Below are 72,089 nucleotides of genomic sequence, written 5' to 3' on the forward strand. Positions count from 1 at the left end.
CCAATGAGCTCTGGTGGACTGAGATGCAGAGTTTGCTTTAACAGGCTGGGAAAACATGTGGAGCTCCAGATGTGGCTGGACTACAAATCCCATCAGCCCCAGTTAGCAGAATGTCAGGTGATTGGAAGGGGCTGATTACCCTGAAAGAAGATGCTCTTGTGAAATCTGTGCATGTTTGGAACATCTATATCAGGGGTCCCCAAACTAAGGCCCGAGGGCCAGATACAGCCCTCCAAGGTAATTTATCCTGCTCTTGCTCAGGGTCAACCTAAGTCTGAAATGACTTGAAAGCACACAACAACAACAACAATCCTACCTCATCAGCCAAAAGCAGACCCACACTGATTTATTTATTATTATTATTATTTCGGTTAGGTTCTTGTGGGTTATTCCGGGCTATAGAGCCATGTTCTAGAGGCATTTCTCCTGACGTTTCGCCTGCATCTATGGCAAGCATCCTCAGAGGTAGTGAGGTCTGTTGGAGTTAGGACAATGGGTTTATATATCTGTGGAATGGCTGGGGTGGGGCAAGGAGCTCTTCCCTGCTGCAGTTAAGTGTGAATGTTTCAGGTGATCACCTTCATTAGCATTTGAAGGCCTGCCTGAGCCTGGGAAAATCTCTTGCTGGGAGGTGTTAATCTGTGCCTGGTTGTTTCCTCTCTGTTGCTTTGCTGTTGTAATTTTAGAGTTTTTTAATACTGGTAGCCAGATTTTGTTCATTTTCATGGTCTCTTCCTTTCTGTTGAAATTGTCCACATGCTTGTGGATTTCAGTGGCTTCTTTGTTGCATGTGGACAATGAAAATGAACAAAATCTGGCTACTAGTATTAAAAAACTCTAAAATTACAACAGCAAAACAACAGAGAGGAAACAACCAGGCACAGATTAACACCTCCCAGCAAGAGATTTTCCCAGGCTCAGGCAGGCCTTCAAATGCTAATGAAGGTGATCACCTGAAACATTCACACTTAACTGCAGCAGGGAAGAGCTCCTTGCCCCACCCCAGCCATTCCACAGATATATAAACCCCTTTTCCTAGTTCCAACAGACCTCACTACCTCTGAGGATGCTTGCCATAGATGCAGGCGAAACGTCAGGAGAAATGCCTCTAGAACATGGCTCTATAGCCCGAAAAAACCCACAAGAACCTAGTGATTCCAGCCATGAAAGCCTTCGACAATACATTATTTCAGTTGCTTCTACCCCGCCCTTCTCACCCCGGGGGGGGGGGGGGGGGGACTCAGGGCGGCTTACAAAAGCGAGGCACAATTCGATGCCCGCATCACATAACAGCAAAAGACAATAACATCATTTAACAACAGCAATTCTAACAATAACAACAATTACCATAAAGACAATAATTATTATGGGTAAAAACAACCATAAAAGCAATAAAAATCCATACAAACCTCCTTGACGGTCAGCGTTTCACAATCTCATAGTTAAATTCTAATTCCACAATTGTCAGTCCTTTCAGCCTTATCCATCTAGTTTCCATATCTCTAATTGTCAGGTTGCCCAAAGGCCTGGTCCCACAACCACGTCTTTACCTTCCTCCTGAAGGTGAGGAGGGATGTTGATGCCCTGATTTCCCCCACAAGTGAGGGGCCACCACCGAGAAGGCCCTGCTCCTCGTCCCCACCAGCCTTGCTTGTGATAGCGGTGGAGTCGAGAGCAGGGCCTCCCCGGATGATCTCAAATTCTGGGGTGGGACATAGAGAGAGATACGTTCGGACAGGTACACTGGACCAGAACCGTAAATGGTTTTGTAGGTCAAAACCAGCACCTTGAATTGTGCTCGGAATTGAACCGGCAGCCAGTGGAGCTGACACAGCAGGGGGGGGGGTGTTCCCTGTATGTCGCCCCGGTGAGCAATCTGGCTGCCGCTCGCTGGACCAATTGAAGTTTCCGAACAGTCTTCAAGGGCAACCCCATGTAGAGTGCGTTGCAGTAGTCTAAACAGGCTGTAACAAGAGCGTGGACCACTGTGGCCAGATCAGACTTCCCATTGAAATATTAATAAGTTTATATTTGTTAAAATTGTTCTTCATTTTAATTATTGTATTGTTTTTAAGTGTTTTTTGCAATACAAGTAAGATATGTACAATGTGCATAGGAATTCATGCTTTTTTCAAATTATAATCTGGCCCTCCGACAGTTTGAGAGGTTGTGACCTGGCCCTCTGTTTAAAAAGTTTGAGGACCCCTGATTATTATTATTATTATTATTATTATTATTATTAACTTTATTTGTACCCCGCTAGCATCTCCCGTAGGACTCGATGCGGCTCACACAGGCCGAAGCCCCAAAACACAATACAACAGAACATAATACAACAGCAATACCAGAAGCAAATCTAAACAGTTAAGCATAATAAACAATAACAGTAACAATACATCAGGACACTTTAAAACTGGGCCGGCCAGAGCAGTGGGTACAGGAATTAAAAGTGCTGAAGTGGCAGGAGGAATGTAGGATTATAAAATAAGTGCGGTGTGCAGCGATCTTAATTCTACTAAAGTGCTTCTAGGACTTGGTGATGGGGATTCCTAATCTGAAAAGGCACATCGGAACAGCCAAGTTTTTAAATTCTTTCTGAAAACTGCCAAAGTAGGGGCCTGTCTGAGATCTTTTGGGAGGGCGTTCCAAAGTCGGGGGGCCGCCACAGAAAAGGCCCTGTCTCGCGTCCCCACCAAACGCGCTTGCGACGCGGGTGGGATCACGAGCAGGGCCTCTCCAGATGACCGGAGTGAGCGTGTGGGTTCGTAGACGGAGATGCGGTCACGCAGGTAGGGTGGTCCCAAACCGTTCAGGGCTTTGTAGGTGAGCACCTGCACCTTAAATTGGGCTCGGAAAATAAATGGCAGCCAGTGGAGCTCCTTAAACAGAGGGGTAGACCTCTCTCTATAATGAGCCCTGGTTAGCACCCTAGCTGCTGCCCGCTGGACCAATTGGAGTTTCCGAGCCGTTTTCAAGGGCAGCCTTACGTAGAGCGCATTTCAGTAATCCAATCTAGAGGTGACCAAGGCATGGACCACCCCGGCCAGATCGGCCTTCGCGAGGTACGGTCGCAGCTGGCGCACAAGTCTCAGTTGTGCAAAGGCCCTCCCGGACACCGCCGACACCTGAGCCTCAAGTGTGAGCGATGAATCCAAGAGGACTCCCAAGCTGCGGACCTGTGGCTTCAGGGGGAGTGTAACCCCGTCCAACACTGATCTAGGGAAGGTAACGGCCACATGATCTTGGAGGTGTCTACGGACAACGCCGGCTCCTCAGCTTAGAAATGGAGATGAGCACCAACCCTCAGAGTCGGACACGACTGGACTTAATGTCAGGGGACAACCTTTACTGTTGCTTATGCAGAAAGAGACCAGTTATTTTCCCTCTTCTGGTGGAAAGCGCTTTGAGGTCATCTTTACAAGTCATAAACACTGTAATTGCTGATCCATTTTAATAATCACAGACCAAAGATAGATAGGTCCCATGCTGTTTGGGTTGAGGGACGATGACACCTGTTTATCCTATGCAAGTAGAAAGGATTAGAACATTATAATGGCTATAAACGCCCTCAATACCAAATTAGAGCAGAAAACTGAAATGATGAAAAGCACAAGAAGTACACAACATTGGCAGAAAAATCCTGCAAATCTCTTGGGAAAACAGCTGGACAAATGTCAGCGTGCTGGAAGAAGCAAAGACCACCACCATTGAAGCGATGCTCCTACGCCATCAACTCCGCTGGACTGAATGCCACATTGTCCGAATGCCTGATCACCGTCTCCCAAAGCAGCTCCTATACTCCCAACTCAAGAATGGGAAACTTAATGTTGGTGGATAGGAAAAGAGATTTAAAGATGGGCTTAAAGCCAACCTTAATAACTGTGGTATAGACACTGAGAACTGGGAAGCCCTGGCCCTTGAGCACTTTAACTGGAGGTCTGCTGTGCCCAGCAGTGCTGCAGAATTCGAAGAGGCACGAATGGAGGGTGAAAGGGAGAAACGTGCCAAGAGGAAGGCGCATCAAGCCAACCCTGACCAGGACCGCCTTCCACCTGGAAACTATGTCCTCACTGCAGGAGAACATGTGGATCAAGGAGAACATGTGGATCAAGAATAGGCCTCCACAGCCATGTACGAACCCACCACCAAGACACATCACTTGGAGAACCATCATCCTCGAGCTACAAAGGATCACCTAAGTAAGGTAAGTAAGTATCATCATAAGGGCGTGGAGGTCTGCTGTGACCAGCAGTGCTGCAGAATTCGAAGAGGCAAGAATGGAGGGTGAAAGGGAGAAACGTGCCAAGAGGAAGGCGCATCAAGCCAACCCTGACCAGGACTGCCTTCCACCTAGAAACTGATATCCTCATTGCAGGAGAACATGTGGATCAAGGAGAACATGTGGATCAAGAATAGGGCTCCATAGCCACGTACGAACCCACCACCAAGACACATCACTTGAAGAATCATAATCTTCGAGCTACAAAGGATCACCTAAGTAAGGTAAGTAAGTATCGTCATAAGGGCATGGAGGTCTGCTGTGACCAGCAGTGCTGTAGAATTCGAAGAGGCACAAATGGAGGGTGAAAGGGAGAAACGTGCCAAGAGGAAGGCGCATCAAGCCAACCCTGACCAGGACTGCCTTCCACCTGGAAACTGATATCCTCATTGCAGGAGAACATGTGGATCAAGGAGAACATGTGGATCAAGAATAGGGCTCCATAGCCACGTACGAACCCACCACCAAGACACATCACTTGAAGAATCATAATCTTCGAGCTACAAAGGATCACCTAAGTAAGGTAAGTAAGTATCGTCATAAGGGCATGGAGGTCTGCTGTGACCAGCAGTGCTGCAGAATTCGAAGAGGCACAAATGGAGGGTGAAAGGAACAAATGTGTCACGAGGAAGGTGTGTGAAGCCAACCCTGACCAGGACTGCCTTCCACCTGGAAACAAATGTCCTCACTGTGGGAGGACATGGACCCACCGCCAAGACACAATACTTGGAGGGCCATCATCCTTGAGTCACCTAAATTAGTAAATCAAGTAAGTAAACACTGTAATTGCTGATCTGTTTTAATAATCACAGACCAAGGATAGACTGGTCCCTTGGTGTTTGGGGGGACGACGACACCTGTTCTATCCTATGCAAATAGAAAGAATTAGAACATTATAATGGCTATAAACGTCCTCAATACCAAATTAGAGCAGAAAGCTGAAATGATGAACGACGCAAGAAGCACACAGCATTGGCAGTGTATGAAATTAAAATCCATCCCCAGAACATGCTTTGACCCGAATGGTCTTCATCAGCAGTTACGTGCCAAGCGATATAGCCATGATTACATTGAACACCCAGAGGGCTTGCAGTACGCATTCGACAAGATGAAATAGAGGAAGTCCAAATAATCATAACTATCCAGCCAAAAACAAGCTGGAGTAAATTAATAAATACCCAAATAGGATGAAATATCATAGGTAAAGATAAAGGTTCTCCCCTGACATTAAGTCCAGTCGTATCCAACTCTGGGTGTTAGTGCTCATCTCAATTTCTAAATCGAAGAGCCGGTGTTATCTGTAGACACCTCCAAGGTCATGTGGCCAGCATGACTGCATGGAACGCTGTACTTATTGATCTACTTATTGATCTACCTTCATGACTGTATCTCTCTCCATGAACCAACCCTTTGATCTTTGGGGGAGGCCCTCCTTTCGCTCCTGCCAATCTCACAGGCTCGTCTGGTGAGCACAAGGGAGAGAGCCTTCTCCTCTGTGGCTCCCCGACTCTGGAACTTATTACCTAGAGAGATCAGGAAAGCCCCTGCACTAGAAACGTTTTAAAAGAACCTTAAAACCTGGCTCTTCCGCTGCGCCTTTGGCGAGTAGGTGCACAACACGACACTATTGCTCCCCTCAACGCTTCTGTCACTGGAGTACATGCCCCTCCCCCCCAAATGGGAAGTTTAGTTTCACAACCCTGTGTATCTTTATGAGCTCCCTGCAAATAACTTGCTCCTATTTTTATCTCATTCGAGTTTTTAACATTTTGTCTTGTTGATATGGCCCACCCACTGTTACTGTGACTGTGTTTTTTGTTTATCGTAATGTTATTTTGTTACTGTATTTTTTTCCATGTAATTTTGATGAAGTTGCTTGTTGTTTATGTTTTGATTTTATCTTGATGTAACATGTTGTTCGGGCTTGGCCCCATGTAAGCCGCTCCGAGTCCCCATCAGGGAGATGGTGGTGGAGTATAAATAAAGTTTATTATTATTTATTATTATTACTCACATTTGCATGTTTTCGAACTGCTAGGTTGGCAGAAGCTGGGGCTGTCAGCAGAAGCTCATGCCGCACCCCAGACTTGAACCTGCAACATTTTGGTCAACAAGCAAAGCAGCTCAGCAGTTTAACCCACTGCACCACCGGGGGTTCCCTCGATGCAATCCTGCCAGGCCTTCAATTTTCTAATCCAGCACTGAAGCTCGGGTTTTAAAAGTCCGGTGTAAAGCTTGGTCAAATTACAAAAGGAATATATGTAGCCTAAAGCGAATACAGGATGGATATCCGTTATCCAAAATGCATGTGCACCACTGGAAGAAAAATAATTATTTTGTTTTATTTGCACTAGGCATGTGCATTTGTATCAGAAATTGTTGGTTGTTCTTTGGATGTTTTGGATTTACAATGTATATTCTGACACGCGCACACAGCACGTGCCAAACTTTAAGAAACAACCTTTTCATTGTTTTGATTCTTAAGTTTCGATTCCATTGTAAATTTAGACAACTTTGGTAAAGCCGAGAGAACATAAAGTACCTAAAAAACAAATATTTTGTATTATCGAAGGCATCCATGGCCAGAATCACTGGGTTGTTGTAGGTTTTTCCGGGCTATATGGCCATGTTCTAGAGGCATTATCTCCTGACGTTTCACCTGCATCTATGGCAAGCATCCTCAGAGGTAGTGAGGTCTCTTGGAACTAGGAAAAAGGGTTTATACATCTGTGGAATGGCCAGGATGAGACAAAGGACTCTTGTCTGCTGGAGCTAGGTGTGAATGTTTCAACTGACCACCTTGATTAGCATATAATGGCCTGACAGTGCCTAGAGCAATCTTTTGTTGAGAGGCGATTAGATGTCCTTGTTTGTTTCCTCTCTGCTGTTTTGCTGTTGTAAATTTAGACTTTTTTAATACTGGTAGCCAGATTTTGTTCATTTTCATGGTTTCCTCCTTTCTGTTGAAACTGTCCACATGCTTGTGGACTGACCGCATAGGACTGACCGCATAGGGAAGCTGATGAGGAAACACAACATACAAACTATCTACAGACCCACCAAGAAAATCCAACCAATGCTACATTCAGCAAAGGACAAGAGGGATCCTCTCACTTCTGCAGGAGTCTACCATATACCATGCAGCTGTGGACAAGCCTACAAGCCTGTGGATAAGCCTACAGAGGGACCACCAAACACAACAGCATTGCCCAAACACAAATCAAGGAACATGAAAGGCACTGCAGACTACTTCAACCAGAGAAGTCAACCATAGCAGAGCACCTGAGGAACCAACCTGGACACAGCATATGATTTGAGAACACAGAAATGGTGGACCACTCCAACAACCGCCATGTCAGACCACACAGAGAAGCCATTCTCCAGGCACTGTCAGGCCATCAAATGCTAATCAAGGTAGCCAATTAAAACATTCACACCTAGCTCCAGCAGACAAGAGTCCTTTGTCCCACCCTGGTCATTCCACAGATATATAAACCCTTTTTCCTAGTTCCAACAGATCTCACTACCTCTGAGGATGCTTGCCATAGATGCAGGCGAAACATCAGGAGAGAATGCCTCTAGACCATGGCCATATAGCCCGAAAAAACCTACAACAACCCAACAAATCTTTTACCTTGGAGTTTTGTCCCATTGTCGCCATAAGGAAAATATTTTGGGCATGTCTGAACTTTATGGAGATTGCGAACACAGCAACATTTGTTTAGAAGGGGCTTATAGAGTCATAGAGTTGGAAGAGACCTCATGGGCCATCCAGTCCAACCCCCTGCCAAGAAGCAGGAAAATTGCATTCAAAGCACCCCCGACAGATGACCATCCAGCCTCTGTTTGAAAGCTTCCAAAGAAGGAGCCACTACCACACTCCGGGGCAGAGAGTTCCACTTTCTTTGCCTTCCTTTGAAGCTGAGAGTGTGTGACTTAACCAAAGTACTTAATGGGTTCCCATGACATAACCCAGGTTTCCAGAGTCCTAGTCCAAAACTCTCACCATTACACCACACTGGCATACAGCAGGGGCATAATAGGATCTTTTTCCTGACCTGCTTAGTTGGCACAAATAAGGTCCCAATGTTTCATCATACTAGTTTTTTTTACCTTTACTACCTGAACTCTAGTCTTTATCCAGTCTGTTTCATTGTCTAGAGAACTTCGATAAACCAAGGTGAATTGTAGTCTCCAAAACACTGGATTAAACATTCAAAAAACTTATAATTAGTAAGGTTTTGCTCAAATCAGGCCCAAAGGCAGGGCAAAGACTTTACTGTGGATTCTATGATGCTTGCAAGGATCTTTTCTATTGGGTTGCTCTGAGTTTTCCAGGCTGTCTGGAAAACTCAGACAGAAGCATTCTCTCCTGATGTTTTCCCACATCTATGGCAGGCATTCTCAGAAACTGTGAGATCTGTTGGAAACCAGGCAAGTGAGGTCTATATATCTATGGAATAATGCCTAGGGTGGGAGAAAGAACTATTGTCTGTTTGAGGCAAGTGTGAATGATGAAACTGGATAGGTTGATTAGCATTTAATCACCTTGCAGCTTCAAAGCCTGGCTGCTTCCTGCCTGGGGGATCCTTTGTTGGAAGGTGCTAGTTATTTCTCAAGATATATCTATTTTTGAAGATAAGTACAAAACACAAGACCATGGGTCAGAAATGTAAACAACCCAGTCTTTTATATTAGTCCAGGCAACAAGGCAATAATTATTGGAATTGTATTATGGAAGTCTTTCATGGCTGGACTCACTGGGTTGTTGTAGGTTTTTTTCGGGCTATATGGCCATATTCTAGAAGCATTCTCTCCTGACGTTTCACCCACATCTATGGCAGGCATTCTCAGAGGTTGTGAGATCTGTTGGAAACCAGGCAAGTGAGGTTTATATATCTGTGGAATAATGTGGGGGAAAGAACTCTTCTCTGTTTGAGACAAGTATGAATGTTGCAGTTGGACAGCTTGATTAGCATTGAATAGCCTTGCAGCTTCAAAGCCTGGCTGCTTCCTTCCTGGGGGATCCTTTGTTGGGAGGTGTTAGCTGGCCCTGATTGTTTTCTGTCTGGATTTCCCCTGTTTACTGGAATTATTCTTGGAAAGGCCAATTGAAGCATGCTTATAAACAACACAACAACAACGTGTTGTCAAAGGCTTTCATGTTCAGAATCACTAGGCTGCTGTGAGTTTTCTGGGCTCTATGGCCATGTTCCAGAAGCATTCTCTACTGACGTTTTGCCCACATCTATGGCAAGCATTCTCAGAGGTTGTGAGGTCTGTTGGAATCTAGGCAAGTGGGGTTTATATATCTGTGGAATGTCCAGGGTCGGAGAAAGAATTCTTGTCTGTTTGAGGCAAGTGTGAATGTTGCAACTGGACATCTTGATTAGCATTGAATAGCCTTGCAGCTTAAAAGCCTGGCTGCTTCCTGCCTTGGAGGATCCTTTGTTGGGAGGTGTTAGTTATTTCTCAATACTTATCTATTTTTGAAGCTAAGTACCAAAACACAAGGTCATGGGTCAAAAATGTAAACAACCCAATCTTTTATCTTAGTCCAGGCAACAAGGCAATAATTGGAATTGTTTCACATCTGGGGAAAAAGTGCATAAAAACCAGTGTCAAAAATGTGCAGGATCTTTGATACTGGTACAAACAAATCTCCCCACTGAAGGAGAGTTTCTTAAATGGTTCCTTTTCACTGAAAAGATGACGCAAGTCAATATTTACACTTGTAAATACTGGCAAAACATTCTGAGTTCACACAACAGCAACGAACCAATGATTCCATGGTAAAAGGTCTGTGGTCAAACTGCATACATAAAGTGATATTCTCTTTGACGACTTCGTAGAGATCGACCACAACAGAGGACTATTAAGTAGGATTTTTGTTTTGGCTGATTTGTTTTTCAAAAATAGCCCCCACGGATGTGAATGAGTATATATTGATTTTCTTGTCATTCTCATGAATCACATTTCATCTCTGTTGTACAACTTGTCTCATTATAGAATGGCACATTTGGGGCTTCTTGCAGCTGAGCGATGGCTTAGAGAGGAGCTGTTCTGTAAATCGGGGCTGTCTGCTTACATTGCTTTCAGGCTTCGACTTGAGTGCCAAATAGATGCAAGAATGGGACTTGTGCTTCCATATTACTTTTGAGATTTGCAAGTCTGGGATAACAGGGTTTGAATGTGTTGTCAAAGGCTTTCATGGCTGGAATCAGTGTAGAAGGGGCCTGAGACACTCCTTGCAAAGGCAGGGCAGTTGGAGGACGTGCAGAGTAAATCCATTGAATCAATCCATTGAAAATCCCACTGAGTCAAGAACCTAGTCTAGTTGGGACTAACAATTAAATTTGGGTATTCATCATTGACATCTTCTATGGCAGTGCTTCTCAACCTGGGGGTCGGGATCCCTGGGGGTGCAAAGGGGTGTCAGATGGGTCACAAAGACCATTAGAAAACATAGTATTTTCTGTTGGACGTGGGGATTCTGTGTGAGAAGTTTGGCCCAATTCTGTCATTGGTGCGGTTCAGAATGCTCTTTGATTGTAGGTGAACTATAAAGCCCAGCAACTACAACTCCCAAATTTTAAGGTCTGTTTTCCCCATATGGCCATACAACCCAGAAAACTCACAACAATCCAGCATCCCCATCATTTGGATCTATCGGGATGTGTGATCCATTGAAGAAAAGTCATTACAAAACTGGGAGAAGGGGTGCATTTCTAGAGTGTTTCTAAAGTAGAGTTAGTGGAAAAATTGTTACTATAATGAGAGTATAACTTCCTTACTATTTCATTATAGTAGATAACATCCGCTAGGCAATATTAAAAATGATATAGCAAACAGCTTGAAGCTCTGTAAACTATGACTACAGATCATCTGGAGTCTGAAGATAAAAACACATATGCTCACTGAAAAAGGAGCTAGTAGCAATAATTAAGATAGCAAAAATTAAACACAGCAACAATGCATAAGAACAAAGAGAAGTCAGACGAAAGAAAGAATGAGTTGAGGAAAGGGGATTGGTTTTGTCATTTCGGAGTTATAGTTGCAGGGATTTATAGTTCACCTACAATCAAAGAGCATTCTGAACTCCACCAATAATGGAACTGAACCAAACTTGGCACACAGAACTCCCACGAGCAACAGAAAATACTGGAAGGGTTTGGTGGGCATTGACCTTGAGTTTTGGAGTTGTAGTTCACCATATCCAGAGAGCACTGTGGGTTCAAACAATGATGGAGCTGGACCAAACTTGGCACAGATACTTGATATGCCCAAATGTGAACACTGGTGGAGTATAGGGAAAATAGACCTTGACATTTGGGAGTTGTAGTTGCTGGGCTTTATAGTTCACCTACAATCAAAGAGCATTCTGAACCCCACCAATGATGGAATACAACCAAACTTGGGACACAGAATTCCCACTTCCAACAGAAAATACTGGAAGGGTTTGGTGGGCATTGACCTTGACTTTTGGGGTTGTAGTTCACCTATATCCAGAGAGTACTGTGGACTCAAACAATGAGGAAATCCTTTTACTACAATGTCCAGAGTGGGAGAAAGAACTCTTGTCTGTTTGAGGTAGGTGCGAATGTTGCAATTGGCCACCTTGAGTAGCATTTAATGGTGTTGCAGCTGCAAGGTCTGGCTTCTTACTGCCTGGGGGAATCCTTTGTTGGGAGGTGTTAATTAGAATGTCCAAAGTGGGGGAAAGAACTCTTTTCTGTTTGAAGTAGGTGTGAATGTTGCAACCTTGATTAGCATTTAATGGTGTTGCAGCTTCAAGGTCTGGCTTCTTACTGCCTGGGGGAATCCTTTGTTGGGAGGTGTTAGCTGGAATGTCCAGTGTGGGAGAAGGAACCCTTGTCTTTTTGAGGTAGGTGCGAATGTTGCAATTGGCTGCCTTGATTAGCATTTAATGGTGCTGCAGCTTCAAGGTCTGGCTTCTTACTGCCTGGGAGGAATCCTTTGTTGGGAGGTGTTAACTGGAATGTCTAGAATGGGAGAAAGAACTCTTGTCTGTTTGAGGTAGGTGTGAATGTTGCAATTGGCCACCTTGATTAGCATTTAATGGCATTGCAGCTTCAAGGTCTGGCTTCTTACTGCCTGGGGGAATCCTTTGTTGGGAGTTGTCCAGAGTGGGAGAAAGAATTCTTGTCTGTTTGAGGTAGGTGCGAATGTTGCAATTGGCCACCTTGAGTAGCATTTAATGGTGTTGCAGCTTCAAAGTCTGTCTTCTTACTGCCTGGGGGAATCCTTTGTTGGGAGGTGTTAACTGGAATGTCCAGAGTGGGAGAAAGAACTCTTGCCTGTTTGAGATAGATGTGAATGTTGCTTCTTACTGCCTGGGGGAATCCTTTGTTGGGAGTTGTCCAGAGTGGGAGAAAGAACTCTTGACTGTTTGAGGTAGGTACGAGTGTTGCGATTGGCCAACCTTGATTAGCATTTAATGGTGTTGCAGCTTCAAGGTTTGGCTTCTTACTGCCTGGGGGACTCCTTTGTTGAAAGGTGTTAACTGGAATGTCCAGAGTGGGAGAAAGAACCCTTGTCTGTTTGAGGTAGGTGCAAATGTTGAAATTGGCCGCCTTGATTAGCATTTAATGGCCTTGCAGCTTCAAGGTCTGGCTTCTTACTGCCTGGGGGAATCCTTTGTTGGGAGGTGTTAAGTGGAATGTCCAGAGTGGGAGAAAGAACTCTTGTCTGCTTGAGGCCTTGCAGCTTCAAAGGCTGGCTTCCTACTGCCTGGGGGAATCCTTTGTTGAGAGGTGTTAAGTGGAATGTCCAGAGTGGGAGAAAGAACTCTTGTCTGAGGTGGGTGCAAATGTTGCAATTAGCCGCCTTGATTAGCATTTAATGGTGTTACAGCTTCAAGGCCTGGCTTCTTACTGCCTGGGGGAATCCTTTGTTGGGAGGTGTTAAGTGGAATGTCCAGAGTGGGAGAAAGAACTCTTGTCTGCCTGAGGCCTTGCAGCTTCAAAGTCTGGCTTCTTACTGCCTGGGGGAATCCTTTGTTGGGAGGTGTCCATTGTGGGAGAAAGAACTCTTGTCTGTTTGAGGTAGGTGCGAATGTTGCAATTGGCCACCTTGATTAGCATCCTTTGTTGGGAGGTGATTAGCTAGCCCTGATTGTTTCTTGTGTGGAATTCCACTGTTTTTGAGTGTTGCTTGGGAGAGAGCATTGTGTGGCAGGTTTGCCTTGGATTCCTTGCTCAGAGGGATTGATTGGGAAGCTCCGGGGATGGTTTTTCCTGCTCCCCTTCCCTCTGGAGATGCCCTTCCCTTGGCTCTTCCCTCTTGCCGGGTTTCCCTCTCTTGGGCTCCCTCCCTCTCCCTCCTCCCCTCCCTCCTCCCTCCCTGCCTGGGTCCCCCATCCCTCAAACTATGTGACGTGGGGTTGCCATGGCCACTAGCCTACGCTACAAGGGCTGAGCCGGGCGCGGCGAGAGAGGCGCATTTCAGCACCACCGCCGCCGTGGACAGCAGCTCCGGCGCGCCTCCTGGGGCTCCCCTCTCCTCTCCTCCTCTCCTCCTCTCTCTCTTTCCTTCCTTCCTTCTTTCCTCCCTCCCTCCTTCCTTCCTTGGGCTCCGAGGGGGCCCTTCTCTCTCTCTCTCTCTCTCTCTCTCTCTCTGCCCCACCCGGCGGGGAGGAGGAGGAGAAGAAGGAGGAGAAGAAGAAGGAGAAGAAGGAGAAGAAGAAGAAGAAGGGCAGCCCTGCCGCCAACAGGACATCCCGGTGAGTGTTTCCTCCCTCCAAAGCGACTTCAGTCGGGTCAGAAGAAGGGACCTCCCACCCTCACAATCAGAGGGCTCTTGGCATCATCATCATTGCTGTCATTATTATCAGTAACATCATCACCATCACTATCATCAACATCATCATTACTATTATCATTAACAACATAATAATAATAATAATAATAATAATAATAATAATAATAATAATAATCCACTACAACAGCCGGCAGAGTGATCTTGTCTGCTGTGGACTCATCTTGTTGTGTTTCAAGTAATAATAATAATAATAATAATAATAATAATCCACCACAACAGCCGGCAGAGTGATCTTGTCTGCTGTGGACTCATCTTGTTGTGTTTCAAATAATAATAATAATAATAATAATAATAATAATATAAGCCAGTCAAGATGGTCCCAGTGGTGATCGGCATACTGGGTGCACTGCCTCAATGAATAATCATCACTCCCATGAACATCATCATTACTATTATCATTAACATAATAATAATAATAATAATAATAATAATAATAATCCACTACAACAGCCAGCAAAGTTATCTTGTCTGCTGTGGACTCATCTTGTTGTGTTTCAAATAATAATAATAGTAATAATAATAATAATAATTTAAGCCAGTCAAGATGGTCCCAGTGGTGATCGGCACACTGGGTGCAGTGTCTCAATGAATAATCATCACTATCATGAACGTCATCAATACTGTTATCATTAACATTATTAACACCATTATTAGCATTATCATTAACATAATAATAATAATAATAATAATAATAATAATAATCCTAGACACTTGGGAAGTGTCCGTCTCAATGAATAATAATCACTACTATTATCATTAACATTATTAGCATCATTATTAGTATTATCATTAACATAATAATAATAATAATAATAATAATAATAATCTGTTACAACAGCCAGCAGAGTGATCTTGTCTGTTGTGGACTCATCTTGTTGAGTTTCAAATAATAATAATAATAATAATAATAATAATAATAATATAAGCCAGTCAAAATGATCCCAGTGGTGATCGGCATATTGGGTGCAGTGCTTCATCATCACTATCATGAACATCATCATTACTATTATCATTAACATTGTTACCATCATTATTAGTATTTTCATTAACATAATAATAATAATATAACAAGTCAGTCAAGGTGGTCCCAGTGGTGATCGGCACACTGGGTGCTGTGCTTCAATGAATAATCATCATTCTCATGAACATTATCTTTACTATTATCATTAACATTATTAGTATTATCATTAACATAATAATAATAATAATAATAATAATAATAATAATCCTAGACACTTGGGAAGTGTCCGACGTGTGATCCAATACAACAGCCAGCAGAGGGTCTGCTGTGTACCCATCTTGTGGTGTTTCAAATAATATAACAAGCCATTAGCATTATTATTATCATTAACATTATATCATAATTATTAGCACTGACATTATTATTATTATCACCACTAACATTATTATTAGCACTATCATGATCATATAATTATTCACATTATCATCATTAACAGGATCACCATCATCATTAACATTAGCATCATAATCATAATGATCATTCATATTATTATCATTAACATTATCATTATAATCATTATCATTATTATTACTACTACTTATTCTATTATGGTTTCCATCATACTCAAGGTACATCTACATTGCCGATTATTATTATTATTATTATTATTATTATTATTATTATTATTATTATTATTATTTGAAACACAACAAGATGAGTCCACAGCAAACAAGATCACTCTGCTGGATGTTGTATTGGATCACACGTCTGACACTTCCCAAGTGTCTAGGACTGTGTGATGTATCGGCAAATTATTATTATTATTATTATTAGAAACACAACAAGATGAGTCCACAGCAAACAAGATCATTCTGCTGGATGTTGTATTGGATCACACGTCGGACACTTCCCAAGTGTCTAGGACTGTGTGATGTATCGGCAAATTATTATTATTATTATTATTATTATTATTATTATTATTGTTATTTGAAACACAACAAGATGAGTCCACAGCAGACACTCTGCTGGCTGTTGTATTGGATCACACATTGGACACTTCCCAAGTGTCTAGGACTGTGTGATGTATCGGCAAATTATTATTATTATTATTATTATTATTATTTGATCATTGTTCCCAGTTGGAATCACTATTATATCATGGTTCCCAGCTGGCATCACATTAGAGGTTCATCACTGTAGAATTAAGGCATTTGTTGTTGTTGTTGTTGTTGCTGTTGTTGCTGTTGTTGTTCATGCTCCCCAGCCAGCATTAGGAACATCTCCATTGTAGATTGAATGGTGTTTGATACCACTTGAACTGCCATGACTCAATGGTATAGAACCCCGGGAATTCTACTTGGGTTAGTACCAGTATTCCTGGGCAGCGAAGGCTAAAGAGTTTTTAAGAACTGCAAATCCCATGATTTCATGGCATTGAGTTGGTAAAGTCATGTCAAAAACTGCATTAAATCAGGAGACTTTCTACTCAAAAAGTAGCTCATGGACAGAGGACTCTTGGCATGTTGTTGTTGTTGTTGTTATCATCTCGAGTCCTCTCCATCATCGATAGGGTTGATGTACGACATAGGTTAATTTGTAGCTGAATTCCATTGAAGATTTCAGGAAAGAATGTGAGATACGTCACTAATTTGTTGTTGACGACACAATCTCCCATTTCCAGAATCCAGATAGTAGAAGTATATGCTCTTTGAACATCAAAGTTTTGTTTTGTTTTAAAAATACAGTAACAAAATAATCTGGCACTGTGGTATACAGCATTTTTCTAGCTTTGTTGATCTGATGGGGAACTCGAAGATCTAAATGGAGACTTTGGGTTCATCCCCTAATCTCCATATTTTGGACAATAATAACTCAATTTATTCCTATGTGTTGCCTTTACCAATAAGGAATTGCAATCTAAAACATTGGGAAGGGTTTGTTAAATCCCTGGAAAGTTGCTGGCTTCCGGTAAACACAGTCAGTCTCTTAAAGAGATGCGTGGTTGCCTCGGATGCTACGCAGATTGTGTTGGAGGGGAAAATTCCTGTGTGCTTCATAGAATCTCCAACATTGATTCTGTTTAATTGAATACTGTATACTAGCCGTCCTCTGCCATGTGTTGCTGTGGCCCACATGGGGGTTCTGTGTGGGAGGTTTGGCCCAATTCTATCATTGGTGGGGTTCAGAATCTTCTGTGATTGTAGGTGAACTATAAATCCCAGCAACTACAACTCCCAAATGTCAAGATTCTATTTTCCCCAAACTCCACATTTGGGCATATTGAGTATTCATGCCAAGTTTGGTCCAGATCTATCATTGTTTGAGTCCACAGTGCTCTCTGGATGTAGGTGTACTACAACTCCAAAACACAAGGTCAATTCCCACCAAACCCTTCCAGTATTTTCTGTTGGTCATGGGGTTCTATGTGGGAAGTTTGGCCCAATTCCATTGTTGGTGGGGTTCAGAATGCTCTTTGATTGTAGGTGAACTATAAAGCCCAGCAACTACAACTCCCAAATGTCAAGGTCTATTTCTCCCAAACTCCACATTTGGGCATATGGAATATTCATGCCAAGTTTGGTTCAGATCTATCATTTTTTGAGTCCACAGTGCTCTCTGGATGTAGGTGTACTACAACTCCAAAACTCAAGGTCAATGCTCACCAAACCCCTCCAGTATTTTCTGTTGGTCATGGGGTTCTGTGTGGGAAGATTGGCCCAATTCCATTGTTGGTGGGGTTCAGAATGCTCTTTGATTGTAGGTGAACTACAACTCCAAAACCGAAGGACACTGCCCACCAAAACCTTCCAGTATTTTCTGTTGGTCATGGGAGAACTGTGTGCCAAGTTTGGTTCGATTCCATCATTGGTGGGGTTCAGAATGCTCTTTGACTGTAGGCGAACAATACATCTCAACAACTACAACTCCCAAATGATGAAATCATTTTTTTGTGTGTGAAGGACATACATTGGATTGTTAGGTGTCTTGTGTCCAAATTTGGTGTCAATTCATCCAGTGGTTTTTGAGTTCTGTTAATCCCACAAACGAACATTACATTTTTATTTATACAGATTGTTCAAGGTTTAAACAAAGATAAGAGAATATGTGTTTGTACACTCTTTTTGAAGCATCGTATGTTCTAAGACACCATGCAGAGAGAGGCTTCATTAAAGCTGGATGTTTATAAGTATAGAAAATGTTATAGAGTTCCGAATCTCTGGGATTCTTAGGCTAGATCTACACTGCCATATAATCCAGTTCAAAGCAGATAGTCTGAGATTAGAAACTGGATTATATGGCTGTATAGATCCAGACCTCACAACCCTTGAGGATGTCTGCCATAGATGTGGGCGAAACATACTTCCCAACAAAGGATCCCCCAAGGCAGGAAGCAGCCAGACTTTGAAGCTGCAAGGCTATTAAATGCTAATCAAGCTGTCCAATTGCAACATTCACACTTGCCTCAAACAGACAAGAATTCTTTCTCCCACCCTGGACATTCCACAGATATATAATACCCACTTGTCTAGATTCCAACAGACCTCACAACCTCTGAAAATGCCTGCCATAGATGTGGGCGAAACATCAGGAGAGAATGCTTATGGAACATGGCCATACAGCCCCAAAAAAACTCACAGCAACCTAGCCTGAGAAGACTTTGAGTGTCAGACTAGTTGACCTTGGGCCAGTCACACTCTCTCAGCCTCAGAGGGAGCCCCCAGTGGCAAAGTGGATTAAACCCCTTAGCCGGCAGGACTGAAAACTGACAGGTCACAGGTTCGAATCCTGGGAGAGAGTGGATGAGCTCCCTCTATCAGCTCTAGCTCCTCATGCGGGGACATAAGAGAAGCCTCCCACAAGGATGATAAAAAATCAAAACATCCGGGCATCCCCTGGGCAACGTCCTTGCAGATGGCCAATTCTCTCACACCAGAAGCGACTTGCAGTTTCTCAAGTCACTCCTGACATGACATAAAAAGCCTCAGAAGAAGACAAAGGCAAACTCCCCCTGAACAAAATTTGCAAAGATAACCTTGCTGTGTGCCTTCAAATCTGAAATGACTTGAAAGCAGGCACATAAGCTCTTTGTTGTGATCTAAGATCACACTTCTGCTACCTGATGCTAGAGATTTTCCTCTTTCTTTACAGATATGTATGTTTTGGATTAGGGTTCCCTGGTGGTGGAGTGGTTTAAACTGCTGAGCTGCTGAACTTGCTGACCAAAAGGTTGGTGGTTCAAATCAGGGGAGGGGGCGAGCTCCCACTGTTAGGCCCAGTTTCTGCCAACCTAGGAGTTCGAAAACATGCAAATGTGAGTAGATCAATAGGTACCACTTTTGTGGGAAGGTAATGCCACTCCATGCAATCATGCTGGCCACATGACCTAGTAGATGTCTACGGACAATGCCAGCTCTTCAGCCTAGAAATGGAGTTGAGCACCACTGCCCCAGAGTCAGACCTCACTGGACTTAATGTCAGGGGAAACCTTTGCCTTTACCTTACTATGTTTTGGATTAGAGCAGTGGGAAAGGGGAGGAAAGGTTAATCACAATGGTGCAGTCACTGCAAATCCCCATTCAAATGGATGAAACATATGCAAGTTTACTCTTCTTCGCAAGAGGTTATGGTCCCTATAGAAAGTATGAGAATGTGGCATAGACTTAGAGCAGTGTTTCTCAACCTGGGGGTCAGGACCCCTGGAGGGGTCGCAAGGGGATATCAGAGGGGTCACCAAAGACCATCAGAAAAAAACCAGTATTTTTTGTTGGTCATGGGGTTTCTGTGTGGGAAGTTTGGCCCAATTCTATCATTGGTAGGGTTCAGAATGCTCTTTTATTGTAGGTGAACTATAAATCCCAGCAACTACAACTCCCAAATGCCAAGGTCTATTTCCCCAAAACTCCACCAGCATTCACGTTTGGGCATATTGAATATTTGTGCCAAGTTTGGTCCTGATCCATCATTGTTTGAGTCCACAGTGGTCTCTGGATGTAGGCGAATTACAACTCCCAAACTCAAGCTCAATGCCCACCAAACCCTCCCAGTTTTTTTTCTGTTGGTCATTGAAGTTCTGAGTGGTAACTTTGGTTCAGTTCCATCATCGGTGGAGTTCAGAATGGTCCTTGATTGTAGGTGAGCTATAAATCCCAGCAACTACAACTCCCAAATGACAAAATCAACCCCGACCCCCAACCCCACCAGTATTCAAATTTGTGTGGATTGGATATTTGTGCCAAATTTGGTCCAGTGAATACATCAGATCTTTGCATTACAATGGATAAAAGTAGCAAAATGACAGTTATGAAGTAGCAACGAAAATGATATTATGGTTGGGGGTCACCACAACATGACAAACTGTATTAAGGGGTTGCGGCATTAGGAAGGTTGAGAAATTGGACTAAATGATCAAGCACTTAGAAATATTAATACAGCAATCTCACAATTCCTCTTCTTGTCGAGGAATAATGAAAGCTCCTGGCAATCTTGTACACATTTACTGAAGTACAAGTGAACACACGGAGAACCCATCTACACACACACTGGGCTTGTACAAGTCTTCTTATTTGACTCAATGGCAATGGATGGGGGAAAGCAGTTGCCAGCCTACCTTGTAGAGTTGTTTGTGAGGATAAAGAGGGGATAATATGTGCTATGTACACCTCCTTGTTAACTTATCAGGGGAATGAAGAAGACATGATGGCCATGTATAAATATGTAAGGGGAAGTCATAGGGAGGAGGGAGCAGGCTTCCTTTCTGCTGGCCTGGAAACTAGGACATGAAACAATGCCTTCAAACTACAAGAAAGGAGATTCCACCTGAACATTAGGAAGAACTTCCTCACTGTGAGAGCAGTGGAACTCTCCGCCTCAAAGTGTGGAGGAGGCTCCTTCTTTGGGGGCTTTTAAGCAGAGGCTGAATGGTGATTTGAATGTGATTTTCCTGCTTCTTGGCAGGGGGTTGGACTAGATAACCCATGAGGTCTCTTCCAACTCTATGATTCTATGAAGGGTTGGGGGGAACCCGCAATGGCGCAGTGAGTTAAACCGCTGAACTTGCTGATCGAAAGATCACAGGTTCGAATCCAAGGAGTGGGGTGAGCTCTGTAGTAGTAGTAGTAGTAGTAGTAGTAATAATATAGGAGCCCCCAGTGGCACAGAGGGTTAAACTGCTGAGCTGTTGAACTTCCTGACAGTAAGGTTGGTGGTTTGAATCCGGGGAGTGGGGTGAGCTCCCACTGTAATAATAATAATAATAATAATAATAATAATAATAATAATAATAGAGCCCCCGGTGGCACAGAGGGTTAAACTGCTGAGCTGTGGTTTGAATCTGGGGAGTGGGGTGAGCTCCCACTGTTAGTCCCAGCTTCTGCCAACCTAGCAGTTCAAAAACATGCAAATGTGAGTAGATCAATAGTTACAGCTCCGGCGAGAAGATAACAGCGCTCCATGTAGTCATGCTGGCCACATGATCTTGGAGGTGTCTACGGACAACACCGGCTCTTCAGCTGAGAAATGAAGATGAGCACCAACGTCCAGAGTCAGACACGACTGGACTTAATGTCAAGGTTAAACCTTTAGCTTTACCTATGAAGGGTTGGAGATGTAACACCTACCTTATGGAGGGTCTTCCTGCAACCTATGCTCTCTGCCACAAACAGTTCACTAACCTTGTATTCCCAGGGCTTATATAATTGTCCTCCTCCCAAGCCAATTTTCCCTATCTTTATATTTTATCATTTACTTAACCAACTCGATGAGCCACCGGCATCTGCTTCATTCAGTCCTTTTTCAGCTCGTCACGCCAATTTTCCCACCCGGCCTCCCAACGGTGCTCCAGCGACGAGAGATTTTCATTAATGAATCATTGGACAAAGTGATTTCCTTCGTGGCGAAAAAAGAGCTTGGGCTTGGCAGGACGCATTTTCTTCCTTGTGCAAACGTAGACAGTTGAATCTCTGCATAAACATTTGGAGACAGGAGCCCAGGGCGAGTAGTGTGAAGGGAGATGTTAAGCCTGGGAGGGCTGTTGTGATTTTCATCTCAAATCCTCCCTTTCTCTTTGTCCTGTTTGCTTTTCCTTTATCTGGTGTCTGTGGCCCAAAAGGACAATGAATCAGCAGGCTTCAGAGGGCTGTCACTTTGAGAAATTCATTTATAATCCCATTTCCTGATTCAGATTATTTTCCATCCTAGCAAAGGAGGAACCGTAGCAGCTCCAAACAGCAAGGTTCATTCAGTTTATTAAGTTGTTGATGTTGTTATTTGCTTTCAAATCATTTCTGATCTAAACTGACCCAAAATAATGATTCCCAAGCTCTGGTAATCCATATAAGTTGGACTTCATCTTTCAGAATCTCTGACCATTGGCCAAAGTGGTGAGGAACTGAAGTTCAAAACACTTGCACTAGTGCAGTGTTTCTCAACCTTCCTAATGCCGCGACCCCTTAGTACAGTTCTTCATGTTGTGGTGACCCCCAACCATAAAATTATTTTCATTGCTCCTTCATATCTGCAATTTTGCTACTGTAAATATCTGTAAATATTTACAGATATCTGTAAATATCTGTAAATACTGTAAATATCATAATGTAAATATCTGATATGCTGGATGTATTTTCATTCACTGGACCAAATTTGGCACAAATACCAAATACGCCCAAATTTGAATACTGGTGGGGTTGAGGGCAAATTGATTTTGTCATCTGGGAGTTGTAGTTCCTGGGATTTATAGTTTACCTACAATCAAAGAGCATTCTGAACTCCACCAATGACGGAATTGAACCACACTTGGCCCACAGAACTCACATGACCAACAGAAAATACTGGAAGGTTTTGGTGGGCATTTACCTTGAGTTTTGGAGTTGTAGTTCACCTATACCCGCTCAAACAATGACGAATCTGAACCAAACTCAGCACAATCACTCAATATTCCCATCTGCAAACACTGGTGGGGTTTGGGAAAAACAGGCTTTGTCATTTGGGAGTTGTTGTTGCTGGGATTTATAGTTCACCTACAATCAAAGAGCCCCTTGAACCCAACCAATGATAGAGTTGGGCCAAACTTCCCACACAGAGCCCCCATGACCAATAGAAAATACTGGAGGGATTTGGGAGGAATTGACAGTGATTTAGGGGAGATGTAGTTCACCTACCTCCAGAGAGCACTGTGTTCCAAAGACCATCAGAAATATGTGTTTTCTGATGGTCCTTGGTGACCCCTCTGACACCCCCTTGCGACCCCCTCAGGGGTCCCGACCCCCCAGGTTGAGAAACACTGCACTAGTGTTTGGAAATCACTTCCCTAAAAGGAATCTGTCAGGGAGTTTTCATGTTAGAATGTCTTCAGAATGAGGCTGAGTTTGACTTGCCCAGGACCACCCAGTGAGTTTCAATGTCTGAACCCTGGTCCCTTGGTGTCATATCCCAACACTATTCTAAGTTCATACGAGGGTTGAATGAAAAGCAATGCCTCCATCTTTGTAACTTCTCAACAGATGACTGGTATGCGGCAGGTACTGGCTTGTTCAGTAGACTCTCCTCTACAGTTCCATTTTGGCAGGAAGCCTTAGCATTGAATGGTTGTGTTGTTAAAGTGTGAAGTATGGAACCCTGTGCAGACGGTTGGTCAATACAACTTAAACAACGTGCAGTCATTGAATTCTTGACAGCAGGAGGTGTCACCCCAAAGGAGATTCATTAGAGAATGCAAGCTGTTTATGGTGATTGTGTTGATGTGAGTACTGTGCATCGTTGGGCAAGTAAGTTTAAAGATGTTGAGGTTGGAACATCTGACTTGCGTGACAAGCAAAGAGTTGGACACCCTGTGACAGCAACCACTGAGTTTCACAAGCAAAAGGTTGACAAATTGATTTAGGATGATAGTTGTATCACTCAGAGAGAAATTTCAAGCATAACTGGCATTTCACAAGAATGTGTGGGTCACATTATTGCTTGGCTTGGCTATCGGAAGATCTGTGCACAATGGGTTGTGGAAACAGAGTGTCGACTTCTTCCATGACGGCTTCAGAAAACATGTTCATGGTTGGCAGAAATGTATCCAATAGTCTGGTGACTGATTATGTGGAAAAGTGAATAGTGGTAGTTAAAGAGCACATTCTAAGGATTATTTCTGCATTTGATTTATTAAAATATTCCCATTCAAACCCAAGTAATCATAGAATCATAGAATCATAGAGTTGGAAGAGACCTCATGGGCCATCCAGTCCAACCCCCTGCCAAGAAGCAGGAATATTGCATTCAAATCACCCCTGACAGATGGCCATCCAGCCTCTGTTTAAAAGCTTCCAAAGAAGGAGCCTCCACCACACTCCGGGGCAGAGAGTTCCACTGCTGAATGGCTCTCACAGTCAGGAAGTTCTTCCTCATGTTCAGATGGAATCTCCTCTCTTGTAGTTTGAAGCCATTGTTCCGCGTCCTAGTCTCCAAGGAAGCAGAAAACAAGCTTGCTCCCTCCTCCCTGTGGCTTCCTCTCACATATTTATACATGGCTATCATATCTCCTCTCAGCCTTCTCTTCTTCAGGCTAAACATGCCCAGCTCCTTGAGCCGCTCCTCATAGGGCTTGTTCTCCAGACCCTTGATCATTTTAGTCGCCCTCCTTTGGACACATTCCAGCTTGTCAATATCTCTCTTGAATTGTGGTGCCCAGAATTGGACACAATATTCCAAGTGTGGTCTAACCAAAGCGGAATAGAGGGGTAGCATTACTTCCCTAGATCTAGACACTATGCTCTTATTGATGCAGGCCAAAATCCCATTGGCTTTTTTTGCCGCCACATCACATTGTTGGCTCATGTTTAATGTTGTCTACGAGGACTCCAAGATCTTTTTCACATGTACTGCTCTCAAGCCAAGCGTCCCCCATTCTGTATCTTTGCATATGAAGGTGGAGGCATTACTTTTCATTCAACCCTCTTATCATATCTTGGACTCATCTCTGAGACTGGAACCCCAGGTTTCGGCAGTGACTAGGGGAGCTTTTGCACAATCAAAACTTGTGTGCCAGTTGTGCCTGTACCTTGGGAAGCCGGACTTGGCCATGGTGGCCCATGCTCTTGTTACATCTTGAATAGACTACTGGTAAAAAAAATCCAGTGTCCCCTGGGCAAGGTCCTTGCAGATGGCCAATTTTCTCACATCAGAAGTGACTTGCAGTTTCTCAAGTCACTCCTGACATGAAAAACAAATCTCTATGTTGCCAGAGTAAACATGACTAGGACACAAATCCAGGATCTGCTCCCAAGGCCAAAGTTTAGCTTTAGTTCAATGATAAACCCCATCCTACACTAATCGATTAAGCAGCCACCTCGTTGTCAGTAATACCATACAATTTTCCACCTGGTTCTGGAGGTCACAAAGAGCCGGAAGCAACTGAACAAATAAACAACAACAAGGTTAAAGTTTTCCCCTTGACATTAAGTCTAGTCATGTCCAACTCTGGGGTTTTGTTCCTCATCTCCATTTCTAAGCCGGAGAATGAATGGGTGCTGTGGGGTTTGTAGTTTAGAGAGGTGCTAGAACTCTCTAAACTGCAAATCCCAGGATTCTATAGTTTGGATCATTGTACTATAACAGGTTTCCTGTTTGGATCATTGTACTATAACAGGTTACCTAATTTACTACCATTAATACAGTATTAGGTAAAGGTAAAGCTTTCCTCTTGACATTAGGTCTAGTTGTGTCCAACTCTGGGGGTCGGTGCTCATCTCTATTTCTAAGCTGAATGGCCGGCATTGTCCGTAGACACCTCCAAGGTCATGTGGCTGGCATGACTGCATGGAGCACCGTTACCTTCCCGTCAAGGCAGTACCTATTGATCTACTCACTTTTGCATATTTTCAAACTGCTAGGTTGGCAAAAGCTGGGCTAACAGTGGGAGCTTACCCTGCTCCCTGGATTCAAACTGCCAACCTTTTGGTCAGCAAGTTCAGCAGCTCAGCAGTTTAACCCGCTGCACCACCAGGGACTCCAAAATATCTTTCCCTAAAAAAAACTTAGTTCAACCAATCCCACAGATACATCATGGAGATATTTTTCCTTGCAGGCACTATTATGCCTAGAGGAGACATTCAAACATCTCTGTTCAGAACAAACACCAGAAGACAACTTCTACTTAATTTCCTATTTTGAAATATCTCAGTGAGTGCAATAAAGGGCTCATTTGTATCCAATTTTTTAATAAATAATTCAAGTTTTCTGATGATATGACCAAAGTATGTTGGCCTCAGTTTAGTACCTTTCACTTCTAGGTACAGTTCAGGATTGGTTTGTTCTCAGGACCATAGAATTAGGGTTGGAAGAGACCTCATGGGACATCCAGTCCAACCCCATTTTGCCAAGAAGCAGGAAAATAGGATTTAAAGCACGCCCGAAAGATGGCCATCCAGCCTCTGCTTAAAAGCCTCCAAAGAAGGAGCCTCCACCACACATTGGGGCAGAGAGAGAGTTCCACTGCTGCACAGCTCTCCTTACAGTGAGGAAGTTCTTCCTAATGTTCAGTGGAATCTCCTTTCCTGTAGTTTGAAGCCATTATTCCGCATCCTAGTCTCTAGGGTAGCAGAAAACAAGCTTGCTCCCTCTTTCCTATGACTTCCGCTCACATATTGATACATGGCCCTCATCCTGTCTCCTTTCAGCCTTCTCCTCTTCAGGCTAAACATGCCCAGCTCTTTAAGCCACTCCTCATAGGGATTGGTCTCCAGACCCTTCATCATTTTAGTTGCCTTCCTCTGGACACATTCCAACTTGTCAACATCTCCTTTCAATTGCAATGCCCAGAATTGAACACAGTGTGATTCCAGGTGTGGAATGACCAAGGTAGAATAGAGGGGAGCATGACCTCCCTGGATCTAGACTCCTTTTGATGCAGGCCAAAATCCCATTGGCTTTTTTTTGCCACTGCATGACATGGTTGGCTCATGTTCCCCTTCCTCCCCATGAGGACTTCAAGATCTTTTTCACATGTACTGCTCTGGAGCCATGCACTTTTCTGTACTTTTGCATTTCATTTTTTCTTCCTAAGTGGAGTATCTTGCATGTGTTCCTGTTGAACTTCATTTTGTTAATTTTGGCAAATCATCTCTTTAATTTGTTAAGATGGTTTTGAATTCGCTCATGTCTTCTGGAGTATTAGCTTTCCCTCCCAATTTGGTGTCTTTCCAACTGGTGTACGCAAATTTGATAAAACATGACTGATTCTGGGGTTACTCAGAAGGCTATTGGGACAATGAATGAGAGTAAGGATTTTCTAAGAACTTTGTGACCCAACATGACACCTTAATAGCCATTGAATGGGTCTTGATCATTGTGAGATGCAAGCTACAGTGTGCTGTCACGCGCTGGGCCTATAGCATTTGGCTTTTGATCAGGATGTGCTCTTTGTGCCCAGCGGGAAGCCGGGGTGCCTCGAGTGAGAGGCCCTAAGGATTTTCCTATACAGAGTCTTTAGAAGCTTGAAAGGTTTAACAAAGTCCTTTATTATTGCTTAAGTCTTCAACAAACAATCAAATACTTCTTAGATCTTCAACAAATTAAACAAATGCTTCCAGGCTTTGAATCAACTGGTGGGCACCTTGCTTGGAGAACTATTTCTTTCTTTAACAAGGAAAACGCTTTTTGACCCCTCCCGGGCAATCTGTTTTCTAGGATCTGCTGGTGTGGGCCCTACTCCCGGCTCCAATTGCTTCTGGTTACCCGAGTAGACCTACCAGCCAAGACCTTGTAGATTTTCCCGCTGGAGTCCTTTTGGATTTTCTCCACGAATGATGTGGATCTGTATCTTTAACCCCAACAAGGGTTGTGCTGTAAAACTGTTTTCCTTAGAAACTTTAGGGCTGTTTCCCCCAGATGTTGTGAGAAACGAAGCTTCTCTACAGGTGGGGAAAGCTCACGTCCTGTAACTGGGCTTCCAAAAAACTGAAAGACTGCCTGAAGACTTTCTTTTCCCTCCCAGAGCCCTGGGGAAAGGGGCGGAACTAAAGAACATCATGATGATTGACGGGTCATTGGCCCTATAATTGCAGAGCAAGGGAAACCACCTTATTGCAAAATGCATGGAACCTGGGAATGCATGCGAACACTCAATAGAAAGAAAATGAAGTAGGAGCTCCTGGTACAGCCATACCAGCACACTCCCATTGACGAGGGAGATGAGTTTCAGTTCAGGCTATCCCTTGGCTGAAAGCTGAGCTGTACTCTCTGGTCCCATTCAGAGTATTGGCACTTCTGGTGTTGATGTTCATATTAAATGGTACTGCCTGTCTCCCGAGTTATTTCTGGATATTTTGGTGGCTAGCCAGGACAATTTAATCTGAATGCAGTTTTCAAATTTCCACTCTCTTTTCAATTTGTGATACCAGACTTTGGCAGGTTGGATAAACGGATGGTGTTTTAGAAAGACAGTATGTGATTCCTGCAGATCTGGAGGCTTTTGTTTTGATTTGATTTCATTTTCCGTGCATCAGTGATTAAACTATGAAATCAAAGAAAGAGATTTTATGAATGAGAAAGAGGTCGTTAATGGGTGCCAGGTAAGCTTCAACTATTAATTTATTATGTCAGAAGCAAATTGAGAATACAGTTATAATAGAAAAACCACAAACAAAGTTAAAAACTTGGCATGATACTAGATTTCCTTTGACCAGAAGCTGGCCACTTGGAGTGCTTCTGGTGTCGCTGTAAGAAGGTCCTCCATTGTGCATGTGGCAGGGCTCAGGCTGCATTGTAGTACGTGGTCTGTGGTTTGCTCTCCTCCACACTCGCACATCGTGGACTCCACTTTGAAGCCCCATTTCTTAAGATTGGCTCTGCATCTCGTGGTGCCAGAGCACAGTCTATTCAGTGCCTTCCAAGTCGCCCAGTCTTCTGTGTGTCCATGGGGAGGTTCTCATCCAGCATCAGCCACTGATTGAGGTTATGGGTCCTAGCTTGCCACTTTTGGACTCTTGCTTGCTGTGGTGTCCCTGCGAGTATCTCTGTAGATTAATGTTTCTCAACCTTCCTAATGCCACAACCCCTTAAAACAGTTCATAGAATCATAGAATCATAGAATTATAGAGTTGGAAGAGACCTCATGGGCCATCCGGTCCAACCCCATTCTGCCAAGAAGCAGGAATATTGCATTCAAAGCATCCCTGACAGAAGGCCATCCAGCCTCTGTTTAAAAGCCTCCAAAGAAGGAGCCTTCACCACACTCCAGGGCAGAGAGTTCCACTGCTGAATAGCTCTCAGTTCCTCATGTTGTGGTGACTCTCAACCATAAAATTATTTTTGTTGCTACTTCATAACTGTAATTTTGCTACTGTTCTGAATCATTATGTAAATATCTGATATGCAGGATGTATTTTCATTCATTGGGCCAAATTTGGCACAAATACCTGATAAGCCCAAATTTGAATATTTATTATTATTTATTATTTATTTGCAGCATTTTTACCCCGCCCTTCTCATAAATACATACAGAGTTAAAACAATAGCAATTAATTATAACCAAATTATCATAACAGTCATTAAATTAAAACAATACTCAGTCCACAAACCCATTGATAGAACAATAAAACCGTATCGTCATATATATCGTCTTGCCTATCCATTTCCAGTCAAACTGCTGCTTTAAGTTTATTGTCCAAACGCCTGGTCCCAAAACCAAGATTTTAATTTCTTCCTGAACGCCAGGAGGGATGGGGTCAATCGTATTTAATTTGGAAGCGTGTTCCACAGGTGGGGGGATACACCTGAGAAGGCCCTGTCTCTCATTCCTGCCAGCTGCGTTTGTGATGTTGGCGGGAGCGAGAGCAGGGCATCCCCGGATGATCTTAAGTTACAAGGTGGGACATAGCAGCAGATGCATTCGGACAAGTAAGCAGTGCCAGTACCGTATAGAGCTACTATAGAGCTGGTGGGGATTGGGGGGGGGGGGAGGGGATTGATTTTATCATTTGGGAGTTGTAGTTGCTGGGATTTATAGTTCACCTACATTCAAAGAGCATTCTGAACCCCACCAATGATAGAATTGGGCCAGACTTCCCACACAGAACCCCCATGACAAACAGAAAATACTGTGTTTTCTGATGGTCTTTGGTGACCCCTCTGACACCCCTCCTTGCGATCCCCCCAGTGGCCCCGATCCCCAGGATTCATAGAGCCCTATAGTTTATAGAATATCACAATCAGGTTCAGATCTTATTATCTTTGTTTTTGAGTCTCAGGCAACTAGGTTAGAATTGCTAATGTCTAGTTAACTAACTAGGAACATGTTAGTTCAGTGTCCAAGGTCTACTGATGAGAGTGCTGTTTTCAGGAGAACTGGGAAGAAATAATGTCCTTCCCTCCAGTACTCAGAAAAAAACAGCTCTTAGAAGACCAATAAATCTGATTTTCAGACCACATAATGGGGTTATAGATAAGGAGAAGAAAGTGGAGTTGTGCAAGTCTTTAATGAAATACAATTTGGACTATATCTCTGTGTTCCCATCTTGCAAAAAGGTAGGCAATTTGTGGCTCTCCAGATGCCTTAAGTTAGAACTGCATTGAGTTCTTACCATAGCTCTGCTAACTATGGTTGATTGGTATGATAGTCCTATAAGGAGGGCGCATATTGCTCATCCTGTCCTACCAGGAATATGTTACTTAGGCTTCCTTCCTTGTCCTCCTTGTGGCACAATGTAAAATAAACCATGTGTAGTTCACGTTTGATCAGCCCACACACTGCCTTGCCAGAGAAAGAAAATATGCCATGCAGGTGAACAAGCAATTTACTCTTCGTATTTTAGGACAACATATGTACAATGTGATCAGTTGCATCAACTCACATAATGTGCTTTGAAGAGAGATCTAAAATGGTCTTTCTTTTGTCCATATGGAGAAACACCTTCAGCAGCGAAAGTACACTCCAAACTCTGTCTCTCTCTTTCTCTCTCCTTCTCTCTTCAAACTGTCTCTCTCTGCAACTGCATAGCTCAAGCCTGAGCAAAAATGTAGCAGTATCCAAAAGTCCCAGGCTCAGGCATCTCCCCAGGCATTGCCCAACCAATCAGCTTCATGCATCTTATTTTACAGTTGACACACACACACACTATTTATTTATTTATTTAGCCAGATTACTAACAGGAGCGGGGTACAGGGAGCATACTACTCCTCTGTTGCGTCAGCTCCACTGGCTGCCAATTAGCTTCCGAGCACAATTCAAAGTGCTGGTGTTGACCTATAAATCCCTAAACAACTCCGGCCCAGTTTACCTGTCCGGATTCTCCCCTATGAACCATCAAGGTTGTTAAGATCTTCTGGAGGAGCCCTGCTCTCGGTCCCACCACCTTCACAATCGCGTCTGGTGGGGACGAGGGACAGGGCCTTCTCAGTGTTGGCCCCTCGTCTCTGGAACTCTCTCCCGTTGGACATTAGATCTGCCCCTTCCCTCCTGACTTTCAGAAAGCTGGTAAAAAACCTGGCTTTGGAATATAGCATTTGCAGAATGATGATCGAGTCAATAACGGCTGACGACACCGGAGGATGGTGATGATTTTGTGATTTTATTCTGACGACCTGGCTTTTGTAATTGTATGATATTGTATGATCTGCATTTTAATGTATTTTGTATTAATGTATTATGATGCTATTATTTTTACTATATTTGTGTTGAATTTTCTGCTGTTAGCTGGCCTGGGTCCCTTTTCGGAGGTCAAGAAGACCGGGCTATAAAAGCTCTAAATAAATAAATAAATAAATAAAATAAACACACACACACTCACTGATTCCTTGCATGCTCCAACAGTCCTCCACAATTCACATTTTCAGCAAAGTAACGGAATACTTGGAGATCTTTTCACCGAACTAATAAAGCAACAGATCCTATCTGATCTTGAAAGATAAGGAAGTTTGGCCCTGGCTAGTATTTGGATGGGAGACTGCTAATGAACATGAGGTGCCATAGCTTATCTTTCAGAGGCAGGACCTGTACTTCTGATTTTTCCTTGTCTCAGAAAACCCTATGAAATGCTTGAGTCCCATAAAACCGCCAGGCAACTCGAAAGCACAAACAAACACACACAATAAATGGTACTATTCTTGGAATGAAATGATGAAATGATGAAACTCTGCGTTCCAGAACAGGTTATGCAGACTCTGTAAACGATGGAACAAGTCTTTCAGTTTGCTAATAGGGACATTTATTACACTGCAGTCTTTTACTCACTGGCAAGGCAGCAAACCACATTGAAGCCACTAAGGCTTGATTCCAAGTTGGTTTGGACAAGATTGCAATGTTAATGCCCAAAGTATTGAAACTCCAATGGAGCCCCCGGTGGCACAGTGGGTTAAACCCTTGTGCCGGCAGGACTGATGACCAACAGGTCAGAGGTTCGAATCTGGGGAAGGCACGCATGAGCTCCCTTTGTCAGCTCCAGCTCCCCATGCAGGGACATGAGAAAAGCCTCCCACAAGGATGGTAAAACATCAAAACATCCAGGCGCCTCCAACAACAACATAAACAAGGGTAGATGGAGATCATACAGAACTATCAGAACATCGTTGGGCCAGCTACTACGTATACCCCCTCCAAGTGTGGACCTAATTAAAGTGAAATGGTTACCCCAAGTCTCTGCAGACAAGAACATCGAAATTACTTTTGAGCAATCAATACTACCATCTATGCTGATGAAGATGAAGCTCTTCTTGCTCAAATTCCAAATAGTCCCATTGAGGGTTTTCCGTGATCTGGACATTAGCCCACCGATAACTCCCACGCACGGCGACGACATGCCTGCAAAAGTGGGCAAACCCAGCCTACCAGCCTCCAGGGAGGCTTCCGGAAAAAATAAGCCACAGCCCAGTCCAGCCAAGGCTGATAGCAAACCATCACAGAAGCACCCTATGAGCCTGAGCAATGCAGTCTGCGGCGATCAGCGAGACACTGATCTTGGATTGGGCCACCTCGAGACTGCAGCGACCACCATAGAGATCCCGGCTGAGCCAAGGGCGGGCTTAATGTCCACTGTAGAGTCCCCACAGGATGAAATGGACCTAGAAGTGGCCCCTATAAATGACCTACTGGAGCTGGAGCCGAACGAGAAGGATGCGACCCGCACCCTGTCTCCAATCCAGGTCCTGGTCCACAGGAAGGATGGCAGCAGACCCCCTACTCATGATCTATTTCCCAGGGAAGGAAAGAGTGCACCCCCTACACCTCTGCAGAATAACACTACCGCCAAAGTAATGCAACAACAACAACAGCAACATCTGCGGCAAGCCAGAGAGGAGAAAAGAGATTCCATCAACAACTGTGTTTTCAATGGAGATATTGGAGGCATTGCACTAGCCTCAGATACTACTCCTGAGAAAACCACCTCAGCCCCTAGCCTGGTGCCTACAGCATCTGTAACCCAACTGGAAAGAGTGCAATGACTAAACTCAAGCCCATCCAGGCGCCCCTTGGGCAACGTCCTTCCAGACGGCCAATTCTCTCACACCAGAAGCAACTTGCAGTTTCTCAAGTTGTTCCTGACATGAAAAAAACAAAAAGAGAACCAGAATGAAAGGCCAGAAAGGACCCCAAGTGGGCTCTTCTTGGCCTTAAGAGGCCAAGGCCTAACCTTGTGCTGCTGGCGAAGAGAGAAGGTAAAGAGGGAAGGGAGGCAAGAAGGTTTAACTGCCACCTCCTCCTCTTCTATGGGCTCCCCCTCTTCTCACAGAGTCGCTCTCCATTGTCCTGGGAAAGACCAAATTGCTGGAATCCCTTTCTACTGCCCAGAGAATTATTAGTTGCCTTCTTCCCTCTTTGAAAGTATTCCCGCTGCCTTAAGAAAGCTCAAAATATTCTTAAGGATTCATCTTACCCTGGATATTCCTTTTTGAATGATGACCATCTGGCAGATGGTACAGGGAGATAAAAACAAGGACAAATAGGCTGAGAGGTAGCTTTTATCCTAAAGCTGTGACTATGGTTTCACACTAATAGGGCATTAGGAGCTGTGCAATAGTGATTAGAATGTAATTCTACATATATAATGTGTCTTGGGGATGGCATTTAATTTCACTGTACGGTGTACAATGACAATAAAGTTATTCTATTCTATTTTATTCTAAGTCAGCGTTTCTCAACCTGGGGGGGTCGCAAGAGGGATGTTCAAGAGGTCGAGAAAGACCATCAGAAATCACAGTTTATTTCTTGGTCATGGGGGTTCTTTGTGGGACGTTTGGTCCAATTCTATTGTTGGTGGGGTTCAGAATGCTCTTTGAGTGTAGGTGAACTATAAATCCCAGCAACTACAACTCATAAATGTCAAGGTCTATTTTCCCCAAACTCCCCCAGTGTTCACATTTGGGCATATTGAGTATTTGTGCCAAGTTTGGTCCAGACCCATCATTGTTTCAATTTACAGTGATCTCTGCATGTAGGTGAACTACAACTCCAAAACACAAGGTCAATACCCACCAAACCCTTCCAGTATTTTCTGTTGGTCATGGGAGTTTTGTGTGGCAAGTTTAGTTCAATTCCATCGTTGGTGGAGTTCAGAATGCTCTTTGATTGTAGGTGAGCTATAAATCTCAGCAACTACAACTCCCAAATGACAAAATCAATCCCCCCCCCCCCAACCTCACCAGTATTTAAATTTGAGCGTATCAGGTATGTGTGCCAAATTTGGTCCAGTGAATGAAAATACATCCTGCATATCAGATATTCGTATGATACATAACAGTTGCAAAATTACAGTTATGAAATAGCAATGGACATAATTTTATGTTTGGGGGTCACCACAACAAGAGGAACTGTATTAAGGGGTCGTAGCATTAGGAAGGTTGAGAACCACTGGTATAGGGTGATAAAAACAAGGACAAATAGGCTGAGAGATAGCTTTTATCCTAGAGCTGTGACTATGGTTTCAAACTAATGGGGCATTAGGAGCTGTGCAATAGTGATTAGAATGTGGAAGGATGGGTGTTTTGTTTTTGTAATGCTACATATATAATGTGTCTTGGGGATGGCATTTAATTTCGCTTTATGGTGTACAATGACAATAAATTTATTCTATTTATTCTAAGGCAGAGTTTCTCAACCTGGGGGTGGGGACCCCTGTGGGGGTCGCAAGAGGGGTGTCCAAGAGGTCAACAAAGACCATCAGAAAACACAATATATTTGTTGGTTATGGGGGTTCTTTGTGGGAAGTTTGGCCCAATTCTACCGTTGGTGGGGTTCAGAATGCTTGTTTGAGTCCACAGTGCTCCCTGGATGTAGGTGAACTACAACTCCAAAACTCAAGGTCAATGCACACCAAACCCTTCCAGTATTTTCTGTTGGTCATGGGGATTCTGTGTGGAAAGTTTGGCCCAATTCCATTGTTGGTGGGGTTAAGAATGCTCTTTGAGTGTAGGTGAACTATAAATCCCAGCAATTACAACTTCCAAATGTCAAGGTCGATTTTCCACACACTCCACCATTGTTCACATTTGGTCATATTGAGTATCCGTGCCAAGTTTGGTACAGATCCATCATTGTTTGAGTCCACAGTGCTCTCTGGATGTAGGTGAACTACAACTCCAAAACTCAAGGCCAATGCCCACCAAACTCTTCCAGTATTTTCTGTTGGGAGTTCTGTGTGCCAAGTTTGGTTCAAGTCCATCATTGATGGAGTTTAGAATACTCTTTGATTGTAAGTGAACTATAAATCCCAGCAATTACAACTCCCAAATGACAAAATTAGTCCCCTTCCCAACTCCTCCAATATTTCCACAAGGATAGTAACACATCCAGGTGTCCCCCAGGCAACGTCCTTGAAGACGGCCAATTCTCTCACACCAGAAGCGACTTGCAGTTTCTCAAGTCGCTCATGACATGAAAAAAAATTGAAACTCCAATATGATATTAAAACTACATTCATGGACATAATTCTTTGGGTTAATTCACACGCAGACACGCATATTGCTAGGCTTTATTATCAACCGTCTTTTTTCCTTTTTGCATGGTTCAATTTCCTCATCCCATTTGCATTTATTCTCCTCTCTAAAATTGCTCCCTATTTCTTCATTGACTATCTCATAACTGTACGTCTCTATAACAACTGTAATCATATCTCCCATAGGATATTCAATTAATTATAATAATAAAGCAGTTGAAATGTGTGGCTGCATTAAACGGTGAATGACTCTTTGGTTGGCCCAGGCATCAGCTGCAGAGGAAGGTTAATGGGAGAATCTGTAACGCATGAATCTGGTATGACTCACATCTCCCCATCTAGATGAAGCCAACTGGAATGTGGGAGGCATTTACACTGCAGAATCAATGCAGTTTGAATCCACTTTAACTGCTATGGCTCAATACAATGGAATCATGAGATTTGTAGTTTTATAAGGTCTTCAGTCTTCACTGCCAAAGAGTGCTGTTGCCTCACCAAACTACAACTCCTATGATTATAGCATTGAGCCATGGCAGTTCAAGTAGTGTCAAACTGCATTAATACTACAATGTAAAGCAGGTATAGGTCCAGGGGCCGGATGTGGCCCCTTGGGCTCTTTCATCAGGCCCTCCTCTCTCTCACCAGCCTATCTTTCTTTCCTTCTCTCTTTCCTTCTTCCTTCCCTCACTTTCCTATTTCTCCCTTCGTTCTTCCTTCTACCCTTTTGTCCTTCCCTCTCTTCTTCTTCCTTCCCTCTCTTTCTCCTTCCTTCCTTCCTTCCCTTTTGTCTTTCCTCCCTCCATTCCCTTCCACCTTTCCTTCCTTCTCTTCCTCCTTTTCTTCCTTCCTTCTCTCTTTCTTTCTTCCTTGCCTCCTTCCTCACTTTCCTCTTTCTCCCTTCCTTCTTCCTTCCCTTCTACCCTTTCATCCTTCCCTTTCTCCTTCTTCCTTCCCTTTTTCTCCTTCCTTCCTTCCCTTTTATCTTTCCTCCTCTCTCCATTCCCTTCCACCTTTCCTTCCTTCTCTTCCTCCTTTTCTTCCTTCCTTCCTTCCTTCCTTCCTTCCTTTCCTCAGGTCCTCATCTCTCTCACCATCCTATCTTTCTTTCCTTCTCTCTTTCCTTCTTCCTTCCCTCACTTTCCTATTTCTCCCTTCGTTCTTCCTTCCCTTCTACCCTTTTGTCCTTCCCTCTCTTCTTCTTCCTTCCCTTTTGTCTTTCCTCCCTCCATTCCCTTTCACCTTTCCTTCCTTCTCTTCCTCCTTCTCTTCCTTCCTTCTTGCTTTCCTTTCTCATTCTCTTCCTTAATTTCCTCTTTCTCCCTTTCTCCTTACTTCCCTTTTACCTTCATCCTTCCTTCCCTCCCTCCCTCAGGCCCTCATCTCTTTCACCATTCTATTTTTCCGTCCTTCTCTCGTTTTTCCTTCTTTCCCTCTTTCCCTCACTTTCCTCTATCTCCTTTACTTCTTCCTTCCTTTCTACCCTTTCATCCTTCCCTCTCTTTTTCCTTCCTTCCCTCTCTTTCTCCTTCCTTCCTTCCTTCCTTCCTTCCTTCCCTTTTGTCTTTCCTCCCTCCCTCCATTCCCTTCCACCTTTCCTTCCTTCTCTTCTACTTTTTCTTCCTTCCTTCTCTCTTCCTTTTCTCCTTCCCTTCCTTACTTTACTCTTTCTCCCTTCTTCCTTCCCTTCTACCTTCTCAGCCTTCCTTCCTTCCTTCCTTCCTTCCTTCCTTCCTTCCTTCCTTCCTTCCTTCCCTCCCTTTTGCCTTTCCTTCCTTCTCCCTTCTCTCCTCCCATTCTCTTCCACCCTTCCTTCCTTCTTTCCTTTCTCCCTCCCTCTGTTATTTTTTTCCTTTCTCCCTTTCTTCTCGGGGATGTTTACCTGGGAGAAGAGATGGTTGAGAGGGAATATATGAACCATGTTTCAAGATATTGTTGAAGGCTTTCATGGCCGGAATCCTCACAACCTCTGAGGATGCTTGCCATAGATGCAGGCGAAATGTCAGGAGAGAATACTTCTGTAACATGGTCATGCAGTCTGAAAAACCTACAACAACCCATGTTTTAAAATGTAAAAGAGTGTCCCATTGACTGTTATGTATATTAATTTTAATTAATATGTTTAAGTAGAGGTGCATTTCTACAAATCACATTTGCTGATCGTCATCTGACTGCTTGCATCTTCAAAGAATGCATGACTCCCCGTGTCTCAAAAAGCCATCTTGCCATTTGTTTTGACCCTGCAGCATTCTCCAGTGAGGCTCATGCTTTCCTCGGCTCCAAGATGACCACCCCTAATTTTGCCACAGCGTCCAGTGTATCATCATTGCGTTGACTCTCCAGGAGCACATGCTTGGCAAGACCCTTCCATCGTGAGTATGAACAGACTAACTTCCTTATGGGAAATTGAGCAAAGAGGTCCTGTAACAGGAGGTGGAAACGCAGCCTCTTTGGCTAGCTCAGTGTGAAGTTGGATTAGAGTATACATGCAGGCTTCTGAGATTCACAAAGCTCTTTATAAGGAAGGGGTGCAAAAGTGAATTTGAACATTGAGCTAATTCCATTTCATCCAAGATGGTGTCTCTTGTCTCTTGGCACCTGTCTGCCCTTCTCTGACCAGTAGCCATATATGGTGCAGCGGGTTAAACCGCTGAGCTGCTGAACTTACTGACTGAAAGGTTGGTGGCTCAAATCCAGGGAGTGGGGTGAGCTCCCACTGTTATGAATAGTTGCGCCCCTGATGGTGCAGCGGATTAAACCACTGAGCTGCTGAACTTGCTGACTGAAAGGTTGGCAGTTCAAATCCAGGGAATGGGGTGAGTTCCCTCTATTATGTATAGTTCCCCCCTGATGGTGCAGCGGGTTAAACCGCTGAGCTGCTGAACTTACTGACTGAAAGGCTGGCAGTTTGAATCCAGGGAGTGGAGTGAGCTCTCGCTGTTATGTATAGTTGCACCCTGATGGTGCAGTGGGTTAAACCGCTGAGCTGCTGAACTTGCCAACTGAAAGGTTGGCATTTCAAATCCAGGGAGTGGGGTGAGCTCCTGCTGTTATGTATAGTTGCACCCCCGATGGTGCGGCGGGTTAAACTGCTGAGCTGCTGAACTTGCTGACTGAAAGGTTGGCGGTTCAAATCCAGGGAGTGGGGTGAGCTCCCTCTATTATGTATAGTTCCTCCCTGATGGTGCAGCGGGTTAAACCGCTGAGCTGCTGAACTTGCTGACTGAAAGGTTGGCAGTTCAAATCCCTTGAGTGGGGTGAGCTCCTGCTGTTATGTATAGTTGTGCCCCCGATGGTGCAGCAGGTTAAACTGCTGAGCTGCTGAACTTACTGACTGAAAGGTTGGCGGTTTGGATCCAGTGAGTGAGGTGAGCTCCTGCTGTTATGTATAATTGACCCTCCTGATGGTGCAGAGGGTTAAACCACTGAGCTGCTGAACTTGCAGACTGAAAAGTTGGTGGTTTGAATCCACGGAGTAGGGTGAGCTCCTGCTGTTAGCCCCAGCTTCTGCCAGCCTAGCAGTTCAAAAACATAGGTACCATTTCTGCAGGAAGGTAATGGCATGCCATACAGTCATGCTGGCCACATGAGCTCGGAGGTGTCTACGGACAACGCTGACTCTTGGGCTTAGAAATGGAGATGTGCACCAATCCCCAGAGTTGGACTCAACTAACTTAATGTCAAGGGAAACCTTTACCTTTGCCTTATATGTATAGTTGAGTTTCATACTCATGCTTTTGATTATTCACAATTATAAAACTTACCATCTCCCAAAGTTGGGCTTGCCATGTGAACATTCAAATGACAGTCCCATCCTCAGGAGAAATGTCTGCCCTGTTCCACCTGGTATTTTCATTCTTTTCCAAAAGGAAACAGAGAAATCACAACTAATACACATACATACACACATTCAACTTGTCTCATTTTCAACAGACCTCTGAGGATGCCTGCTACAGATGCAGGCGAAATGTCAGGGAAAAATGCTACTGGAACATGGACATACAATCCGAAAAATTCACAGCAACCCATATGAGTCAAGTTTGTAGGTAGTCAAATCCTCAAAAGTTAAACTTGTAAACATTGAGAGTTGACTGTATTATATTATATAGTTATTTTGGAATAGGCTCAAAGAAGGACGATAAGGATGATACAAGGGATGGAGAACAAAATATATTAGGGAAAGGTCGAATGAGTGAAGCAACTTGATGATTGAGGAGTAAGATAATTACACGTCTAAAATATCCAAAGTGCTGAGATGATATTTGCTCTTTGCTGCCTGAGGGTAGAGCCAGGGTTATTGATTTCAAGCTACAGGAAAGTAGAATTTGATTGAACATTAAAAGGAACTTTCTGATGGTTGGAGTGGTTCCGCAATGGAACTTATTTTTTCATGTCAAGAACGACTTGAGAAACTGCAAGAGAGAACTGGCCATCTGCAAGGATGTTGTCCAGGGGATGCCAGATTTTTTACAACCTTGTGGAAGACTTCTCTCATGAGAAGCTGGAGCTGACAGACAGGAGCTCACCCTGCTCCCTGGATTCAAACCACCAACCTTTCTGTCTGCAGTCCTGCCGGCACAAAGGTGACACTGTAGGCTCCAGAAATTGTACTATTGAGCTAAAAAGGAGGTAGGTTTCTTTCTCTGGATGTCTTCAGCAAAGGCTCTGGACAGCTACCATCTGGGGATTCGCTAGTTGCAATGAACAGGGGATTGCACTCCGTAGCCTTTGGAACCCTTTACCCTTTTATGACTCTATGATTCAGTTTCCCCTAGGAGCGTTTGCTTCTCTTTCCCCCTCTGAAGCAGATGAGCAACATTTGGCTTTGGGTTCGCATGTGTTGTCAAAGGGAGAGACCAATAATGGCATTGAAAGCTTGGGGCAGGAAGCCATGCATGACCTTGAGATAAGAGTGCATCCCGCTCGCTATGGACATTGAGTCACTTAATGGAACATAGCTTGAAAGGCCACAATTAAAAGGGACCGGGCCATTTCTCAGTTATTTTCTCATGTAACGTGGCTCTGGTTAGGGAGCAATAGCTTGCCCACGGTAGGGAAGGGAAAATATATGAAAATATTTATTTATTTATTTATTCAATTAATAAATATACCCCCAAAATGCTCAAAAATGATTCTCGAGCACCCTAATAAGGATAATCCTAGACTGATATGAAGCTTTACAGTTTAACTGCATTAGATGAGTCTGCACTGACCATATAATGCAGTTGCAATGTAGATGCGGCCAGATTTGAGCTGGACAAAATAAAGCCACATTATCTGAACATTTGGCAGGAAGCAGCCAAGCTTTGAAGCTGCAATACTATTCAAGAGCAACACTCAGAAAACAGGGAAACTCCAGAAGGAAACCATCAGGGCCAGCTAACACCTCCCAACAAAGGATTCCCCCAGGAAGGAAGCAGCCAAGCTTTGAAGCTGCAAGGCCATTCAATGCTAATCAAGGTGTCCAATGATTGTCAAACATCAGGAAACCCTGATAAGGATAATCCTGGACTGATATGAAGCTTTACAGTTTAACTGCATTAGATGAGTCTACACTGACCATATAATGCAGTTGCAATGTAGATGCGGCCAGATTTGAGCTGGACAAAATAAAGCCACATTATCTGAACATTTGGCAGGAAGCCGCCAAGCTTTGAAGCTGCAAGGCTATTCAAGAACAACACTCAGAAAACAGGGGAACTCTAGACAGGAAACAATTGGGGCCAGCTAACACCTCCCAACAAAATATCTCCCAGGAAGGAAGTAGCCAAGCTTGGAAGTTGCAAAGCTATTCAAGAACAACACTCAGAAAACAGGGGAACTCTAGACAGGAAACAATCGGGGCCAGTTAACACCTCCCAACAAAGGATTCCCCCAGGAAGGAAGCAGCCAAGCTTTGAAGCTGCAAGGCTATTCAAAAACAACATTCAGAAAACAGGGGAACTCCAGAAGGAAACAATCAGGGCCAGCTAACACCTCCCAACAAAGGATTCCCCCAGGAAGAAAGTAGCCAAGCTTTGAAGCTGCAAGGCTGATCAATGCTCATCAAGGTGGCCAATTGCAATATTCACATTGACAAGAGTTCTTTCTCCTATCCTGGACATCATTCCATAGATATATAAACCTCACTTGTCTAGTTTCCAACAAACCTCACAATCTCTGGGGATGCCTGCTATAGATGTGGGCAAAATGTCAGGAGAGAATGCTTCTGGAACATGGCCATACAGCCCAGAAAACTCACAGCAACCTAGTGATTCTGAACATTTGTGCCATGTTTATTACCATGCTTCAATTGGCCTTTCCAAGAATAATTTCAGTAAACTCATTCAACCAAAAAAACCCAAAAAAACAATTACAGTCCTGGTCCAATATGTGAACAAATCTTGACTATTATCTGAAATTTCTTTTGCCCATTTGGGATATTGGTTTGCGACTTCATCATCGCGTTCATAAATATCCACTTTTATGAGCGCCTTTTGAGGAAGTGGCTGAAGCTTTCCAGAATGCGGAGCATGAATCATGATGTGCCCAAATGGTTCTTTGCAATCACGCTCATCAGGCTGTCGAGAAACATGGTGCAATTTGAGGAGGAATATTCTTGAAAGCTTTGGCCTTTGCTTCAAAGAGTGTTTCACTCCCTCCTTGCACAAATGACAATTTTCCTAAATGTAAATGCATGCTGTTTCTGCTTTTAAGAAAGTTTGCTGAAAGATTACCAGAACCTCTCTATCAAAGAGTGCTTGATGCCCCACCAAATTACACATCTTGTGATTCCATAGTATTAAGCTACAGCAGCTTAAGTGCTGTCAAACTGCATTAATTCTACAGTGTAGATAATGTATGGGCAAACCCAGGCCTGGGGGCCAGATGTGACCTCTTGGGCTCTTTTCTCAGTTCCTCCTCTCTCACACCATCTTGTCCTTCCTTCCTTCTTTCTTTCCTTCCTCCTTCTCTCCCTCCCTCTTTCTCCCTCCCTCCCTCCTTCCTTTCCACTCTTTCGTCCTTCCTTCCTTCGCTCTTTCCTCCCTCCTTCTCTCTCTTTCTCCTTCCTTCCTTCTTTCCCTTTTGTCTTTCCTTCCTTCCCCCTCCCTCATTCTCTTCCTTCCTTCTTTCTTTCCTTCCTTCCCTTTTGTTTTTCCTTCCTTTTCGCTTCCTTCCTCCATTCTCTTCCACCTTTCCTTCCACCCTTCCTTCCACCCTTCCTTCCCTTCTGTCTTTCCTTCCTTCTCCCATCCTCCTTCCATTCTCTTCCACCCTCCCTCGCTTCCTCCCTCCCTCCATTCTCTTTCTTCCTCCTTCCCTCCCTCCCGTCTTTCCCTTCTTCTCCCTCCCTCCATTCCCTTCCTCTCTTCCTTCCACTCTTCCTTCCTTCCTTCCCTTTTGTCTTTGCTTCATTCTCTGTCCCTCCCTCCATTCTCTTTCACCTTTCCTTCTTTCCTTCTTTCCTTCCTTCCTTCTCCCTTCCTCCCTCCATTCTCTTTCTTCCTCCCTCCCTCCCTCCCTCCCTTCTCTTTTGTCTTTCCCTTCTTCTCCCTCCCTCCCTCCCTCCCTTCCTTCCTTCCTTCCTTCCTTCCACCCTTCCTTCCTTCCTTCCTTCCTTCCTTCCTTCCTTCCTTCCTTCCTTCCCTTTTGTCTTTGCTTCATTCTCTCTCCCTCCCTCCATTCTCTTCCACCCTTCCTTCTTTCCTTCCTTCCTTCTTTCCTTCCTTCCTTCCTTCCTTCCTTCCAGCCTTCTCTTCCTCCTTTTCTTCATTCCTTCTTTCTTTTTTTCCTTCCTTTTTACCTCCTGGGAAATATTTAACTGGGAGAAGAGAAGGTCGAGAGGGAACATGAGAACCATGTTTCAAGATTTCAAAGGATGTCCCCTTCCTGCTGATACAGTACCTATTGATCAACTCACATTGCATGTTTTCAAACTGCTAGATTGGCAGAAGCTGGGGCTAACAGCAGGAGCTCACGACTCTCCCTAGATTCGAACTAGCGACCTTTCGGTCAGCAAGTTCAGCAGCTCAGTGGTTTAACCCACTGTGCCTGGAGGCTTCAGGTGCAGAATATCTGAACACATTCACATAAAGGTTTATACCTGAGATATACATACATACATACATACATACATACATACATACATACATACATACATATATCATTACATTACAATGGGAATTTTTTCTAAATTCAACTTTTTGAATTTTAAACATCTGTCATTGACAAAACAACACACCGATGCTGCAAAGCACATATACACACACTTTGATTTCAGCAAGCTAGGAAAACTCTCCTAAGGCTGGTGATAGTCATTCAGTCAGGTGCTCCGCATCATCTGACTCACGCCGCAGCCCAGCGCTTGCATCTCCATCTGTCTATCGCCTCATGCCTTGCTTCATTATATCTGGTTTCCATGGCAGCGCCATCCTTTTCCAGGGGTTTCTCTATATGTCACCTATGCTCTTCTTCATCATCTCTTGCGTTCTGCCAGACTGGAACCAATCGGAGACAGAACCTAATTCCAGGAACGCAACTTGAACAGGAAGGAAAAGTAGTCTTGCGGCAACTTTAAATGAACCTCATGACTCTCTTTTAGAAAGGAAAAAAAAACAAGGATAAAAGTGCAAAAAGGTCTAGGTTGAAAGCACAGGGGACTGTATATGAAATAATGAGATAGAACAGGAAGAACCGAAGAGTTGTTTCGCTCCACCTTTTCTGTCCAGAGATGGATGAATCCACAGATTTCAGTGGACACTTCTCTCTAGTTTGAGAACAAAGCAAAAATCCTGTCCTAAAACATTATTATAAATGTGATAGGCATCTTTGTGCACATTTTCCCCAAATTGCACATTTCCGACATGTTTTTCCACACTTTATTGGATACTAGATCAAGAGTTCTCAAACTTTTTCAGCTATTGAGCCCTTTTTGAAGCAAAAGGTTTTCACGGAGTCCCAAAATATGTTTAAATATATTATATTATATTATATTATATTATATTATATTATATTAGTAAGGTAAGGTAAGGTAAAGGTTTTCCCCTGACATTAAGTCCAGTTGTGTCTGAATCTTGAGGTTGGTGCTCATCTCAATTTCTAAGCAAAAGAGCCGGCATTGTTCGTAGACCCCTCCAAGGTCATGTGGCCAGCATGACTGCATGGAGCATTATATTGTATTATATTATACTAGCCGTCCCCTGCCACGCAATGCTGTGGCCCAGTCTGTGTACATGTGTTTTGTGTATATGTGTGTGTGTGTGTGTGTATGTGGTTTTGTGCATGTGTTGTAATGTATGTTTTACTTTTGGCTTTTTAAGTCTGTGTTTTTCAGTGTTTTTGTGAGTGATGGTCACTCATTGGCCTGATAGGTGTATTTTGTCCAAATTTGGTCAATTCATCCAGTGGTTTTTGAGTTATGTTAATCCCACAAATGAACATTACATTTTTATTTATATAAATTACTAGCCGTCCCCTGCCACGCATTGCTGTGGCCCACATGGGGGTTCAGTGTGGGAGGTTTGGCCCAATTCTATCATTGGTGGGGTTCGAAATGCTCTGTGATTGTAGGTGAACTATAAATCCCTGCAACTACAACTCCCAAATGTCAAGATTCTATTTTCTCCGAACTCCAGCAGTGTTCATATTTGGGCATATTGAGTATTCGTGTAGAGTTTGGTCCAGATCCATCATTGTTTGAGTCCACAGTGATCTCTGGATGTAAGTGAACTACAACTCCAAAACCAAAGCACACTGCCCAGCAAATCCTTCCAGTATTTTCTGTTGGTCATGGGAGAACTGTGTGCCAAGTTTGGTTCAATTCCCTCATTGGTGAAGTTCAGAATGCTCTTTGATTGTAGGTGAACTATAAATCCCAGCAATTACAACTCCCAAATGACGAAATCAATTTTTTTGAGTGAAGGACATACATTGGGTTGTTAGGTGTATTGTGTCCAAATTTGGTGTCAATTCATCCAGTAGTTTTTGAGTTATGTTAATCCCACAAATGAACATTACATTTTATTTATATAGATTATGTATGTAAATATCAGGCGACATAACTAAGCCAGTATTTCAGTGGAAGACCCCAGGAGCCATCTAGTCCAACCCCCTTCTGCCATGCAGGAAATAGACAACCAAAGCACCCCCAGAGCAGTGGGAGGGAAATGGGGTTTTGGAAGCAAGGAAGGTAAAGGGGAAAGGATTTGTACAATGAAGGTTGGGAGGAAAAAAAGGCTTTTGGGGGCTAGGGAGGTGGGGGAGAAGCAGGAAGGAGGAGAGAAAGCTTGGGGGAGGAGGGGGAGTAGGAGGAGGAGGTGGAGTAGGAGGAGGAGTAGGAGGAGGAGTAGGAGGAGGAGGAGGAAGCGCGGAGCCCCTCGGTACGGTTCATGGAGCCCCAAGGACTCTGCAGAGCACATCTTGAGAACCGCCCTACTGGATAGACCAATAGATAATATGGACTAATCTGAGACATAAATTTGAGAAGCATTTTTGTTGTGTATTCCTGCCTAGCACTGGGTTGGATTTGATAGTTCTTGTGATGTTTTCCCATTTGATTCCATGAGAATTGACATTCTTCTCCATCTCCAGACAGAGCGCAGCAGTGAAATCCTGAGGCTTTAAAATATCTCTGACTGTTTTCCTTTGTGTTTCCCTCTTAGTTTACCACCTGATTTCATGATGACTGAGGGTTTAGATCAGAGATTCAGTTGTCTCACCTGGGAACAGCTTCAAATCCTGGATCAAGTGCTCACAGAGGTGATCCCCATTCATGGAAGAGGGAATTTTCCAACACTGGAGGTAAAGCCAAAGGACATCATCCGGGTGGTCAAAGAGCAGCTGATCAAGAAGCAGATTGTCATCCGGGACATACGCCTGAACGGCTCCACGGCGAGTCACATCCTCGTTAAGCAAAATGGGACCAGCTACAAGGACCTGGACATCATTTTTGGGGTCGAGCTTCCAAGTGAGCAAGAGTTCCAAGTGGTGAAGGAGTCTGTTTTGAATTGTCTCTTGGACTTCTTACCCAAATGTGTCAACAAGGAGAAGATCACAGCCCAGACCATGAAGGACGCCTATGTCCAGAAGATGGTCAAAGTGTCCACAGATCATGATCGGTGGAGCCTCATCTCCTTGTCAAACAACAGTGGCAAGAACGTGGAGCTCAAATTTGTCAACTCTCTTAGACGGCAGTTTGAGTTTAGTGTTGATTCCTTTCAGATTATCCTGGACTCTGTGCTGGATGTTTACAGTGATGGAGACAGCAAATTGTCTGAGGATGCTCACCCGTGTGTTATTGCTGAGAGCATGTACGGAGAGTTTGATGAGGCCATGGACCACTTGAAGTACAAACTGATCGCCACAAGGAACCCTGAAGAGATCCGTGGCGGAGGCCTTTTGAAATACAGCAACCTCCTGGTTCGGGATTTTAAACCAGCCGACGAGGCCAAAATCAAATCCTTGGAACGTTACATGTGTTCTCGGTTTTTCATCGACTTCCCTGATGTGGCTGAGCAGCAGCGGAAGATTGAGTCATACTTACGGAACCACTTCATCGGGGAAGAGAAGAGCAAGTACGACTACCTGATGACTCTGCGCGCCGTCGTGAATGAAAGTACGGTCTGCCTCATGGGGCACGAGCGAAGGCAGACGCTGAACATGATCACCATCCTGGCTCTCAAAGTGCTCGGAGAGCAGAATATCCTCCCCAACACAGCCAACGTGACGTGCTACTATCAGCCCGCTCCGTACATCAGCGACAGGAACTTCAACAATTATTATATTGCGCATGGACAGCCCCCCATTATCTACCAGCCCTACTCCTTTCACATACACATGCAAAGTGGCATGGTGTAGTAGACCACAGCGCCTCCTTGCCTTACATCAATGTCTGCCCGTTCTCCCTCCTTAACCCTTTCCCTCTTCTCCCTCTCCGTTATTCTCTTCAAAATAAACCCCGTGTTAAAGCAAATTTTCCTATCACTTTTGATTTTCAGGACATTTTTTTTGTGTGTGCGTGTGCCCAAGTGCATGTGTGACGTGGCAAAGCACCTTGGGTGCGTCAGGCACTCATATGTCTCTCAGGCTGCTCTTGAAGTGTTGACTTAACATGTTGGATGAGTTTGATTTAAAACAATTGTGTCTTGAATTCACAACAAGTGTCCTAAAAGTGTTCTTGCATGTCTTTATGTACTTTCTCTCTCTCTTCTGTATTGCAGTAATTCAAAAGGCTAGGCCTCCGCTGGGTGGACGCCACTGACTATAATGTTACAAAATTCGGAAGTTTGTAGTATGCCTTGACAAGACGTGCAAGGGACTATGGATAGGTTCTGATGTGAAGTCTATATTCCTACCTCTCTTTCCGGTGCTGTGCATTCCTATAGAGTTCAGAAGGTGATAGGCAAAACCCATTTGGATGCAGGGATGTGGGTGAGGTTGTGTGATTTAATCTAGAGCAGGGCTTCTTAAACATGTTCCACTTGGAACCCCTTTTTGCCTGATAGATTTATTATTTTATTTACGTCATTATATGGAGCCCCCGGTGGCACAGTGGATTAAACCCTTGTGCCGGCAGGACTGAAGACCGACAGGTCACAGGTTCGAATCCGGGGAGAGTGCGGATGAGCTCCCTCTGTCAGCTCCAGTTTCCCATGTGGGGACATGAGAGAAGCCTCCCACAAGGATGGTAAAACATCAAAACAACCTGATGTCCCCTGGGCAACATCCTTGCAGACGGCCAATTCTCTCACACCAGAAGCAACTTGCAGTTTCTCAAGTCACTCCTGACACAAAAGAAAAAAAAGAAGTCATATTTATTCCGCTCATTTCAGCCCCAAGGCGACTCAGGGCGGCAAACTGAACTGGCACAATTAGATGCCATATACATACACATACATATCTCAGATTATCTTCACTATTTTTTCACTCATGCTTTGTTTGTAGCCTGAAGTGGCTGAACATAACTCTGTTGGCTCTCCCTTTTTCCTGGATTCATATCAATGCCTAAAACAGCCACTAGGTGGCAACTACACACTTGTTTCATTCAGTTAAAGGACCCCAAATAAGGGTATGACCCCCAGTTTAAGAAGCCTTGTTCTACAGCAGGAGTTCTTGAAGTTCGCTCTTTCAAGTACTTTGGATTTTAATTCCCAGAAGCCAAAAGTGTCTTGTCCCCTTAGGGATTCTGGGAGATGAAGCTGAAATGCCTGAAGGTTCATGTTTTCGGAACCATTGTTCTAGAGCAGTGGTTCTCAACCTGTAGATCCCCAGGTGTTTTGACCTACAACTCCCAGAAATCCCAGCCAGTTTACCAGCTGTTAGGATTTCTGGGAGTTGAAGGCCACATCTGGGGACCCACAGGTTGAGAACCACTGTTCTAGAGGTTCCAAATCAGAGTGGTTCTGTTCCACACATGATTTTGAAAAGTCCGGATGGCCCCTTTTGTAAATGAAAATATATAGGGCACAATTTGGAAGGTTCTTTATATATTGTTGAATGCTTTCATGGTTGGAATCACTGGGTTGTTGTAAGTTTTTTGGGCTATATTGCCATGTTCTAGAAGCATTCTCTCCTGATGTTTCGCCTGCATCTATGGAAGGCATCCTCAGAGGTTGTGGGGATGCCTGCCATAGATGCAGGCAAAAGTCAGGAGAGAATGCTTCTAGAACATGGCCATACAGCCCGAAAAACTTACAACAACCCAAGTTCTCTATGGCTGGGATCCTGCATGGAGCACTATGTCTGCAAGGCTCCTGACAAGACAATCTTGGTGTTCTTCTTTGATGGTCATTTGCAAGTAGGTGAAAAGCTACTGTGTATAACCAATAGAAGTCTAAAATCAACCCCAAAGTCATGGACTAACTTATCTACAGGTCCAAATTCTGTACCCAGTCAGCATCAGAGCCCTCTTACAATTTTTTCATATCCAAGACTTGTTCACCTTTGAGTTGTATGAATTTCATCTTTAGATGTTGAATGAGCATATCAATTATGTCTGATTGGCATCTTTAGCCACACTGGAGAAATTATCTGCATGTTACTCTCCCACCTGAGAATGCTTGAAATCTGTTGCTTGGAAAGAATGCAGGGATTTATTTGGAAGGTCAATAAGTATTCCATTTTTATGCAGGAAAGGAAATTACATTATGACCCCCATATCCATGAGGGATGCATTCCTGGATGTGCTGCAAAAATGCAAAACCATGAATAATGGTAACCTTATTGGTGGAAGCTCACTATCGACCACGCATGGGCAAACTTCGGCCCTCCAGGTGTTTTGGACTTCAACTCCAACAATTCCTAATAGCTGGTAGGCTGTTAGGAATTGTGAGAGTTGAAATCCAAAACACCCAGAGGACCAAAGTTTGCGCTTGCCTGCTATAGAATCATGCTGGAGGTCCTGGAAAATGTCTAGAAATGACATCTTTCTGACATTTCTAGGTCCTCCAGTGTGATTATGATTAACTTTGGCTCAAATATACCATAGAACTGAACTGACCTGCAAAATGTCTAGATCAGTGGTTCTCAACCCATGGGACGTGAGACCTAAATTAAGGTCCTCGGCTCTAGAACATTAAATATTGTTTTCTGTGGGCAAGCAGATGGCAACTACTGGATGGCATAGTTTATGTATCAGAAACTAGAACTGATGTAGTCTATCCAATGCAATTTTCTGAATCAGCACCCCAAATAACCAAACCAAAACTAATATTGAACAAAAACCGTTTCGTAACCCTTTTGGTACTAATAATGGAGAGTGTTCCCTGGTCAAGTAGTCCCTGATCAAAGTGGTCCCTGGACAAAAAAAGATTGGGAACTATTGTCTAGATCAGGGGTCCTCAAACTTTTTAAACAAAGGGCCAGATCACAGTCCCTAAAACTGTTGGAGGGCCAGATTATAATTTGAACAAAACATGAATTCCTATGCACACTGCACATATCTTATTTGCAGTGCAAAAAACAATTATAAACAATAGAATAATTAAAATGAAGAACAATTTTAACAAATATAAACTTACTAGTATTTCAATTGACGAGCTGGAATGTGTCCAGAGGAGGGTGACTAAAATGATCAAGGGTCTGGAGAACAAGCCCTATGAAGAGCGGCTTAGGGAACTGGGCATGTTTAGCCTGAAGAAGAGAAGGCTGAGAAGAGATATGATAGCCATGTATAAATATGTGAGAAGAAGCCACAGGGAGGAGGGAGAAAGCTTGTTTTCTGCTTCCTTGGAGACTAGGACGCAGAACAATGGCTTCAAACTACAAGAGAGGAGATTCCATCTGAACATTAGGAAGAACTTCCTGACTGTGAGAGCCGTTCAGCAGTGGAACTCTCTGCCCCGGAGTGTGGTGGAGGCTCCTTCTTTGGAAGCTTTTAAGCAGAGGCTGGATGGCCATCTGTCAGGGGTGATTTGAATGCAATATTCCTGCTTCTTGGCAGGGGGTTGGACTGGATGGCCCATGAGGTCTCTTCCAACTCTTTGATTCTATGATTCTATGATTCAATGGAAAGTGTGGGCCTGGTTTTGGCTGATGAGATAGAATTGTTGTTGTTGTGTGCTTTGAAGTCACTTCAGACTTAGGTTGACCCTAAGTGAGGGCCGGATAAATGACCTTGGAGAGCCGTATCTGGCCCCCAGGCCTTAGTTTGAGGACCCCTGGTCTAGATAATATGTATTTTTTTTCAGATGTGGAACTTCAGATCCCAGTTTTGTGGATACCTAGGTCATACTATAATATTGAGCCAACTTAACCTGAATGTATACATACATACACCCTTAGAAGAAACACCAGTTAGATCTAATTTTTTTTAATCCATTAAAAAATTGGAAACTGTTTCAACATGTTTAAGTTTTGTTTTCTAAATGGAAAGTCAAGGGATAATGTAGCCAGGAGAATCATTCACTAGCTGTGCCTTGTAGTGACTGTAGAATTATAAAGCTCAAACTATGTCTGTGTCATTTTATCTTCGGGAACCCACACATTGTGTTCTTATCTCTGGAGAAACTTTGCACAACTAACAATGGACCTGCTGGTGTTCTCACAGACAAAGTGGGTTTTTTTTCCAGTTTACATTCTGTTTAAGTCCATCTGTGTCATACCAGCAGTTTTGGAAATGAACCCTAGAGAAATTAATGGAAACGCTGCAATTGTTATTAATGGTTACGGAGGTGTATCATGACGCATAGGTGTACAATATTATACTCTATGAAAGACATCCTTATGCAAAAAAACCAGTCTCAGGTATATATATTGAAACACTTAATAAGGTCTTGTATTTCTTATACAGAGGCAGCAACTGAACGTTGCCAGAGAGTAACTCTTTGAAATATATGTATATACATGCCTATAGTCAATCGAACCATAGTCTTGTTTTGTAATTTTTTCCTTTCGTAACTAACCTGATTATGTAAATGTTCAAGTAGATCTGGAAACGTTTTCTGGTAATGTTTGATTGTGTTGAAACATAATATACAACCCTCTTACAGGGAATTTCTATGTGCAAACTGCTGCTTGGGCAACTTGGGTTTGTAGAAGACAATATGGAAACCTCATCTCCAGGTCTTGGCTGCACCTGCGAGCATCACCTGCGAATGCCTCGTTGAATCCATGGTTGTGTTCTTGCGCCGTTCTGAGTGGACTCACAAAAGTGTTTAGTGCATAGTGGCTTCTTTTTAATGAAAGCACGTGATAGTAGCTGTCCATTGCTCTGTCTGGCTGAGTCTACGCAGACTCATTGGGATTGGAGAATTCATGTTCCTTCCTATGTGGTTGGCACCAACCTCCCATATAATTTGTATTGCAAAATATATGGGGAAGGCTACAAGAGTGGATGGATACAGAACAGGGGCATTTTTAACATCTTCATCTTCTTCCTGAGTTTGTACTATTCTTCCCCATTAATACCTTTTGCTGCCTTAACCACACACTGATGTTGCTTGGCCACATGTATTCTGGTTTGCATCTAAAAATGTTAGCATTATATTGTTAGCGCAATGTGGTGGCGCAATGGGTTAAACCTTGATGCCATCTGGACTGCTCACCTGAAGGTTGGGTTGCTGACCTGAAGGTTGCTAGTTCAAACCCATAAGATGGGGTGAGCTCCCATCTGTCAGCTCTAGTTTTCAGGGACAGGAGAGAAACCTCTTAGCAGGATGGTAACGCATCAAGACATCCTCTCGGCAATGTAGACGGCCAATTCTCTCAAGCCAGAAGAAACTTGCAGTATGTTCTCAAATCACTTCTGGCATGATAAAAAAAGTATTCAGTATTGGGAAAGACCACAGGTGGTGATAGGAAAGGACCCATCAGAGTAGAAAACACTGGGCAAGGTGGACAAATAGCCTGGCTTAGAATGGGCAATGTCCAATGTGAAAGTAGAAAGGGGCCAATATGTGACAAGTACTTATATGAATCCACTCACTATTTCATTGCTATGGAGTATACTCTGCACAGCTTCCGGTTGGTATACCTTAACTATGATTTGGTTCTGGCAGCCCTTTTTGCATTGAGCGGGAGCAGACAGTGGTGTCCCTTCCTCCCAACACCCATATAATTGAATGTGTGCAGAAAGGAATCCAAACTTTTTGCTTCTGCATTGGCCCATTGGGAAAAAAACCTTTCTCTCCCTCCTCCTTTTTCCTTATTTTGAAAGGAGTAATCCCATGGATTGAAGCTCTGTAAAGAATGCCTAGCGGTGCACAATCCGTGTTTTGCATTCATTGTGCACCACAATCAATGCAATGGCCTTGTGCAGAGGCATCTGTGGTGGGCAATGGGAATTCATTGCCAAATGTAGTGAGCCAGCTCTACTGCATTGTCAAAGGCTTCCATGGCCGGAATTACTGGGTTGCTGTGCCTTTTTCGGGCAGTATGACCATGTTCCAGAAGCATTCTCTCCTGATGTTTCACCTACATCTATGGCAGGCATCCTCAGAGGTTGAGGTGTCTTTTGGAAAACTAGGCAAGGGGGGTTTATATATCTGTGGAATGTCCATGGTGGGAGAAAGCACTCTTGTCTGCTTGAGGCAAGTGTGAATGTTGCAATTTGCCACCGTGATTAACATCTAATGATCTTGCAATTTGTAGGCCTGGCTTGTTGCTGCCTGGGGAAATCCTTTGTTGGGAGGTGTTAGCTGTTTATTCTCTGTAACTTTTTCTGGCTTGTGATCCCACCAGTTCTTTGTCGCAGGCAGATGGTATTTGTGGCACAAGTTCCAATGAATCATCTGAGCAACGGTGTTGTGCCTCTGCTTGTAGTCTGTCTGCGCGATCTTCTTGCAGCAGCTGTTGGATGGGATCTATTATTTCATCTGCTTCCTTGCAGAGTCTACATTTGGGATCTGTCGTCAACTTTTCAATTCTGGCTTTGATGGCATTGGTTCTAACGGCTTGTCCTTGGTCTGCCAGAATCAGGCCCTTCGTTGTCTCCTTTTTCAGAGTTCCATTTGTGAGCCACAGCCATGTTTTTTCTTTGTCTATTATTATTATTATTATTATTATTATTATTATTATTATTATTATTATTATGGATTCCCAAGATGTTGTTCATTTTCATGGTTGTTTAATTGTGTGTTGTAGTATTGTCATTGTATATTGCTTTTTTGTTTGTGAGTTTTATTTAATTTGTTTTACTGTTGTTGTTATTGCTTGTATGGATGTATTGTGGGCTCGGCCTCATGTAAGCCGCAACGAGTCCGATGGGGAGATGGTAGTGGGGTATAAATAAAGATTATTATTATTATTATTATTATTATTATTATTATTATTATTATTATAATGGTTTCCTCCTTTCTGTTGAAATTGTCCACATGCTTGAGGATTTCAATGGCTTCTCTTAGTTTCCAACAGACCCCTCAATCTCTGAGGATGCCTGCCATAAATGGGGGCAAAACGTCAGGAGAGAATGCTTCTGGAACATGGACATACAGCCCAAAGACACACTTAGCAACCCATCTCTGCTGCATTTGGGGCTCAGGACATGTATCCCTCTCCCTGAGTCCTTCCCTGATAGCTGCATGGGAATGCCCAATTTGCCTATAACATGTATGTTTCATGAACTGACCCGATCCAATGATGCGCCTAACGGGTGCATTGAGCATAAGCTGACTTATTACCTTCAGGTATCAATCTTTTAAAAAGACTTGATCCAGCTACCTTTCTTTGTCTGCCTTTCCTTGCCAATTATGTACACCTTTTGCTCCGTGTTTATGTACTATCCCAATGTCAACAGTGTGTTAGAATCTATTAATTATTTGATAAAAACAGAAAGATATCCATGCCTGTTTTGAATGCATTCTGAACTTGCAAAAAGTTTACAGTTTCTGAGTACCCTTCTGTTGTCAGGCTGTCTGTGTACAGGTCAAAAAAAAGTGCTTACTTTATGTAATTATCGATATACAAATATAAAACCTTGAATTTTTTTTGTGTTATAACTGTTCAAAGATGCGAAACAGATATTTTGTTTAGAATGTAAATCTGTGACATTTATACTACTTAATGCATTACAGTTTTTTCGGAATGAGTAAAACAAACAAACATTCCCAACACTTAATAGAACCGTCTTCTGTCATGCTATGTCTTTGGCGTGTGCCAGTGAGCTTATGCAGTATTGTGTTGAATGCACATACACACAGTGAACAGGCTAGATCTATGAACTATGCTGTATATACTAATGTGAAGTGGAGAGTAGACCAGGCTTAGGCAAACTTGGGCTCTCCAGGTGTTTTGGACTTCAACTCCCACAATTCCTAACAGCCTACCGGCTGTTAGGAATTGTGGGAGTTGAAGTCCAAAACACCTGGAGGGCCCAAGTTTGCCCATGCCTGGAATAGGTGGTCCTAGGTTGCCGGAAAAAGGGATACTTTCATTCCTGAATACATCCCTATCCATTTAACCGTCGCAAATCTCCTTTGAGCATCACTGCAGGCTGTTTTCAAAGTTTAATTCCTTGAGAAAGGCCAGGAAAAAAAATATTTCCAGTCTGAAACACATTGGTCTGCTTCCAAGATGAAAATATCTCTATTTTCTCTACTTTGGAGACTATCAACAAGAGGGAATTGCACTTATCGCACGACGTCGTTTTTCTGTTTTTCTCCCAGTGGGAAGCAAACTTGAATGAAAAGTAACACCTCCACCTTCGTAACTCCTCAACAGATGGCAGTACTGGTATCCGGCAGGTACTGGCTTGTTCAGTAGACGCTCCCCTACAGTTCCATTTTGGCGGGAAGCTTTAGCATTGAATGGTTGTGTTGTTAAAGTGCGAAGTATGGAATCCTGCGCAGATGGTCGATCAATGCGATTTTAGCAATATGCAGTTATTGAATTCTTGACAGCAGAAGGTGTTACCTCAAAGAAGATTCATCAGAGAATGCAAGCTGTTTATGATGATTGTGTTGATGTGAGTACTGTGTGTTGTTGGGCAAGTAAGTTTAAAGATGTTGAGGTGACACCTTCTGCTGTCAAGAATTCAATGACTGCACATTGCTTAAGTCACATTGACCAACCATCTGCGCAGGGTTCCATACTTCGCACTTTAACAACACAACCATTCAATGCTAAGGCTTCCCGCAAAAATGGAACTGTAGAGGAGAGTCTACTGAACAAGCCAGTACTTGCTGCATACTGTACTGCCATCTGTTGAGGAGTTATGAAGGTGGAGGCATTACTTTGTATTCAACCCTCATACATCACACCCATCCCTGCCTTATGTGATAGTTCCCCAGACTCTCTTCCACATCACATCCATTAGATGTTACTGGTTCTCTTTGCTTTTTTAGTGTACTCACCAATGTTGGCACAGGAACGTGTTCTGTCCAGTCTGTCTGTCCAGCAGGCATTCCCAAGCTTTCAAGGAGCATTTGAGCAAGTAGCACCAATATTGATGTGCATAAGTTGGTGCAATTGCTTTGTAGGTAGAGGGTCCCAGGTTCAATCTCTGACACTTTGAGGTAAACATGATGAAGTAGTTTTGGAACAATTTTAGGCAGGTCTCAGTCATCAAAAATAACATATTGCTGTGTGCCTTCAAGCTGGAGTCCACTTGAAGGTATCCTTCAACAACTACTACCAATTTGTCCCATTCTGTAAAGCTGCTTTTCTGTTTTGGGAGGGGAATAGAGTGATGCCCCATGGGAATTGCCATTTTGCATCATGGCTTGCCATCCGTACCTCTGATAGATTACTCTAGCTCTGAATTGAGAGCCTACAGAAAGAGCTATCTGCTGTTGACTTGGGAGCTTGGGAACGTGCCATGTGGGAGTATCCCAATGGAGGAATTCAGCCAAAAATGTGTATTAAATGAATAGTTATTGGGGTTGAAAGTTAACTAGAAAATACCAACCAGTCTTGCAAATCTGACAGATCCCTTCATGTTTGCATCGGCATGTTTTTTGTATGAATATCAAAACTGTGCTCTGGGAATGAAATTGTACTGTGAGGATGTAATTCACTCCATGTGCCATCTAAAGTAGTGCAAAAAAATATGTAATGCTAAAAAGTGTACTGATCACCTCTATTTGTAGGTCATTAGTCCTTATGTTGACGAGTGCCTTTGGGTATTTGGGGAAAGAACATTAAAAAATGACCTGCTTTTAACCCATGTGTCTCTGTGCTTTCTGAAAAACATATATTTCTAGTACAATGTGTCTAGTACAATGCTTCAGCCATATAACTTTTGGAAAGGCATGATATAACAATGGCAGCCGGGGTAGTAGAGAGAGAGAAAGATTTTTAAATTAAAATTCTTATATGGGAAAATATAATCCCAACGCTGCTTCACCAAATTATAACAATGACACCACCACTACAGACTAGCTCACCAAAATACAGAGGGAGTATAGTTGCTGAACCAACTGTATATTTAAAAGTTAGGAACTGGGAACCACTGGAACTGAGACTTAAAACAATTCTTCAAAAAATTTCCGCTGCCACCATATTAATAATAAACAGGCTGAGGTATTATTGAGAGGTTGTTCAGTAACACACTCTGTGTCACTATAGTTTTCTTTGAGGCTGTTAAAAGCTGATTGGAATAACACTTTGACCACAAAGGTATTCACACTGAGGCTGGTATAAATTGATAAAAATAACAAGAACGTTTATTTATCAGGCTTGAAATATTCAGGTACAAATGCTTAATGGTTTCAGTAAAATACTGGCATAAAAAGCTTGTGGTTGTGTAGAGTAAAGATCTTAAAAACTTCTGGGTTACAAGTCTTAAAAGTTTCAACACAGAAAATTACTTCAAGAAATGAATCTCTGAACGTAACTCCCAAAATCCCCCTTAGGAATCTAGCCAAAAACCGGAACTAGTCTTCCTTAGGAAATGGACAGACCACTGACAAGGTGCTGCTCCACACAGTATTCTAGCTATATTCTCGATAGCTATTCTGAATACTACACCAAAGACTGACCCAAATTTCTTCTTCAAAAACCCAAACTGCTCTCGCTAACACCCACACTTCTTATCTCTACCCTTTCCAAACTTTGACTGGCCAACTGGGAACTCAAACCTCAGTTTTAAAGTCATATTTTTCCTTTAGATCACTTAGGCTCTGCCCCATCTTCCTAACCAATCCTAGCCTTCTAACTTTCCCTTCTAGACTTGAACACCCCCCCTTAAGGCAAACCTAACCTAAAATGTCTCCCTTTCCCTGTCTCCCTTTCCTAAAATGGATGCCATGGCTTCAGCAGGCCCACTTCCTTAGGCTTTTGCCAGCTAACTAAGGTAAGGGATTCATTACACATGACCTTTTAGAAATCACAACCTTTTGGGAAACCAGAAATCTCCATAGCCTTTTGGAATCGTGACCCTTTTGGAGATTAATTGGCATTCACACTATTTGGACTAATCATAACCATTTCGTAAAGTATGATATTCCTGAAAAGAGTTAAATACTCATTTGTGTGAATCTTCTCCTTAGTGGTAAATATTCACTAGTGTTCATGCGAAGCAAATTAGGTTTCTCAGTTGTTAGACTGATATACCTGGTTATTTCTCTGAACTGTTAAGAACAAAGATATGCCAATGTAAAAACTACATAGATCTTCAGAAGTGTTATTTTGTAGCGGCAGATAGGAGAGATAATACCAAGAGCAATCCTTTCTGGGAGGAAGAAAAGTACGTTTATTTTCAGCTGAGACTCTGGCGTGAAATTATGTCCAAAAGCCAACCAGAGTAAGGATAAAGGCGTTGACTTTCCCTTTTATACATCTTCAAATGTAGGCAAACAAAGACACATGCTTCTACATACCTTAACATCATCAAATATACGATAAATTATTGGATTGGGCAACGGAAACAGAAACTGTAAAAAATTGTATGATTAGATGGGCCCAAAATGTGAGAAGGCCAATCCATTTGAGGGAATGGGATATGATTTGGAACAAAAAAAAATCAAATATACTTATGCGATGAATTTAAAAGAAAACCTGTGGAAGATGTTCCACAGGTGGCATATGACACCAAAAAAAATAGGCATAATGTACAAAAATACAGACAACAAATGTTGGAAATGCCAAGAAGATGAAGGTATGTGATGGACTTGCAAAAAAGCACAGGAATTTTGGAAAAAAAATACATATAGAAACTCAGAAGATCTTAGAAATTATGTTTCCAAAAAAGCCCGAATATTATCTATTAAATATTACAGATTTGGCTATTAATTTGGACCAAAATAAAGATATATTATTGACATATTTAGCTACAGCGGCAAGAATAGTTTATGCGAAACATTGGAAACTGGGGGAAATCCCAGATGTAGAGAGTTGGTTGATCAAAATTTTAGAGATTAAAGATATGGATAAACTAATTTTTCTACTGAAAAAAAACTCAGGAAATCCAATACGAAAGACGGATTGGTCTCTCTTTGAAAAAATATATTGAAGAAAAGAAGAAGGAATATGGACGATGAAGAAAAAGTATCCAAAGGATGAGAATGTAGCGAAGTCTCAGAATGGAAGTCAACAATGTATATATTAGGCCTGGGTAACAACGCAAAAATTTGTTTCTAAAATCGATTTGTATTTGGGGTTTTTTTTGTTTCGATATTTAAAATAATTACAAAATTTTCCTTTTAAAAAGTTCGATATTTACGAAATTTCGTAAATGGTAAAAAATTAACAAATCGATTTCTGAAACAATAACGAATCGATTCGTTAATGGCGGACGCGACCGCGAAATACGCTAAAAAACCTCCAAAAACTTCTGAAGCTTCCCTCTCCCTCTGTTCTTGACTGTTGGTGTGATATTATAATTTTTTTTCACCAATTAAACCATAAAACTGGCCCAGACATGCGGAAATAATAACGAAACGACCTCAGAACAATAACGAAACGAATACAATAACGAAATACGAAGCATTTACAAAACATGTTTAAAAATTCGTTTTTTAAAAAAATTGCTCCAGAATGGTTCGTTATCGTTTTGTAATTGAAAAAATTAACGAATTATTAACGAATTACGAATTAACGAAACGAAACCGCCCAGCCCTAATCTCTGTGTGTGGTGGGTTTTTTTTCCCTTTCCTTTTGCATTTGTTATTTAGGTAAATCTCTAGAAACTTTCTTTTCCACCCTTTACTATTTCTCATTGTTCTCACTCTTTCCCTGTAAACTTTATAATATTTGGAAACACTAATAAAAATTTATTTCAAAAACAAACATCATCACTACGTCACTTTAGCATCATAGAAATATCAAATTATATCTTCCAACATGCAAGGGGCATGTCTCAGTATTTTTTTCAAAAGAGCAGCTTACATCCATCATGGGTCTACTTTTGACCTGTCAGGAGGGAGGGAGATAAACTCCTTTACTTTTTACTTATATCTGTCGGTACCAGGACTTCCTTATCTCTTCAACTGGAATGTTCACCTCCCCTTGGACACAGATCCTTCAGCATCCCTTTTGTCCTGTCAGCTTGGCTTCCTAATACAGAGAGAACCTGATTTTTTTCTACATTTCAGTGCTCCTAATGTATATACAATATATGTATAAATATCTATATTTCCAATATCTCCACATCAATTTCAGTTGCCCAAAATGCATATACTCTCCCGTAAAATATATTGCTTTTAAATCACTCTCAAGAGACCAAAAATAGGCAGTCTTTGTTAAAAGTAACATTGTTACATTGTCCTCGTGGGTGAAAAAGATATTGGCGTCCTCGTGGACAACAAGTTAAACAAGAGCCAACAATGTGATGCGGTGGCAAAAAAAGCCAATGGGATTTTGGCCTGCATCAATAGGAGCCTAGTGTCTAGATCTAGGGAAGTCATGCTACCCCTCTATTCCGCTTTGGTTAGACCACACCTGGAATATTGTGTCCAATTCTGGGCACCACAATTCAAGAGAGATGTTGACAAGCTGGAATGTGTCCAGAGGTTGTTGTTCATTTGTTCAGTCGTCTCCGACTCTTTGTGACCTCATGGACGAGCCCACGCCAGAGCTCCCTGTCGGCCGTCACCACCCCCAGCTCCTTCAAGGTCAGTCCAGTCACTTCAAGGATGCCATCCATCCATCTTGCCCTTGGTCGGCCCCTCTTCCTTTTTCCTTCTACTTTCCCCAGCATCATTGTCTTCTCTAGGCTTTGCTGTCTCCTCATGATGTGGCCAAAGTACTTCAACTTTGTCTCTAGTATCCTTCCCTCCAATGAGCAGCCGGGTTTATTTCCTGGAGGATGGACTGGTTGGATCTTCTCGCGGTCCAAGGCACTCTCAGCACTTTCCTCCAACACCACAGCTCAAAAACATCTCTCTTCCTTCGCTCAGCCTTCCCTAAGGTCCAGCTCTCACATCCGTAGGTTACTACAGGGAAGACCATGGCTTTGTCCAGAGGAGGGCGACTAAAATGATCAAGGGACTGGAGAACAAGCCCTATGAGGAGCGGCTTAAGGAGCTGGGCATGTTTAGCCTGAAGAAGAGAAGGCTGAGACGAGATATGATAGCCATGTATAAATATGTGAGAGGAAGCCACAGGGAGGAGGAGGGAGCAAGCTTGTTTTCTGCTTCCCTGGAGACTAGGACGCAGAACAATGGCTTCAAACTACAAGAGAGGAGATTCCATCTGAACATGAGGAAGAACTTCCTGACTGTGAGAGCCGTTCAGCAGTGGGACTCTCTGCCCTGGAGTGTGGTGGAGGCTCCTTCTTTGGAAGCTTTTAAACAGGGGCTGGATGGCCATCTGTCAGGGTTGATTTGAATGCAATATTCCTGCTTCTTGGCACGGGGTTGGACTGGGTGGCCCATGAGGTCTCTTCCAACTCTTTGATTCTATGATTCTATGTTGATTTACTTAGAAACTTTATGTATTCAGCATACAGGTACATTTCTTATTGGCTGAGAGTTTAAATAGTAAGTTCTCTAAAGCATGTCCACATGACAAACCCTTTATTCGAACTCATGGTTTTTGTACTTTGTTCTAGCGCATCCAATTTCTTGCTAGACATCGCTCTGCTGTCATGAACATCATGTGCTCCATATGCTCACTTATTTATACAAGAAGGAAGACATTGACGCTTTCAGATCCACCCACAGCTGTCACTGTTGCTGTTTTCTCTGCTGATTCTGTGACACACTACTATTGCATGACAACACACACTAAAAACACTTCTTTTGGTTGTCTCGCTGACTTACACTTGTTGCAGGATCAGTAAGAGTCTGAAATGAGACCTCCAGTTTTACTTAACTTGAGCATACATTTTCTCGATGAATAATTTCTATAGCATAACATAAGATACTGATACTTTGAATAAGCTTTACGTATCTTGGCCATTGTTGTGATTGGTCATTGGGCCAAAAATAGTGCTGGGTTTGTTGATCTTTCTGCTCAGTTTCAGGGCTCTTCCTAACTCCTACTTGGGAGGATACAGTACGACTGATGTTTAAGTCATTTCCAATAATCTCATCATTGGACAATAGGAAGATATCTGTGCCATTCTCTTAATAGTCATGTCTTAAAAATATTTTTCATTAGAATATACATATATCCCTGTCTGTCTGCTCATCTGCCCATCCATCCAGGAGAATATAACATCTAGGGCAGGGGTCCTCAAACTTTTTAAAAAGAGGGCCAGGTCACAGTTCCTCAAACTGTTGGAGGGCCAGATTATAATTTGAAAAAAAAACATGAATAAATTCCTATTTATTTTATTTTATTTTATTTTATCATATCAGTATCAACCAGACAATTGTATTACATTTTTAACAAATTTTTAACAAACAGACAAAACAGAGTTTGCAAGCTTGGTAGTTGATTAAATGTGCTTTGACCAGTCTCTGGCCACTTGGAGTGCCTCTGGTGTTACTATAAGAAGGTCCTCCATCGTGCATGTGGCAGGGCTCAGGTTGCATTGCAGCAGGTGGTCTCTGGTTTGCTCTTCTCCACACTCGCATGTCAAGGATTCCACCCTGTAGCCCCATTTCTTAACATTGGCTCTGCATCTCATGGTGCCAGAGCGCAGTCTGTTCAGCGCCTTCCAAGTCGCCCAGTTTTCTGTGTGCCCAGGGGGGAGTCTCTCATTTGGTATCAGCCATTGATTGAGGTTCTGGGTTTGAGCCTGCCACTTTTGGACTCTCGCTTGCTGGGGTGTTCCAGCGAGTGTCTCTGTAGATCTTAGAAAACTATTTCTTGAATTAAGTCGTTGACATGCTGGCTGATACCCAAACAAGGGATGAGCTGGAGATGTCACTGCCTTGGTCCTTTCACTATTGGCTGCTACTTCCCGGTGGATGTCAGGTGGTGTAATACCGGCTAAGCAGTGTAATTTCTCCAGTGGTGTAGGGCGCAGACACCCTGCCATAATGCGGCATGTCTCATTAAGAGCCACATCCACTGTTTTAGCGTGGTGAGATGTGTTCCACACTGGGCATGAATACTCAGCAGCAGAGTAGCACAGCACAAGGGCAGATGTCTTCACTGTGTCTGGTTGTGATCCCCAGGTTGTGCCAGTCAGCTTTCGTATGATATTGTTTTTAGCACCCACTTTTTGCTTGATGTTCAGGCAGTGCTTCTTGTAGGTCAGAGCACGGTCCAGGGTGACTCCCAGGTATTTGGGTGTGCTGCAATGCTCCAGTGGGATTCCTTCCCAGGTAATAATCCTCAGAGCTTGGGATGCTTGTCTGTTCTTAAGGTGAAAGGCACATGTCTGTGTTTTAGATGGGTTAGGGATCAGCTCGTTTTCCCTGTAATAGGCAGTAAGAGCACCTAGAGCTTCGGAGAGCTTCTGTTCAACCATCTCAAAGTTCCCTGTTTGAGCAGTAATGGCACGATCATCAGCATTTTCTGTGTGCAAGAAATACATTTTTTGCATTCATACAAAAAAGTTGTTTTAGCACAGAAAAACGACAGTGTGGTCTAGGCAACAGTTGCCATCCTGGCTTGAAGTAGATATTCCTCAAAGAACATGAACATATGGGACAAACTATACAGGAGGAAGCATTCCATAAGGGACCCGGATCTAAACCATGTAGGAATTTTAGAGGTAAATAACATCCTTGCAGATTACTGTTGGCATCTTTGCAGCTTCTAGAAAAAAACCTGGATGCATCTCCATTGATTACCCCGCTCTCCAACCACACAGAAATAATTGTGTGTGAAGGATGTGTTTAACCTGCATGGCTTAATATGTGACGTTGGGAAGATTCAGGTCATTGCAGAATCTCTGTCTCCATAAAAGAGTGAGCTGAAACTATGCCATCATGACTCACTATCAGGAGTGTGAAGACCTCAATCGCAGATGCAAGTCATCCCTTAATGTTGTCAAGTTTGAGTGACACACCTATCTGTGTGAACCAGCTCTGACTTTACAGAAAGCAGGGTGATCACAAGCATCATGCAGACCCCAAAGTAAAATAGAGCTCACGCTTGAATGTTCACCTGTTATTTCTTTATTTACGACATTTATACGCCGCCCTTCTCACCCCGAAGGGGACTCAGAGTGGCTTACAAGATATCTATCTATCTATCTATCTATCTATCTATCTATCTATCTGTCTATCTATCTACACACACACACACACACACACACACACACACACACAATATATATTATATTATTAGCATAGTACAATATCAGTATTATATATTACTATAATGTACTTTACCATTATATTGTAATATTGTTAGTAATATTACATGTAATATAAAATATATAATTATATCATTATTATTATATTGTATTACATTATAATATTATAAATATTATATGTATATACAAAATATTATATTACATTACATTATATTATATTAATATACTAGCCGTCCCCTGCCACGCGTTGCTTTGGTCCAGTCTGGTGATCTGGAAAATAAAGTAATGAGAAAGTGTTTGTTTCTAATATATGCAATTTCTTTTTGCTTGTGGGTAAACAATATTTCTTGCTGTTTCTTTGTCAGTGTTGATGTGGAGATTGTCTGGTTTGCCTACTCTGGAACATGCAACATAGAATTGTCCTTCTTGGTGTCCCTTTCAAATTTATGAGACTATATATGTGTGTGTGTGAATCATATCTATCTCTATCTATGGCTGGATGGCTCTTTGTCAGGAGGGCTTTGATTACGTTTTCTTGCCCTGTTGAAGGGAGTTGGACTGGATGGCCTTAAGTACTTTTTGTTGGTCATGGAGGGTTCTGTGTGGGAAGTTTATCCCAGTTCTGTCGTTGGTGGGGTTCAGAATGCTATTTGATTGTATGTGAACTACAAATCCCAGCAACTATAGCTCCCAAATTTCAAGGTCTATTTCCCCAAACTCCATCTGAGTTCATGTTTGGGCATATGGAATATTCGTGCCAAGTTTGGTCCAGATCCATCATTGTTTGAGTCCATAGTACTCTCTGGATATAGGTGAACTACAACTCCCAAACTCAAGGTCAATGCCCACCAAACCCTTCTACTGTTTTTTGTTGGTCATGGGAGTCCTGTGTGCCACGTTTGGCTCAATCCCGTCATTGGTGGAGTTCAGAATGTTCTTTGATTGTAGGTGAACTATAAATCCCAGCAACTACAACTCCCAAATAACAAAATCATATTTTTAGTGCTGTTCACTCCTTGGGTTAGTAGGTGTCTTGTGGCCAAATTTGGTGGCAATTCATCCAGTGGTTTTTGAGTTAGGTTAATCCCACAAATGAATATTACATTTTTATTTATATAGATTAGCATAGCACAGGAGACTCGCAGGTTCGAATCCGGGGAGCGGTGTGAGCTTCCGCTGTCAGCCCCAGCTTCTGCCAACCTAGCAGTTCAAAAACATGCAAATGTGAGAAGATGGATAGGTACCGCTCCGGCAGGAAGGTAACGGCGCTCCATGCAGTCATGCCAGCCACATGTCCTTGGAGGTGTCTACGGACAACGCCGGCTCTTCGGCTTAGAAATGGAAATGAGCACCACACCCCAGAGTTGGACACGACTGGACTTCATGTCAGGGGAAACCTTTACCTAGCACAGGAGGCAAGGTGGAACTGTCCCCTGGCCCCCTCTCTCTTCACCCTGGCCCAGAGCCGCAGTTGGTGCTGGGGGGAGGGGGTCCCCAACTGTGCAATTAAAACTGTCAGGCCACCAAATGCTAATCAAGGTGACCAATTGAAACATTCACACCTAGCTCCAACAGACAAGAGTTCTTTCTCTAACCTTGGACCTTCTAAAGCAGTGGTTCTCAACCTTGCTAATGCCGTGACCCCTTAATGCCGTTCCCTATGTTGTGATGACCCCCAACCATAATATTGTTTTCGTTGCTACTTGATACCTGTCATTTTACTACTGTCATAAATCACAAGGTAAATATCCGATATGCAGGATGGATTTTCATTCACTGGACTAAATTGAGCACAAATACCCAATATGCCCAAATGTGAATGCTAGTTGGGTCGGGGGGAGGATTGATTTTGTCATTTGGGAGTTGTAGTTGCTGGGATTTATAGTTCACCTATAATCAAAGAACATTCTGAACTCCATCAGTGATGGATTTAAATCGAATTTGGCACACAGAATGCCCATTTTATTTGATGCATTTATTAACCGCCATTCTCAGCCCTTTAGGCCGACCCATGACCAACAGAAAACACTGGAAGGGTTTGGTGGGCAATTGACCTTGAGTTTGGGAGTTGTAGTTCATCTATATCCAGAGGAGTGCCGTGGATTCATGCAATGATGGATCTGGACCAAACTTGGCACAAATACTCAATATGCCCAAATGTGAACACTGGTGAAGTCTGGGGGAAATAGGCCTTGACATTTGGGAGTTGTAGTTGTTGGGATTTATAGTTCACCTACAATCACAGAGCACTCTGAACTTGACCAACAATAGAATTGGGTCAAACTACCCACACAGAATCCTAATGACCAACAAAAATTACTATGTTTTCTGATGGTCTTTGGTGACCCCTTTGACACCCCCTCACGACCCCCTCAGGGGTCCCGTCCCCCAGGTTGAGAAACACTGTTCTAAAGATATATAAACCCAATTTTCCTAGTTTCCAACAAACCTCACAACCTCTGAGGATGCTTGCCACAGATGCAGGCGAAACGTCAGGAGAGAATGCTTCTAGAACATGGCCATACACCCCGAAAAACCTACAACAACCCAATTAAAACTGAGTAGGTTAAGTCAGGAACCTATGGTGTCCTTTGGTGAAAAAAATCAGTGCGTCTTCATTCAGAGGATGCTCCCATTAGAGTTTAATCATTGGCATCAATCAGTTGGCAAATTTGCAGAGAGCCATCTTTCGACCAAGTCCTCTTCGTTCATGTCTCACGTGTACTATTTCTAAACAGGCTCAACGAAGAACTTAATTTCAATCCAGTCGACTGCTCCGATGTTTACAGATTTCCCAAATGATTGGGAGGCGGTAAATAATGCATGTGAGAGTCACTGTGACCCAGGGAACAAAGACGGGAGAGACGAGTACATCTATTGCGATGGGCTCTGCAGAAGACGTAAAGAATTTCATTAAGCGGCTGAGTAAGAATTGAGAGCTGAGAGCTGGAAGTTAATAGTCACCAATGACAAATCAGACGTGAATGGATGAATAGTAGTGATCAAGAGTAATAACAATAGATTAAATTAATGAATAAGAATTTGACCCAGAACACTAAAGCGACAGAATGTCATGCACATTTATATCTTATCAAGCAGTGCTATCTAGTGAGCGGGGCTGGATATTTCTTCCAATGTGTCCAATTTCTTCTTTGTGTCCAATTCTGGGCACCACAATTCAAGAGAGATATTGACAAGCTGGAATGTGTCCAGAGGAGAGCGACTAAAATGATAAAAGGTCTGGAGAACAAGCCCTATGAGGAGCGGCTTAAGGAGCTGGGCATGTTTAGCCTGAAGAAGAGAAGGCTGAGAGGAGATATGATAGCCATGTATAAATATGTGAGAGGAAGCCCCAGGGAGGAGGGAGCAAGCTTGTTTTCTGCTTCCCTGGAGACTAGGACCCAATGGAACAATGGCTTCAAACTACAAGAGAGGAGATTCCATCTGAACATGAGGAAGAACTTCCTGACTGTGAGAGCCGTTCAGCCGTGGAACTCTCTGCCCCGGAGTGTGGTGGAGGCTCCTTCTTTGGAAGCTTTTAAGCAGAGGCTGGATGGCCATCTGTCAGGGGTGATTTAAATGCAATATTCCTGCTTCTCGGCAGGGGGTTGGACTGGATGGCCCATGAGGTCTCTTCCAACTCTTTGATTCTATGATTCTATGGGCCAGAGTCCAGAAATAAAATTTGGACCCAATAGGAACCAGAGTTGCTAGAATTGCACGTTGGACTGCCAAATGATTAGAGAAAAGTTCTCTCTAGAAACCTCTAAGTTTCCAAACCTTCCTAATGCCACAACCCCTTAATACAGTTCTTCATGTTGTGATGAACCCCAACCATAAAATTATTTTCGGTAATTTCTCTACTGTTATGAATCGTAATGTAAATATCTGATATGCAGGATGTGTTTTCATTCACTGGAGCAAATTTGGCACAAATACCCAATACAAATTTGAATACTGGTGGGGTTGAGAGGGATTGATTTTGTCATTTGGGGGTTATAGTTGCTAGGATGTATAGTTCACCTACAATCAAAGAGCCTTCTGAACTCCACCAATGATGGAATTGAATCAATCTTGGCACACAGAACTCCCATGACGAACAGAAAATACTGGAAGGGTTTGGTGGGCACTGGCCTTGGGTTTTGGAGTTGTAGTTCACTTACATCCAGGTAAAGCACTGTGGACTCAAACAATAATGGATCTGGACCAAATTTGGCATGAATACTTGATATGCCCAAATATGAACAGTGCTGGAGTTTTGGAAAAATAGACCTTGACATTTGGGAGTTGTAGTTGCTGGGATGTATAGTTCACCTACAATCAAAGAGCCTTCTGAACTCCACCAATGATGGAATTGAATCAATCTTGGAACACAGAACTCCCATGACCAACAGAAAATATTGAAAGAATTTGGTGGGCGCTGGCCTTGAGTTTTGGAGTTGTACTTCATCTACATCCACGTAAAGCACTGTGGACTCAAACAATAATGGATCTGGGCCAAATTTGGCATGAGTTTTGGAAAAATAGACCTTGACATTTGGGAGTTGTAGTTGCTGGGATGTATAGTTCACCTACAATCAAAGAGCATTCTGAACTCCACCAACGATTGAATTGAACCAAACTTGGCATACAAAACTCCCATGATCAACATGGTTTGGTGGGCATTGACCTTGGGTTTTGGAGATGTAGTTCACCTACATCTAGGTAGAGCACTGTGGACTCAAACAATGATGGATCTGGACCAAATTTGGCATGAATATTCAATATGGCCAAATATGAACAATGCTGGAGTTCTGGAAAAATAGACCTTGACATTTGAGAGTTGTAGTTGCTGGGATGTATAGTTCACCTACAATCAAAGAGCATTCTGAACTCCACCAGTGATGGAATTGAACCAAACTTGGCAAACAGAACTCCCATGACCAACATGATTTGGTGGGTACTGACCTTGAGTTTTGGAGTTGTAGTTCGCCTACAGGTAGAGCACTGTAGACTCAAACAATGATGGATCTGGACCAAACTTAGCATGAATACTCAATATGCCGAAATATGAACAGTGCTGGTTTAGGGAAAATAGACCTTGACATTTGAGAGTTGTAGTTGCTGGGATTTCTAGTTCACCTACAATCAAAGAGCATTCTGAACCTCATCAACAATAGAATTGGGCCAAGCTTCCCACACAGATCCCTCATGACCAACAGAGAATGCTGTGTTTTCCGATTGTCTTTGGTGACTCCTCTGACACCTCCTCGCGACCATCCCTCAGGGGTCCCAACCCCCAGGTTGAGGAACACGAGGAACTGTATTAAGGGGTCATGGCATTAGGAAAACTGAGAACCACTGCTCTAGGTCCTCCTGCCAGATGTTGATCAAAGAGTCACCCTGGAGGACCTAGATATTCCTAGAGAGATGTTCTCTCAAATGGATTTTTGGCTTTAATTGGGGTTCTGCACCCCTAGCCATTGCAAATATTTGTGTGTGTGTGGGGGGGGGGGGGATGGGTCTAAATGTATAGCAAAAGCTATCATACACATCTTTAAAAAAAAACCCTACAGGCATATTAATCCTATTAATGACCTGAATAGAAGCCGACTAGATAGGAGCCGCTGTCACAGCATTCTTGACTTTCATCTTAATCTATTAGCTAATCTGTACCCATTTGTGTTGATCTGCAGTAGTAATTATATTTCTTTTAAGTAAAAAAGGAGTACGGTTGATTCATAATACATCATTTTCACAGTCAGGTCTCATTAACATGTCATAAAAGGAAAACAGGTTCATCTCGGAAACACACTCTAGCTTTTAGTCAAATTGACGTGCGGCACTGAATATAAATCTGGTCATTGCCGATGTCAAGATGTAATGAATTTTAACTCATTTGTTTATCATTGTGCAGTATGCATTAAGAGCTTTTGTGAATTAAGAGTCAGGTCAGTTGACAAAGAGAGGGCTCACTGCTGCGCAAAAAGCCTCGACAGCGAACTGGAGGAGAAATGCATGCATTATGTTTTAGATAGGAGGGAAATGGATTATTTCGCAGTATCCTTTCTTTCTGAGAAGTTGGCATAGGGAGTAGGCTTTTGTGGGTCCTTGTGGTGCCCCATACAAATAAAGGCAACAACCAGTTTTGCCAAAGGCAAAGGGTTTTTGTTATGCAGAGGCAACCCCAAATTAGTGGAAATATTGCAGAAGACTGGGTTGTTGTAGGTTTTCGGGCTATATGGCCATGTTCTAGAAGCATTCTCTCCTGACGTTTTGGCAAACATCCTCAGAGGTTGTGAGGTCACCTCTGAGGATGCTTGTCATAGGTGCAGGTGAAACGTCAGGAGAGAATGCTTCTAGAACATGGCCATATAGGCCCGAAAAACCTACAAAAACCCAGTGATTCCAGCCATGAAAGCCTTTTGTGCTGTCGCACACTGGGTCTGTACAAAAGACTGCAGACAGGACATAAATTCTGTGTGCCCCACAGGACGCCGGGGCTGCCTCAGATTAAAGGCCTTTGGATTTCCTTAAAACACAGTCTCTAGAATACTTAAAGGTTCAACAAAGTTCTTTATTAATGAAAACAGGTACTTTAAGGCTTTCTTAACAGTCTATTGGCTCTTTCAATCTTGTCCACAGGGAGCAGGCACTATCTTTTTAACTGTAACTAATGGGGAAATCCTTAACTTCTAATCTGGGCAGTCAGTCTTTGCCTCTGTTGGCGTGGAGCCCCTGCACCCGGTACCAACTGCTTCTGGCTTCCGCGAGAGACCCTTACCAAGCAGAGCTTTGTAGACTTCCAGGGGAAAAGGAGTTCAGGTTTCGGTGATGGCTGGCTGAAGTCCCTCAGCAAAGGAGCTGTAAGGCTGTATGATCCTCGGCCAAGCTGTGAGCTGTATAACCCCGGCCAAGCTGTGGGCTGTATATCTCCCCAGCCAAGCCATAGAAGAAGAAGCTTTCTACAGGAGCTCTTGGTATTATGTCCTGCATGGAAAGCTGCTCTGTGTGGACTGAACTCAAAATGGCTCCTATTCCCTCTAAAACTCAAAAAGGGGGTGGGACCAGGGAACCTAACCATAATTGACAAGTGGCTTGCCCTATGATTGCAGCCAA

The 72,089-nt window shown here is 43.1% G+C and overlaps 1 protein-coding gene across 1 annotated transcript; it reads left to right on the forward strand.

Annotated features, from left to right (window-relative positions):
- The first annotated feature begins 13,682 nt into the window (after positions 1-13,682).
- Positions 13,683-49,228, forward strand: TENT5D (terminal nucleotidyltransferase 5D). Its single transcript, XM_060756305.2, has 3 exons — positions 13,683-14,021; positions 38,233-38,358; positions 46,627-49,228. Exons 2-3 carry the CDS (start codon positions 38,336-38,338, stop codon positions 47,819-47,821), a joined length of 1,218 nt encoding a protein of 405 aa, XP_060612288.2. The 5' UTR covers positions 13,683-14,021; positions 38,233-38,335; the 3' UTR covers positions 47,822-49,228.
- Positions 49,229-72,089: the final 22,861 nt, after the last annotated feature.

This window comes from Anolis sagrei, chromosome 10 (assembly GCF_037176765.1).
Source record: "Anolis sagrei isolate rAnoSag1 chromosome 10, rAnoSag1.mat, whole genome shotgun sequence".
In the NCBI taxonomy this organism is placed as follows: Eukaryota; Metazoa; Chordata; class Lepidosauria; order Squamata; family Dactyloidae; genus Anolis; species Anolis sagrei.

Bases quoted from the DNA above. Each gene is read 5' to 3' on its own strand.
- TENT5D (XM_060756305.2), top strand. From the start codon at position 38,336: ATGCTTGGCAAGACCCTTCCATC. The intron at 38,359-46,626 runs GTGAGTATGAAC...TTTCCCTCTTAG, and splicing joins CTTGGCAAGACCCTTCCATC to TTTACCACCTGATTTCATGA.